The 64,318-nt window shown below is 45.0% G+C and overlaps 2 protein-coding genes across 5 annotated transcripts; both read right to left on the minus strand.

The window, feature by feature from the left end:
- Positions 1-13,384: 13,384 nt before the first annotated feature.
- On the minus strand, positions 13,385-37,416 carry LOC121271098 (nectin-1-like). 4 transcript variants are annotated; one of them, XM_041176844.1, is made up of 7 exons: positions 37,169-37,416; positions 23,445-23,783; positions 17,402-17,512; positions 15,827-15,873; positions 14,559-14,588; positions 14,417-14,460; positions 13,385-13,780 (listed from the first exon to the last, which is right to left on the minus strand). In XM_041176844.1, the coding sequence occupies exons 1-7, from the start codon at positions 37,215-37,217 to the stop codon at positions 13,777-13,779; spliced, it is 624 nt and encodes a 207-aa protein (XP_041032778.1). In that variant the 5' UTR covers positions 37,218-37,416; the 3' UTR covers positions 13,385-13,776. The 4 variants fall into 4 exon arrangements, with proteins under 4 accessions (XP_041032778.1, XP_041032780.1, XP_041032779.1 ...); XM_041176846.1 differs by lacking the exon at positions 37,169-37,416 and adding an exon at positions 34,363-34,565; XM_041176845.1 differs by lacking the exon at positions 37,169-37,416 and adding an exon at positions 30,698-30,866.
- Positions 37,417-43,184: 5,768 nt separating this feature from the next.
- On the minus strand, positions 43,185-60,650 carry LOC121271111 (T-cell surface protein tactile-like). Its single transcript, XM_041176875.1, has 7 exons — positions 60,518-60,650; positions 53,181-53,519; positions 47,139-47,249; positions 45,565-45,611; positions 44,298-44,327; positions 44,156-44,199; positions 43,185-43,519 (listed from the first exon to the last, which is right to left on the minus strand). The coding sequence occupies exons 1-7, from the start codon at positions 60,564-60,566 to the stop codon at positions 43,516-43,518; spliced, it is 624 nt and encodes a 207-aa protein (XP_041032809.1). The 5' UTR covers positions 60,567-60,650; the 3' UTR covers positions 43,185-43,515.
- Between the last annotated feature and the right edge of the window lie 3,668 nt (positions 60,651-64,318).

The following is a 64,318-nucleotide window of genomic DNA, read 5'->3' on the forward strand; positions in this document are numbered from 1 at the left end:
TTCGACAACGAGCTCGTCACCCTAGCGAGTCCAAACCACGCGGGACGAGTGTACAAGTGTGTGTGGGGTTGGGGGTGGGGGTGGGGGGGGGGGGTGTTTGAGCGAGGGAAACCGTTTTTCTGATCGGGTGGATCCGCTTTTACTGAGAGCTCCGTGCTTCGTGGTGAGAAACCTTGTCAAGCTAGAGCGGTGAATCTGCAGGCTGGAAGATATTCTTGGATTTAGGGCAATTGGCACGAGAACCAATGGCGGTAAAGGGAGGAGGAGGAGGAGGAGGAGGGGGGGGGGGGCAAATCCCCCGCACCAACACCCCCACCCACCCCCCCCCCCCCCCCCCCCCCACCCCCTAACCCTCATGCAAGGAGTAGCTCGGGTCCGGAAGGTGAGAGTGTGACGGAGGCAGCGTCAACCGAGAAAGCGTGTGTGCAGGGCTGGCGGGGAGAAAGCGGGGAGCAGGCGTTCGGTGAAGTGCTCCTTTGGAGGTCCGGCGCAGGCACGACGGGCCGAATGGCCCTCCTTCGGCGGCGCAGCCATTCTGCAATGCTGGACTGAGTTGGGTAATCGCCCTGACTGCTCGAAAGTCCGGCCCGTGGGTGGAGCAGACGGATGAGCAGTTGGCTCTCCCGGCCCACAGCCTTAAAGGGACGGCTGACGGATTGTGTGAAACCGCCTGTTCGATCCCTCTTGACCAGTCGCAGTTTGCACACCGGGAATCACTCGGAGCCCATGTCAGCGACCACCGCGCACCCCCCACCCCCTCCCCCAGTGATGTCTCTTTTCATTTTCACCCTCTCTCCGAATGACTCCGGACACATACATGCTGCTGAGACGTCCCTAATGCTCGTGGGTCTCCTCGGGAACCAAGGGGCTCGGGTGAATGAGTTCGTAAATTGACGCGGGAACAATTCTTTCAAAACGGAGCAAAAACAAGGTGAAAGAACTAGTTCGGCAAAAAAAAAAGACAGTTAATGATACGGCTCCTGCGAAGATTCATGGTTTGGAAATTGAAGTAGTTGCCGGCTACAGATATCTCGGTGTTAAAGTAGGCTGGCCAGTTGAACGAGAGGGAAGAGTGCTCAGGCGTGGTAGGCAAGCGATGTACATTAGTCTCCGGAAATCAAAAACTTCTCGACTTCTTAAAATTCATTCGCGGGACGTGGGCTTCGCTGGCTGGGCCCAGCATTTATTGCCCATTCCTAGTTACCCCTTGAGAAGGTGGTGGTGGGTGAGCTGCCTTCTCGAACCGCTGCCAGTCCATGTGGTGTAGGTACACCCACGGTGCTGTTAGGGAGGGAGCTCCAGGATTTTGTCCGTGTGGTGTAGGTACACCCACGGTGCTGTTAGGGAGGGAGCTCCAGGATTTTGTCCGTGTGGTGTAGGTACACCCACAGTGCTGTTAGGGAGGGAGCTCCAGGATTTTGACCCAGCCACAGTGAAGGAACGGCTGATATATTTCCAAGTCAGGATGGTGAGTGGCTTGGAGGGGGACTTCCAGGTGGTGGTGTTCCCCATGTGTCTGCAGCCCTCGTCCTTCTAGATGGTAGAGGCCGTGGGTTTGGAAGGTGATCCTACAGTCAGGAAACTCTTCCATGTGGCTGTGGTTGAGGGTGCTGTCCTTGATGGATGCCGCGACTGGTACCGTTGTCTCAGAGCAGCAGGCCCCTTGAGAGTACTGAGGATTCTTGGAGCAGGCGAGAAAGAGATTTGACCAACAGACCTCTCCTGGCGAAATCTGCTCTCGATGAATTTTAACCGTGGAGCACTTTAACTTTGAATGGATGCATTCAGGGTCAGGGCTACAATCCCTCAGATGCAGGCAAGTCCGTTCCTGAACTCATTAGTGGCCCTTAGAACTGTGAACAGGACTTTGATGTATGGATGAGGAGATGTACTGAGGCTGGGACTCACTGACTGATTATTTGAATGAATTAAACACGTATTGATGCATAGTTAATTAAATTTAGATCTCTGATAGGTTAATTCTTTTTTTTTTAATTGTTATTATTCATTTAGATGTAATTTTATTTTAGCCCATGAGTAAAGTACCCAAAATGAAACGAATCTCCATATGTATAATGAAATTGAATTGAACTGATGTGATTTTTTTTAAGTGAAATTAATTATAATTCTACGGAATATTCAGCACAGGTACAGGGCACATGGGATGAATTTCCACAGGAGTCTCCTGCCCCTTATTTCACCTAATCCTCCCAAAATAACTTGGTACTCCTTGCTCGCCCGTGAACTTATCTAGTTTACCCTTAAACTCTTTTATTTATCTCAAATACTTCTTGTGGCCGGGGGTTCCATATTCCAACCGCTTTCTAGATAAGGGAGCCTCCCGTGAATGTCCTATTGGATTTGTTCATGATGATCTTACCACTTCCAAAGGGCTCCAGTTTGGCATGTCCACTCCATTCAATGGTCACATATTCGTGAAGGTCAGTTCATTTCTCAGCCTTCCATTTTCTGGGTGAAAGAGCAGCATCCCAGTTAATTAATGCGTTTAGCCTCTCCACTCAACCATATGCAGATCAGTGTCGGAAACAGACACTCAGTTGCCATTTAAATTTCTATGGCATCGAGAGGATAAACATCAGGAAGTTAGAGACCGCTATGCAATACATTTGCTTACCTGTTAATTATGGCCAGGCCAGGTTAGTGCTTTTCCTGAACTTAATCACATTTACCCAAAATGTTCCAGTAGGTTTTACTTACATTTGTTCACAGGGTGGCGGCTTCGCTGGCTGGGCCAGCATTTATTGCCCATATACCTAGTTGCCCGTTGAGAAGGTGGCGGTGAGCTGCCTTCTTGAACCACTGCAGTCCATTCAGTGTAGGTATACCCACAGTGCTGTTAGGGAAGGAGTTCATGGGTTTTGACCCAGCGACAGTGAAGGAACGGCTGATACATTTCCAAGTCAGGATGGTGAGTGGCTTGGAGGGGAACTTCCAGGTGATGGTGTTCCCATGTATCTGCTGCCCTTGTCCTTCTAGATGGTAGTGGTCATGGGTTTGGAAGGTGCTGTTGAAGGAGCCTTGGTGAGTTCCTGCAGTGCATCTTGTGTAGATGGTACACACACTGCTGACACTGTGCGTCAGTGGTGGAGGGAGTGAATGTTTGTGGATGGGGTGCCAATCAAGACGGCTGCTTTATCCTATACATTAGGTTTATTTGCTTTCATCTACCTATGCAGTCGAATGTGGGATGTTGGAATAGTTGTTGTGTGAACCAATAACTCGGGGTGTGAACTCCAACACCTCAAAACATCCTTTGAAAGGACATTTCACCCGCTGTCTATTCTCGATCCCTCAAAATGTAGTGTGCTATCTCCGGCCCTTCATTACAGTGCACCTTACCTTCTCGTACAGCACGTGAGCCACAAATATCAGAGCTGATACACCAATGCAGTATTGGTGGCGTGCTGCACTGTCTGAGGTGCTGTGCTTTATGAGTGAGATGTCAAACCGAAGCTCCATCTGCTTGCTTTCCTGGATATGAAAGGTTCTCCATGGCATCATTTATCCCTGGGGTCCTGGCCAATACTTATCCCTTCATCAACATCCCAATACCAGATTGGCTGGTCAGCATTGCATGGCGGTTTGTGGGATCTTGCTGTGCGTAGGATGGGCTGTGGGTTTCATGCATAGCAATAGTGAGTACGCTTCAAAACATATTTCATTGGCTATAAAGTGCTTTGACAATCCGGTGGGTGCAAAGCGCACTTTAGAGATTCAAATCTGTTTTTAAAAAAACCTATTTCCCAGAGCTATTAGTACCAACTAGTGCTGTAGAGTATCTTGTTTGAATCGCTATATGTTTCATGCCTTCTCATGAACAATTCATGAGACTTTCAATGTACTTTTCAAACCATTAGAGAACTGGTGTTTAAATGTGTCTCTCTACGTGACGTCACTGTGATTATTTTACCCGATGATTATTCTTTCATTGGGTCACACTGTGGTAATGATGGCTCATCACCCTTCTCAATATTCAACAGCTTCTCAATTAACCTTCCAGCTAATTTAGGGACGATTGTGATCCTGACTCGGGGAAAGTGCGGCCTCAGCAAAGGTGTTTCTCTCTACCTGGTCTCCATGGCGACAGCCGATCTAATGGTCATTATCTTCAATGTCATACTCACTACACTTAGTTTCAGCTATTTCCCATTCTCATTCCTGTTCTACACGGCGGTGTGCAGCACTAACGCCATGCTGGGTTACGCTGCTATAGACTGTTCCGTTTGGCTGACCATCGCTCTCATCTTCGACCGTTTTGTGGCCATTTGCTGTCACAATCTGAAATCCAGATACTGCACCAAGAAAACAGCGGCGGTGGTGATAACGACCATTTGCCTTGTGAGCTTTTTGAGGAATGTCCCTTTTTACTTTAAGTTCCAACCTTCCAGGAAGTGGGACGGTGTACCCTGGGGCTGTGCCACCAGACTAGAATTCTTTACCTCACCAGTTTGGATGGCATTTTTCTGGCTCCACCACCTGCTGAACCCATTGATCCCCTACCTCCTGATCCTGCTGCTCAATGCTCTGACCGTCAGGCATATTGTGCTGGCCAATCGAGCCCGCAGGGGCCTCCGAGGTGCCAGTAAGGGGGAGCAGCGAGGAGATACCGAGGTGGCCAACAGGCGGAGGTCCATCATTCTGCTGTTTGCTGTATCAGGCAGTTTTATCTTGCTGTGGATGACCAAGATCTGTGTTTTCTTACTGATGGAGATCTCCAACAACCACTCTTACCCTAGTTATAACCACCCGGTTATTGTTGCCGATATATCTGGGACCATACTGTTCTACCTGAGCTCCTGTACAAACACTGCTGTTTATGCACTGACCCAGAGTAAGGTCAGAGAGGAGGTGAAGAGGGTGGTGAAATATCCTTTTACTCTTATTGGTGAACTTTTCTCCTCATCAAAGTAACAAAGGTGGTTGTGACTGTAGCACCCCAGGAGGTGCATGCCACTCCATGGCCTCTCCCCATTCTCTTAGATTGACAGCGCCTGTTCACCCAAAATAACCAGTTAAGGAGGATGAATTCTCACCTTTACCACCAGGCAGGAAGTAACATTCACCGGTTCTGAGACCTAGTTTAACCCCATTGGTCCTTCCGCTGGCCATTTCACTCACCCCTGTTCTCCATCCACTGCATGTTCCCACCTCCCCTCTTGGCAAATTGCCTTGGCGTTAGCAGCCAGGTGGTAAAACTGCCTCAAATATTCAATGCATGGCCAAATCTCTTTCACTCTGAAGCCCGCTCTGTTTCAGTTGGAGGGAAGCGGAGAGCCCGCCCATTCCACGCCACGCCCAAATTTGCTCCTCAAACTCTACCCCCCCCCCCCCCCCCCCCCCCCCCCACCAACTCCCTGAGATTCTACGGGAAATCCACGACTTTAAGGGCTACTTTAAATTTCATCTCCGGAGCAACACACGTGACAGGGGGCAGGAAACTCGGGCGAGGTTTATGCTAATCATCTGTGTGATAAGCACCACATTTATACCAAGTTAAAAATCGCCTTCACTCATCCCTGAGCCAATAACACATTGGGGCCCATTCTGGAGAAAATGTCTCTTACCTGTTTTAAAGGATTGGTAGCTCAGGGCTTGAAACAGAAAATACATTTTGTCAAAGATTTTCATCTAGCACTCATCAGGACAATCACAAGAATGTCAGGGGAGAGCGACAGTTTTACACTGTATGAGAAGCGAGTGCTGATTGGTGGGAAAATGGGCTCTGAATGGTAGAGACATTGCCTTGGAGAATGTACTAGTTACTGGTGACCAACAGTTAACTGCCAAGCATTGTTTGAAATTTTAAACCAGATTCTAATTGCCCAGAGGAATGAACCAGAGAATGGCCGTTGCTTCACCTGACGTTGGTCTTCTTGTCATTGTCCTGATGAGTGCAAGATGAAAAACTTTGACAAAAATGTCTTTTTTTTAAAGGATATTCAAATGGAGGTCAAAATTTGATAAAACTGAATAAAAATCCATTTTGTGGGAGCTGTGTCCTTATTTTACTTGCAAGTTTCAGGTGATCCATAATACCGTGATATCAAAATATGCTCCAGGAGACCATTCATGTGATACTTCAACATGAGCTTCTAAAAGCAAATCTTCCCTTCATCCAAATCTCTGATATCTGTCTACTTCTCTCTTTTTTCTCCATTTCTCCATCACAGTCTGTCTCCCTTTGTTACACTCATCCCTCTCTTTTACTCTCTCTCTCTCAATTCACACCCTCCAGCTCTGCTATTCCCTCCATCTCCACCTTTCTCTTCTTTCTGTGTCTAAATTAATTAAGGACAGGGCAAAATAACAAAGATTTAAGGATTAAAATTTCTCCCCGCCGGAAATCATTAGAGGCTAAGCGATTTGAACATTCCGAAACTGAGATGTTTAAGAGTTTTGTTCGTCAAGAGAATTATGGAACCAATCTGGGCAAACCGAGATAAGGTACAGGTCTGCTATATCGCAACTGACTGGAGGGACAGGCTTGAAACGCTGTCTGCTACTCACCAGTACTAGCGTGGAGTTCAATTAATGTCAATTGAATTTAATGTCTGGCAGAGTATGCAACTGGTGGTCCAAATCAGACCATTTTGCACTGGCACCCCAGAGGAACTGCTATCACTATGACTTCAAATTGAGATTGAATTGGATCTGCACATGGAGCAATTAGGCAGTTTTTCCCAAATCCAAACAACACATGAGGTTTAGTATGCAGAAATATCTGGAGTGTAAAAACTCCACCAAATTGCTCCTATATCCTATTGATACCCACCTCAAACTCATGATGCCTGACAGCTACAGCTAAATCATTCTCATAACTCATTTCTAATCTGAAAATTAGTTGGGAAGAACTTATTCAGGAAATATAGTGCTACTGTTGTTACCTGAGATTTTTCAATTTCACATCTGTCTATTACAATGTGACAGTACAAGAAAAAAAAACAGATTTCACTTTAATGTAAGTTAGATTTGAGGTGAGCTAAAGGTAGGGTGATCGGGGATTTTCCCTTCAGAGTTCTGCATTGACCCTTACACTAACACTCCCTCTGCTTTATTAGTTTAAAGCTCTACCTGCCATTCTAGTTACATGATTCACCAGGACACTGACAATCAGATACCTAAGCTAACATTGGGACACATTAATACTTATCAGAAAATGAGCATAAAAATTCAGGATGGAAGTTATTCCATTTCATTATTATCAAGGGATTCACATTGATCATTGGTAGGTGAAGTACAAGGCCAACTTCTTATTGATATGAAGAGAACCAGCCACCTGTACAGGACTCTATTGAATACTCTTATTAATCTAGGGGTGGATGGACGATGAGTGGATAGATGGGTCGGTGGGTAGGTAGGTGGATGGATGGGCGGAAAGACGGATAGATAGATAGGTAGGTAGACAGACAGACAGACAGATAAGCAGACAGATACGTGGGTGGGTAGATAGATAGATAGACAGACAGACAGACAGGCAGATAGATAGATAGATAGGTAGACAGACAGACAGATAGGTAGATAGACAGATAAATAGATAGATAGGTGGGTGGGTAGTTGGTAGATAGGTAGAGAGATAGATGCATACATACATACGTACATGAAAAAATAAATAAATAGATATATAGCCAGGCAATTAAATAACAGAAAGTGTTCAAAATATCCAACAGGTCTGACAGCAGCTATGGAGCGAGGAGCCGAGTTAACATTCAGTCCAAGATCCCGTCTTCAAAACTCTAACTGGCTGAATAGATGGAGAGGGAGATAGATGATAGCCTAAAAGCTTGCCAGCTAGCTGGGTATATAATAGCTAAATGGTAGATGGATGCAGAGACAGATAGATTAATAGTGATAAGGCCATCATCAGAAAATTATTCAATTATCACACCAAGCGCATTGCTAAACTCTGCTGCAGGATGGTGCATTACACACCGACAGGCTAATAGATCGATTGGATGGAGAGATGAGAGGCTGGACGGATACAACAATAGAAGGCGGGTGAGTGTGTGCACAGATTTAGAAGGAATACGTTGACCTTAATCAATCAGCAACCACTCTCTTGCTGTGTTTTTTCCCCTCGTGCTGAAACAAACCTTCCAGGATGGAAATAGATTCTTCGAAAATCTTTTGATCTCAGAGTAATGTCTGACAGAGCTTATAACCAGTACAAGTGTGCCTGAAATCAACAAAAACTGGCTACTGGATAGTGGTTAGGTAGCATACTGGTACTTTTCACTGACTAGTAATCCAGAAATCAGGGTAATTCTCTGGGGACCTGGGTTTAAATCCCACCATGGCAAATAGAAAGATTTGAATTCAATAAAAATTTGGAATTAAAAGCCAGTCCACTAATGTTAGACCCACAACAATGTGGTTGAACCAGGATAATTAAGGGAAGGCTGCTGGCTATATCCCATGAGTGAGTTTTGAAAAAAGAACTTGATAAGAGGGACTAAATTTGAGGGACTACCAAATTTTGCAATGTTAATGTTAGTAGCATTGCCCTGCTTGAAGCCCACAGTTCATGGGACCAAGGCCCACTCCAGATCCAGAAACATGTACTGTGCAAAGGGTCTCATCTTGGGCATTAAAGCAAGGGTCTCTCAGGCAAGCAATAAAAGCTCAGTTCTCCAATATTTAGCACTCCTTCCAAGCCTCAACAACAAATTATCTGGTCCTGATCACGTTTACAAACATACGAAATAGAAGAAAAAGGCCATTCGGCCCCTCGAGCCTGCTCCACCATTCAACAAGATCGTGGCTGATCTGTCTGCCTGTTGAATTCCACATTTCCATCTACCCACAATAACCTTTGATACTTCTGCCTAACAAGATTCTGTCTACCTCCACCTCAAAAATATTCAATGACCCCGCCTTCGCCACCTCCTGAGGCAGCGAGTTCCAAAGTCGCACAAGCCTCTGAGAGAAAAAAATCCTCCTCATCTCTGTCCTATAAGGGTGAATGTCATGAAGAGATATTAATGTACATAATGTTACTGGAAATTATATTAAATTGGACTTGTAGTAGGGTCTGTATCTGTGAGTACGTGTGTTAATTGGATTAAAGCCAACTAGTCTGGGTGCTTTGATGTACAGTAGTTTTGAGATTTTAAACAGTAAGTTAAGTGGTACATTTGCATTTCATTGAATAGATTGAATTCAAAGATTGGGGGTGAAATCTTGCACCTAGCTAGGAGATGCAAAGCAATATATTTATGTTACTAATAAAATTGGTACTATGAAAAGGGTTTTATTGTTAGAAGAGGTGGAGTTCAATGGGCCTGGTGATACAATGCAAATGTACATTCATTGGGAAGGCTAGGTATATACAGAAAAGAGTTTTGGGTGTGAGTCAGAGGCATGTGAGATCTAACCAGCCTGGAAGCCTACAACTGTCTGCAAAGGAACAAATTGAAAGGAATCTCATTTTGAATTTGTAAGATAAAATGTGCTTTGCCCGGTGTCTGTTTAAGTCTATGGGTTACTGTTGCGTTGGTGAAGATTTACCTGGGAGTGATTAATTTGGGGATTTGTTTAAAAGTTATTCCGATAGTAACTTGTGGACATGTGTATGTGTTTAAATTTGTTGTTAAATTAGTGAATGTTTAACTTAATTTACAAAAAATAACTCTTGAGGCCTGTTGATTTTATTGCTGAATTCTGAGTTGCATCTCAACCATACCAACTGAAAATTGTGACAGTTGATTAAAGTTTCCCTCTGGGATTTTAAATAACTCAGGCTTGACCATCTGCTGTGTCATAACAGCGACCCCTAATTTTAAAACAGTACCCCGTAGTTCTGGACTCACCCACGAGAGGAAACATCCTTTCCACGACCACCCTGTCAAGACCATTCAGAATCTTCAATCAAATCACCCCTCGCTCCTCTGAACAAGTGTAGTCTGTCCACCCTTTCCTCATAAGACAACCCACTCATTCCAGATATCAGCCTAGTAAAACTCCTCTGAACCACCTCCAATGCATTTGCAAAGTCTTTGTTGGGCACAAGCTGGATTCCACGTTTCGTGCATTGCATCAGTTACCTCACATAAAAATACATCATTGACTGAGAGGCACTTTGGGGCATCTCTGTGGTTCTGATCTCAAGTCCCTATTGTATTTTCTCAGTTTGCAGAGTTGTGTTTTACTCCCGTGTGTCAAACGAGATAATCATGCTGTTCTTATGTGCAGACATTCCTGTACCCTTTCATAAGCAGAGAAAACATTGGAAAGGAATGTTTAGTGCCTGATGATAAAGTATTTGCGATGGTAAAACGCTTTTTTGCATTAGCAGTGACATCATGAGATCGTGTATTCCTTCCCGAACATGTACCAGCATAGGACATACCACAAAGAGAAAATGTTCCAGTGAAGATAACGCTGGTTCAGAAGGCATTGTGTATGGCATTCTCAAACAGAAGTAGATTTATTCCACTTTTTGATATATTCGTCAGTGGAGTGCTGCTAAAGCTGAATGCTAACTTTCAAGGCATTCAAATACTTTTAGATGTTACCCTGCATTGCAACACAATTTGTACTTAAATAAAACCATTATTCCTAACTCAAATAATCTGCCCCACTACCGTTTGTAACTTGAAGATGAATGCAATGTTACTGGATTTATAGAGTTTACATTCAGTGTTGCAATTAAACGTTATCCTTCTGGGTGACAATGGTTAACATATTAAAGTCTGAGGACATGTGTTGAATAAAGGACCCATTTGCAACAGGTAGGGGGCTTTCAGCTCAGGTCTCCGGACTTGGCTTTCCACCATGTTCCAGAGGTGCAAGTTCACTCATACAATTCATCAGTGGTGAAGTCTTCTGCTTATAATGGGTCGTACAATGATATTGCACGGAGGGAGGTCATTTGGCCCATTATGTCTGTGCTGGCCGAGGAGCAGCTATCCAACCTAGCCCCACTTTTTTGCACTTTGCCTGTACCCTTGTGAAAATCCAAGTCAGTTTTAAATGTGATTAGGGATTTTGCTTCCACCATGATTTCAACAAGTGAGTTTAAGACCCCCCAGCAAGCTCTGGGTGGAAACATTGTCCCTCAACATCCATCTAATCTTGGTTCAACTATTTTACATCTCCCCCCCCCTTCCATTAGTGACACCGCCACTAAGGGAAATGAGGTATTATTGATGGTATTATTATTGTTCTGCATTGTAATAAAGCATTAATGTTCTAGTTTATATTCCCAAGTTGGCCGATTAAATGTTGTCCACCAGAATTAATTCCAACTAATATATGAAATCAGTTATTTTGACTTATATTGAAATATTCAGAAGGAAATATGTTACAGCATATACATGTGTCATCAGTGTTAGTATTTAATCATTGTTTATTGGGCCATTCCCATTTCCATCACAGAATGTTGTACCTGTGTTCTGCTCTTGTTCCTAAGTGTGTGTCCATATTGGCGTGCAGTTATGGCGTTCATCCTGCTGGATTGTTTGGGACAGTTACAAAGCCAGCTCTCTTAGACACTTTTAAAGCATGGACTTGTGGAAACACAGAATGAATCGGCAGCGGGTGAGGTCCTACAGCCCATTGTACCTCTGACAGCTCATTTGCAAAGCGGTCAAATCTATTCCCCTCGCCCTGGCCTTACTCCATAACCTCTGTAATTTGGCACATCAATTATCTATCCAATTGCTTTATTTCTTTTTTGATGGGACATGGCAAGGCCAGCATTTGCTGTCCATCTTTAATTTGCCTTTGAACTGAACGGCTTGCTCGGACATTTCAGAGGACATTTAGGGGTCAACCACGTTGCTGTGGGTCTGGAGCCACATGTGGGCCAGACCAGGTAAGGAGGCAGATTTCCTTCCCTAAAGGACAATAGTGAACCAGATGGGCTTTTCTTTTACCACAATCAATGATGGTCACCATTACTGAGGATAAGCTTTCAATTTTCCAGTTTGTTTCACTGAATTTTAATTCAATTTGAACCCCCACCCTCACCCATTTCCCCAACCACCCCCCACTTCCAACCCCTACCCACCCCTTCCCACCCCTACACACCCCATGCTCCAACATTTTCTGCCACTCTTTGTGTGTCTTTTGCTTTCTATCTGTGAACAGGACCTTCATTCCTTCCCCTCTTTCTTATTGAAAAACAGTCGTGTCATTTCCACTACACCAAGCTCGCTGGTTCTGTTTTCTCTCTCCTTCTCTCTTTCTCTCTATGACTACAATTTGTTCCAGCCAAGATTACACATTGATCGGACCTGGGTGAACAATGGCTGATCCAATTAGAACCTAAGTATAAGGAATGACTCATAGCTGACTGTCCGCAAATTGATCAAAATATCCCTAGTGCTGGGATGAAAGCGCTCTACACCCTTCCAATTGGAATGGTTCTGACCAATGTTGATAATATATGCTCCGTTTTGGAGGGGGGGGAAAGCGGTTCAACTGGAAATGCAGCTCCAAGTGGGCAAGAGCCTACTTTGGTCATTGGTGACAGGGAAGCAAGCGATTGTGACCCAGAACGTTGGGGTGGGGTTTGGGGGGGTGGTTTGTTTGGGAATTCCAGAACACTGGCTACATTTTTAAAAATTCATTCATGGGAAGTGGGCACCACTGGCAAGGCTAGCATTTATTTGCCCTCGTTCAGAGTTAACCTGCAGGCTAGACAAGGTAAGGATAGCAGATTTCCTTACCTAAAGGGCATCACATCAGCTGGGTTTTTATAACATTCAGCAATGGATTTCGTCAGAGATTGGAACCCTGTTTCTCTGGAACACCAACACAGTGACAATAGCACTATGCTGCTACTGCCAGACATGCTGAGCTTTTCCAGCACTTTCTGTTTCTACATATGAATTAGGAGCAGGCGTAGACCATTCAGCCCCTCGAGCCTACTCTGCTATTCAGTGAGATCATGGCTGATCCCACTGGAACCTCAACTCTGCATTCTGCCTACCCCTGATAACCTTTGACACCCTTGTTAATCAAGAATCTCCCCCTGCCTTAAAAATATTCATTGACCCAGCCTCCAATGCTCTCTGGGGAAGAGAGCACCAAAGATTCAAAGCCCTCAGAAAGAATAAAAAATCTTCCCATCTCCATCTAAAATGGGAGATTCTCCTTTTTTTAAACTGTGTCCACTAGATCTAGTCTCTCCCAAAAGGGGAAACATCCTCTCAGCATCCACCCTGTCAAGTCTCCTCAGGATATAATATGTTTCAATAAGATCACCTCTCATTCTTCTAAACTCCAATGGATACAGGCCTAGCTTGTCCAAACTTTCCTCACAAAATAGCCACACCCTCCCCCACTCCTCAACTCCCCCCCCCCCACTTCCCCCCCACCACCCCCCACCCCACAACACCCCCCCCCCACTTGCCCCCCTAACCATGCCCTCTGCACCTTGTCCAAGCCCAGGTGTGAGAGCTATGCACAATTCAATTGTGGAATTGGTCCCTGTACCACATTTTTGAAAAAAGCTATTATACATTATATGGTAATGGTCTGTTATTGAGAAAGGCGGGTAATAGAAATAGTTCCATTCATTTGCAAGCGGTAGAGAGATCCCATTGGGTGGATGACAATCTTGATTAAAGGCACTGAAATTTACTGCACCACTAAATAAGCAGAGATCTAGGAATGACAATTGCCTATGTCTACGTCATTGAGAACAGAATTTCCGCAAGAGGGTTTGTATAATAATGTTGAAAGATCAGGACAAAGTTCAGAGTTGAACACCGTCTGGGGTCTGGCTGAGCTGTGTTCATTCTTGCAAGCAGCTTATCTGAAAAAAAGAGATTTTAAAATAAATGTGAGTCGAGTCATTGCCTGAGAATCAATCTGTGCAAAGTAAATGGGAACAGCACAGTAGTTACTTCTAAGATCATGGTTGGAAGTGGAAGGGGGTTGAAAGAATCTTTCACAGGCAGAGGGGGAGAGAGAGAAAGAGAGAGGGAGACAGGCAGCCAGAGAGATGGACAGTCATGCTCAATTGACAGACATGATAGATAGACAGACAAACTGACATACATAATAGGTAGACAGGCAGGCAGACAGGCATGGCAGACAGACTTGACAGGCAGACATACAGAGAGACAGGCAGACAGATGGACATGACAGACAGACAGAAAGACAGACAGAGAGACAGACAGACAGACAGACAGAGGGACAGACAGAGGGACAGACAGAGTGACAGGCAGAGAGTTGGACAGATAGACAGATAGGTAGACAGACAGTTAGGCAGATAATCAGATAGAGATACAGACAGACAAACAGATAAATAGACAGATAGACAGAGATAGATAGATGGATAGATAGATAGATAGATAAGTGATAGATGCAGAGATAGATAGATGACAGTCAGATATATTCATGATGTCTTTGGATTGGCTAACAGTTAATGAAGCAGAATAAATTATACCTCTGTAATGCGCTGTAGACTGATTGTTCTGCTAAGTTCAGGCCCTGTGGGAAGTTGCCACAAGTGTAATTCGTTAGTATCTCAATAATGTTCATTTACCTAAATAAAATTTCACTTGAAATAAATATGTCTTCCACCCTACCATGTAAGTGGCGTTCACATCTGATGAATCCTGGAACATAAAGTGAATACGGTTATTCCAGGAACATTCAGGCATTGGCATCAACAGAAGAGCTAAGACGACATGGGGACAGGCGGGTACAACACAGTCAATGAACAGGGGGACAAAAACGTCAACAACTCTCTGGGTAGTAAATGAGAATCATTCACAGAATCATGAATTCACACTGAACCGAAGCTGGTTCCTCAGCCTGTTCTGCCTGTGCCAGCCTTTAGAAAGAGTTCTCCCTAATTAGTCCCACTCCTTTACTCTTTCTGCAAAACCTTGCTGAGTTGCCTTTTGAAACATTTGCCCAATTTTCTTCTGAAATTGACTATTGAATCTGTTTCCACAGCCTATTCAGCATTCCTTTCCAATCATAACAGCCTGGTCCATGGAGGAAAAAGAAACCTTAACATATCACTGGCTTTTTTGCCAATTATCTCAAATCTGTGTGTCCCGGTGACAGTCAATGAACAGCTTAACACTGCGGATGCTGGGAATCTGAAACAGAAACAGAAAAAGCCGGAAAAGCTCAGAAGGTCTGACAGCATCTGTGGAGAGAGGGGCAGAGTCAACGTTTCGAGTCCATATTGAGTTTTTCCAGCATTTTCTGCTTTCATATCGAAAGCGGGACAATGGGGTTGAGAAACTTATCAGCCATGATTGAATGGCGGAGCAGACTTGATGGGCCAAATGGCCTAATTTCTGCTCCTATGTCTTATGGTCTTATGGTCTTATATCAATGAAAAGCTGTGTAATTTTTCTTCTGCTATTTTTTCTTACTATTCATTCATGGGAATATGGGCTTCGCTGGCTGGGCCCAGCATTTATTGCCCATCCCTAGGTGCCCTTGAGAAGGAGGTGGTGAGCTGCATTCTTGAGCCGCTGCAGTCCATGTGGTGTAGGTACACCCACAGTGCTGTTAGGGAGGGAGTTCCAGGATTTGACCCAGCGACAGTGAAGGAACGGCTGACATATTTCCAAGTCAGGATGGCGAGTTTCTTGGAGGAAAGATGCAAAGCCATTGGAACAATAGTTTTGGTGGTACAGAACACTGAAATATTCCAGAGATAACTGTCAGGGATGTCACTAAGACGTGAACCGTTTGTGCTAAATGCTACATTCTCAAACACTAATTGCTATCATGTGGTTCCGGTTGGGTGCAAACAGTTGAGGCTGTCAATAGTGGAAGTGAAATGTTTAGTAAAGAGCTGAAATTACTAACTATTAATGTAGCTTTAAATTACCTGCTCAATTGTCTTTCTTTGAACGGGAACGTTGACATAGGTTTCTGCTGTAAATATAAATTAGGAGACTTGTGTTATTGCACATTCGCATCTGCTGTTTCACCTGATGAAAGGCAGCAATGCGCTGGTGTAAACCAGCTCAACAATTCTGATTGAGGGTGCAAAAGCAAGATACTGCAGTTGCTGGAAATCTGAAATAAAGGCAGAGATTGCTGGAAATTCTCAGCAGGCCAGGCAGCTCCAGTGGAGGCAGAAACAGATCAAACATTTCCACTGTTGTCCCATCTGTCAGGGCTGGAAAAGGTGACAGAAGCAACAAGCTTAAAGCGACTTATGTGATTAAATGACACAAGGAACGTTGACAATAAGTAAAAGTGGTTGGCAGTGGGGCATGCAAAGAGATAAAAGAAGAATGTAGAGGAGGTGTAAATGGTAACAGCAGAATGATTACCAACAGCTGCTGACCAAGAAAGAGGGGCAGAGGTTATGATCTGAAATTACTGAACTCAAAGTTAAGCCCAGGCAGGTGTAAATCGAAAAATATATTGCTTCCCCTCTGCCTTCCATTGGCCTTATTACAACACTGCAGCAGGCCGAGGACAGAGAGGTCAGAGTTGGAGTGGAGCGGAGAATTAAAATGACAGGAATTGGGGAACACAGTTGCAGACTGGATGGACGTGGTGTACAAAGCAATCGTCAATGTGCTTTTGGTCGCCTGATTTAGTGGAGACTGCATTGCGAGCAGCAAAAAGGCAATACGTCAAATTGAAAAAGGTGTAAATAAATCACTGTTTCCCCTGAAAAAGCACTTGCAGCCCTGGAATTTGGGAAGGGGTTGCGGGGTGGGGTCGGATGTGGGGAGGTAACAAGGCAAGTGGTACATCTTCTGGATTTGTAGTGGCGGGAAGTGGGGGAAGTCATTGATTAGTGAGCTGGGGTGTCACAAAGGGATTGGTCCCTTTCAAAATGCTCAAAGAGAAGGGGAGGGGAAGATGCACTTGGTGGTGGTATCCTACTGGGGGGTGGCAGAAATGGCAGACAATGACCTTTTGGATTGTAGTAGACAGTAGAGTGAAAGATAAGGGCAAGTAGAATCCTATAGCGGCTTTGGTGTAGGGGGGCAGGGGGTGCTGATAGGGGAAGGGGGTGAGTTGACAAGAGAGAAAAGGGGTGGTCATGTTTAGGGGCCCTGTCAATTAGTCAGGTGGTAGTGGGGATCCTCAGCTGAGGAAGAAGGAAGACATACCCATCAGAAGCAGCAGCACGGAAGGATGCATCATAAGTAAAGGAGCAATGGAGATGAAGACACTGGGAGAAGAGAGGAGAGTCTATATAGGGAGCAGGCTGGGAGGAAGTGTAACCTACATAGTTTGCAGGCTTGTGGTAGAATATTAGCAAATAGCCGACCCTCGGAAATTGAACTGAATGAGAGAGCAAGCTGGTGGGAAGGTAAGACCAGAGTAACCTAAGAAAGTTGAAAGATATTATGGTGGAACTATGAAACACCAGCGCCGAGTTGAAATATCTGTAGTCGTTTAGGTATTTGGTTTCACCTTTCATTTTCTGATGATTTACCTGCTGGTCTGCATTTTCGCCTGATGAATAGAACGATGAGAAACATGGAAAGAGCAAACACCACTACTCCCAATGTCACACATGGGATGATTAGCTTTCCATTCCCATGATCTGCAAAATCATCAACGAGAAACGAACAGTAAGTAAAACAATGGGTACAAGTTAGTAATAAAAAAAATACATAATCTTTTTGAGCTTCCTGTCAATAACCTTGCTTCTGTTATCAATTTCTTTTATCCAACAGGATGCAGTTGTTGCTTTCTGTACCAGACGCAGTGATGGGGTCAATTGAGTTAGGCCTGACATATTGGGCGGTGGTGGACACGGTAAAACCATCACAACCTTGGGAACCAGCAGACGCTTGTGAAACCAAGGTCCTGAGCCCAATCACTTCCAGCTGCTGCCTCGTAGGCTTTCACTCATTCATCGCTGCAAGAAAGGGGGTGGAAGTAAGGAAGGAAGAATAAGATGGAAGGAAAGAACCTTGGGGATGAAACGAAGGAGAAGCAGGAACAATCTCTTGTTAGTTGGGCTTGGGGAGGGCAATAGGGACACGTTTTTTTTAATGGGGGGGGATACCACTTTCCCTCATGCATTTCATGTGTCAAGTAGCTAAGAGCCTTCGCAAGCTGCATGTGGGGATGAGGAGAGAGGCCAAAACGGAATTGCAAAGGAAGGAGCTTCTGAAGAATGTGTAATGGTGTATTACAAGACAGCTTGGCTGGAGTTGACTGAAGGCTCTGCCACCAATGGTGGACTATGGTTTTGGGGGAGGGGGTGGGGCAGGATATGGAGCAGTAATAAACAAAATGGCAGCGGCATTTCAATGCTGGGACTGAGAAATCCTCCTGATGCAGAAGACGTGAGGTCTGACACTCTGGTTAACATTGAAGCGTGAGGATCTGCACCACTGCTGTTGGCCTGAGGCGACCGGTGCAAACTGTAGAGGGGGAGTCAGTGCAGACTCGATGGGCCGAATGGCCTCCTTCTGCACTGTCAAAATTCTGTGATTCTGTGAACTGCGGCAACTGTTTGGCTGAAGACGGAGATTTTGGGGCTGGTTGAAGATGGGAGGCGATCCTGCAGGCCTGGAAAACGAAGCTGATGATTGTAATGTGCAGGGCAATACTCGGACACAATGGGGGGTGGGGAATCTGTGACAAATTCAGCAGTATCATTTAAGGAAAAAGCTTTGAAAGAAATAAGGACAATTTCATTGAAAATGGGAATTGGAGCTGACGGGATAGGCTCGCTGGTAAGTCATGTACACTGATTGTGGACAGTAATTATTGCAGCTCTCCCTCGCGCCTCTTCGATTACCAGGTTTGGTGGGGGATGTTGTTTGCATCACCTTCTCAAGGGCAATTAGGGCTGGGAAATCAATGCTGGCCCAGCCAGGATGCCCATATCCCGTGGAAGAATAAGAAAGAAGCTTTAATGAGGAAACAGTTGAAGGGAAAACTCAAGGGAAATGCAATTACATCCCGATTCATGTGCTGATTAATTACTTTTTCAATGGCCCTTAGAATTAGGCCAGGATGCTCAACAGGAAATATCTCATGGTATTCCATTGTCTCGTGTGAGGGAATTCATTAAAATCCTTCAGATATGTCCTCAAAATGAACCAAATTCCCTGTACTTGGGGAGCCCAAGCAATCCTGTAATTGCAGGCAAATGAGCAGAAAAATCTGCCTTTCTAGCCCTATGGAAATGAAAGAGGCAATTTGAAAAGTACCTTCATATATAATTAATATACTTCATCTACAAGGCACAATGCAGGAGTGTCATGGAATGCTCCCCGCTTGCCTGGATGAGTGCAGCTCCCACAACACTCAAGGAGCTCGACACCATCCAGGACAAAGCAGACTTCTTGATTGGCACCCCATTCACAAACACTCAGTCCCTCCACCACCGATGCACAGTTACAGCAGTGAGTGTACCAACTACAAGATGCACTGTAGCAACTCGCCAAGGATCCTTAGACAGCACCTTCCAAAGTTGACGTCTTCGAACTAGGCACTGTACAGCCTTCAGGACTGAATATTAAGTTCAACAACTTTAGATCTTGAACTCCCTCCTCCATCCACTCCCCCTTTCTGTTTCTTCCCCCTCCCTTTTGTTTTTCCTATAATTTATATAGATTTTTCTTTTCCCACCTATTTCCATTATTTTTAAATCTATACCTTTTATGCCCTTTTAGTCTTATTTCACCCCACCCCTACTAGAGCTGTACCTTGCATGTCCTGCCATCCATTCTTAATTAGCACATTCTTTTAGATAGTATCGCCACCTTCAACACCTCTTTCTTCTTTTGTCTGTGACATCTTTTGATTATCTGCTCCGATCACTGCTTGCTTGTCCCTACAACCACCCCCACCCCCACTTTTCTTGCCCCCACCACCCCCCCCCACCCCCCCACCTCTTTAACCAGCTTGTATTTCAGGCCTCTCCTATTTTTACTTAGTTCTGTTGAAGGGTCATGAGGACTCGAAACGTCAAATTTGTTCTTCTCTGCCGATGCTGCCAGACCTGCTGAGTTTTTCCAGGTAATTCTGCTTTTGTAGAGAATCCACATTGGTGCTTTTGCTCAACAGGCCAGAGTGGCAGGAAATGGCAGGTTAGTACCTCTGGCCCATCGACATATTTAAAACAGTCTTTGCCTTTCATGTTAAGTGAATCACCTGTCTTGTGTGCAGCAACGATAACCTCAAAGGAAAACCACCACAGTTTAACATGCAAGCTCCCTTAACTCTAACCTCCCAAAGAAAATGATCGCTCTTGAATTTTTTAATATGTGCGGCTGGGGTTTACAAATGGGCGGCTGGCGAATCAACCACAACCGATCACATTGAACCAGCCCAGCAATCGTGTAATCGCGGATATCCAGAAAATGTCAATTCAGCCAGTGAGGGAAGTTTAACACTTCTCTAGTTAGGGGAGGAGCTTGCTGTCTTGTTCCTCAACGGTAGCGCACTTTGAATTGGATTACATTATTTGTGTATTGCTGAAAAAAGAGACACGTGGAAACTCTTTGTCTTCCACTCATCAGGGCACTTTGCAAGAATACCAAAAATGAAGGGAAAACAACGTTTGTGTGTACAGGAAGCCACATGTATTAATACACAGAGCCCAATCAGAGTCCGCTTGCCAACCAACCAGCACTCTCTTCACATGCAGTATAAATTGTTGTTTTCCCCTTATATCGGTAGTATTGTGAGGTGTCCTGATGAGTGCAAGGTGAAAAGCTTCAACGTGTCTCTTTTTTCTGCAATACTCAAGTTCTGCCCTACCAAGCGATCATTGGAATCAATTGTCTTTGTATACGGAACTGACAGAGGATCGATAATTTTATCGTGTAATTATCTGTGTTGTTTGATCCTGGGTGGGAGATAATACACGTCACTGTTTGACCATTATCATAGTCATTGGTGCCATCTTGTACAAGCTAACAATAGAGGCTTGGCCTAAATAGCCAAGTGGTTATGGTACTGGGTTTGTAACCCCAAGATCAAGAGCTCAAATCTCACAATGGCAAACTATGAAACAATGTAACTTCATCTGAATAGGAACAGATGGAAATGTGTTTGTACTCAGAAGATTTACAACCAGTAACCACATTACAGCTGTGATCCATACCACTCTTTTTGGGACTGAGGTACTGCTTCCATGCCTGATAAGACAAAGCAACTCAAATTTGACACAGCTCGGATGGACAAAGGGCATTGAGAATAAAGCCTTCACAGTGTATAATCCTAAATTCGGGATATCGGTCCCAGATGAAAGGTACTCCAGTCGGCTCGTTTTCGGACTCTCAGGACACGTGCCCTTTTTGCGATCTTGTGGAGTCCGTGGACCATGTATACATAGGGTGTTGTAGGCTGCACTCCCTTTTTAGTTATTTGAAAAACCTTTTATTGGTGTTTTGTTTGCACTTCAGCCCCACGCTCCTGATCTATGGACACCCGGTGCGGAAGGGGGTCGGGAAGGAGGAGGATCTCCTCGTGCACCTGCTCCTGGGCCTGGCCAAGTTGGCCATTAACAGGTCCAGGCAGCGGGCGATCGACGGGGGCGTCCCGACCGATTGTTTGTCCCTCTTCCACGGCTACGTTCGCTGCCGGATGTCCCTGGAGAGGGAGCACGTGGTTTCTGCTGACACGCTCGAGGCCTTCCGTGCTCGGCGGGCACCGCGAGGACTGGGGTGTTTTGCTGACCCCTTTAATCACATTTTGATTTAAAGTTTGTAAGGTTCCTTTAAACTTTTGTCCTTGGTTTTACAGCTGACCTGAATTAGGGGCTGTGCCTGACTTATCCCAATTTTGTTGATTTGGTTTTCATTTAAAAGGTTATCAAGAGTTCAAATCTCATAATGGCAAACTATGAAACAATGTAACTTCATCTGAAACAGAAGGAAACGGGTTTGTACTCGAAAGAGTTACAAGCTGATAACAGTTGCTGTCCCATTGTTGTTTTCAATCAGGGTTGTTGTTTAGTTTCCAGGGGAACCGGAAATCCACGTGATCTCGGCTGCTGGGTTCCCGTAGGCTGAAGTACAATTTGCCACTGGCACTTCTGAATCAGCAGTCCGTGCGGGAACCGGGATCGCCCTGTTATTGGGAATTGCTTGGGGAGATAAACAAGAAATTAACTCAACGTCTGTTTCAACCATGTCAGGAGCTTACAATTAATCCGGAGCAAAAAGATACAGAAACCAGATCCTGTCAATATTTACATGTCTCCATCAAATGGCCCAACTGCATCATGGATGATGTTACGGGCTAAGACGGGACCGAGGTAAGAAAGTGAGGAGAGAGGGACAAAGGCAATGGGAGAATGGAAGGAATGAGCAGGAATATAAGAAGTAAAGCGATTGGTCTCAATTCAGCCACATTATTGCTCTCAGTCAGATCCAACTTGTGCTTATGCCCTACATATGGTGCCAAAGGGATGGGTCTTGGATGGGACTGGGACTGGCGATGGGTGTTGTGGGGGCTGCTGGGTGCGGAAGGACCAAAGGAAATGGTCGGAGTACTGGGTTTTGAGAGGGTTGGGTAGTTGGGTGGAAATGCAGCAACGTGTGAGAAACTGGCTTGGCTCTGGGCCCTGCCCCCATCTTTATGGGGGGAAGGGGGTGTCTTTGCGGCGATGGCAAACAAAAGGCTGGAGATGTTCCAGATTCAGGACTGAGAAAAATGGCCATGATCGAAACTGTATCATTGGCACTTGATCACCCAATCAGCAAGTGCCACAAGGACAGGACTGTGCCACTGGGAGGCGCAATTTGGGGGGCCTAGTGTGCGGCTGAAGGAAGAGTGTTGGAACCATGGTGGAGGGTAAGAGGTGGCACTGAAGCCCAGGACAGTGAAACCAATGCCTGTGACCTGCAGGCCAGACCAGGACTCAGAGAAGTGGATCTATGAATCGACCATGAAAGCGACTGATGGGGGATCGATTGTGGACGGCGAGGAAGTGGGACAGAGCGTCAAAAAGATGCAGTAGGGTGAAGAATACAGGGAGGGGTACTGTATCTGACAGAGTGTGTGAAGTGACGCGGGATCAGTGCAACATGCTTGCGGTGTAGATCTGCTTCCCAAAGTTCTCCAGCGCTGGGGAAGGGGATTTCTCTTGTCTCATGTCTGTACCTGTTAGAGATTAATTGGTACAGATTGATTGCTGAGAGTCGTCAATGGCTCTGATATCTTTGCAGAGTGTGGCTATCAATAATGGGAGAAGACGAATATGATAAACTTTACTCGTTTAGGTCTGACAATCCCAACCTTCCCATAAATAAAAGTTTCACTTGCAACTGCTAAACAAATACTAAATATCTCAGTAATAGCTCTATGATAAAATAATGAATTGGAGCTAGAATGTGACTAGGTTAAAGTGTTAGAATTACACAACAGTTTTGAAGATAATTGCAGGGGTATTAAGTTTACACCCGGATACACAACCCAAAATTCAACCCCTCCCCCTCTCTGCATGAACATCACATTTCCCCACAGATGAATCTTCACGTGAACAATACTCCATGTAGAATACACACCTAAAATCGTTAGATTCATTACTATCTCAGCTCTTCCCGGAGGGGATAGCTTGGCCACGCACGTATACATTCCCTGATCCTCCATCTCCAGAGCCTTCAATAGAATTGATCCGTCCAGCGGTGAATGGCTACTGAAAACGACCCGACTGGAGTACCTTTCATCTGGGACTGATATCCCGAATTTAGGATTATACAATGCGAAGGATTTATTCTCAGTGCCCTTTTTCCATTGGATCTGTGTCAAATTTGAGTTGCTTTGTGTTATCTGGCATGGAAGCAGTACCTCAGTCCCAACAAGAGCGGTAAGGGTCACAGCTGTAACGTGGTTACTGGTTGTAGCTGCAGGAACAACAATAATTGGCGGGGTTAGGAAACACATTGGTAACTGATTTCTCCTCAATCCGAATCAGAGGCCCCCAAGGAACATTAAATCCTCAACAGGCATATGTGAGGAGTAAGAAAGCGCAGCCACACCTGTCCGACAGCCTGCCCACAAGGCTCCGCCCGGGGGAAATCTGGTCCCTGGCGCTCGCGATAAACGTGCGATATATCGTGGCTCGCCCATTCTCCGCTCGGCCCGATATTGGCACCAGCAGTACTGAATGTCAAGCAGAGCAACTGAATGGCGGCGCATGATCGAGAGGCTGAATGACCTCCTCCCGTTCCGATGTTCCTTTTCATATGCTAAATAAAGAACTAATTTTTCCTTGGGCGATTTCGCTTTCATTAATATTTTTGGCTTTTACATGAGACTCCTCAGATACTGAAGCCACCCATGTCCAAATGCAGCAAGACCTGGACAATATCCAGGCTTGGGCTGAGAAGTGACAAGTAACATTTATGCCACACAAGTGCCAGACAATGACTATCTCCAACAAGAGAGAATCCAGCGATCTCCCCTTGATGTTCAGTGGCATTACCATCACTGAATCCCCCACTGTCAACATCCTGGTGGTTACCATTGGTCAGGAACTGAACTGGACCAGCCATATAAATACTGTGGCTACAAGAGCAGGTCAGAGGCTAGGAATCCTGCAACAAGTAACTCACCTCCTGACTCCCCAAAGCCTGTCCACCATCTACAAGGCACAAGTCAGGAGTGTGATGGAGTACTCTCCACTTGCCTGGATGAGTGCAGCTCCCACAATACTCAAGAAGCTTGACACCATCCAGGACAAAGCAGCCTGCTTGATTGGCACCCCATCCACAAACTTTCACTCCCTACACCACCGATGCACAGGAGCAGCAGTGTGTGTACCATCTACAAGGTGCACTGCAGGAATTCACCAAGGCTCCTTTGACAGCACCTTTCAAACTCATGACCACTGCCATCTAGAAGGACAAGGGCAGCAGATAGATGGCAACACAACCACCTGGAAGTTCCCCTCCAAGCCACTCACCATCCTGATTTGATGTAGACACGATGGGCTGAATGGCCTCTTTCTGTGCCATTAAAGCTCTGTGAACTGTAACCTGGGGCAAGTGTTTGGCTGAAGGCGGCATTTTGGGGATTGGTTGAAGATGGGAGGCGACACTGGAAAGTGAACCCGGTGATTGTAATGTGCAGGGCAATACTCGGACACAGTGCAGGGAAACTATGGAAAACACAGCATGGAAACAAGTGAATGAGGACAGATAGTGGATGATGTTATGGAAAGGGAGAGAGAGAGGGCTGAGGTAAAAAATTGAGAAAAGAGAGAAGGCAATCGGGGACTGGAAGGAATATACGAAGTAATGCAATAGCTTTCAATTTAAAACATGCTTGCCCTCAATAAGGTGCAGCTTGTACTTAAACCCTACATGTGGTGGAAGAAGTCAACATCCTTCACAAGATGGTCCTGGCGATGGATGTTGGTTGCATTGGGGGAGGGGGCATGGGGGTGTGGGGGTGGGGTAAGGCCTAAAGGAAATGGTCAGATTTCCAGCTTCTGAGGGAGATGCAGGGCTGGATCTCAATGTAGCAATGTGCAGAAAACCGAGCTGCCTATAAAGATCCTGAGACCCTCGATGGACTGTGGGTAGACGGGCAGCAGTGACTAAGGACTGGCGATATGACCTATTCATCACTGAGGCATTCCCAGAATTGGAAACTGTGTCTGACTCATTCAGCCAGTCAGTAAGAGCCATGAGTGTCTGTCACTTTGCAGTTGGCCTGTGCCAGTGGGAGGTGTAACCTGGGGAATAGAGTGCGGTTGAAGAAGGTGTTTTACTGTTGGTGAGAGTTGACACTGCAGCTGGACTCGTAATCCAGAGACCCAGGGTAATTCTCTGGGGACCAGTTTTCGAATCCCACCATGGCAGACAATCGAATTTGATTTCAATAAAAACCTGCAGTTAGAAGTGTGATGATAACCATTGTGGATTGTTGTCAAACCCATCTCGTTCTCTAATATCCTTTTAGGGAAGCAAATCTGCCCTCCTTACCTGGCCTGCTCTACATGTGACTCCAGACACACAAGCAATGTGATTGGCTCTTAAATGCCCTTTGATCAAGGCCAATTCAGGATGGCCAATTAATACTGGCCTAGCCAGCGATGCCCACATCCCATGAATGGGTCAAAAAAAAAAATCCCAAGGCGGTGAACCCAATGTATGTGACCTGCAGGCTATACCCGGACTCAGTGGACTGTTAGGAGGCTCTATGGAAAAATAATGGGATATATAGCGTCGGTCACCTGGTGTATTTCCAATGTGATCTCAAGTTCCATTTACTTCATTGCAACTAAGTGGCTGATGTGATAACACCCAATAGCTTCATAGTCCAAGGCACATTTTTACCTGTCATCAGACCTTCCAGAATTGGCCAACCTCTTAAACTAAAGAAATGAAAGGAGGAACATAAGAACTAGTAGCAGGAGCGGGCAAATCAGCCCCTCGAGCCTACACTGTCATTCAATACGATCATGGCTGATCTCATTTTGGCCTCAACTCCAATTTCTCCCCATAACCTTTCAGCCCATTACTAATTAAAAATCTATCTATCTCCACCTTAAATTTATTCAGCGTCCCAGCATCCACTGGACTCTGAGGTAGTGAACTTCACAGATTCACGACCCTTTGAGAAAAATATTTCCTCCTCATCTCTGATTTAAATCTACCACCCCTTAGCCTAAAACTGTGGTGATATTATCTATTTAATAAGTTGATCTCTCTTCAGTATTGTGAACTCTTGGCTGCATATGCGTCAATGCATCAAAATCCTGATCTGCCATTGTCAAAATAGAAATCAGTATGAATGTATGCTGTATTGCATAATGTAACAATCCTTGAGTTATTATGGAATTTACAATGCAGTGATAGGTCATTAAAGAAATAGTTTGACCTCTAGGGGAATGGAGTATAAAAATAGGAAAGTCTTGCTAAAACTATGCAAGGCACAAGTTAGACCACATCTGGAATACTGTGAACAGTTTTGGTTCCCTTATCTAAGGAAAGATTTCCTGGCTTTGGAGGCAGTCCAGAGAAAGTTCACTAGGTTGGTCCCGGGGATGGAGGGATTTTCTTATGAGGAGAGATTGAGTAGGTTGGGCCTGTACTCATTGGAGTTTAGAAGAATGAGAGGCGCCTTAATTGAAACAAATAAGATTCTTCGTGGGCTTGACAGGGTAGATGCTGAGAGGTTCCCATTATGGGAGAGTCTAGGGCCAGAGCGTATAATCTCAGAGTAAGGGGTCACCCATTTAAAACAGAGATGAGAGGGGATTTCTTCTCTCAGAGGGTAGTTAATCTGTGGAATTCTTTACCGCAGAGGGCTGTAGAGGCTGGATCGTTAAGTATATTCAAGGCTGAGATAGACAGATTTTTCATCAGTAAGGGAATCGAGGGTTAAGGGGATAAGGCAGGAAAGTGGAGTTGAGGATTATCAGATCAGCCATGATCTCATTGAACAGTGGAGCAGATTCAATGGGCCGAATGGCCTATTTCTGCTCCTAGGTCTTATGGTGTCTCGCAAACTCAGGAGGTCCCTAACAGTTAATGAAGGTCTTTTACGGTGTAGTCGGTTTTGTAATATAGGACTTGCATCATTCAATTTCCCATATTCCTGCTGCTTACCTGTAGTCTCCCTGTAGTCTCCCCACTTCAGGTATTTATCCAATTCCCCCTTTTGAAAGTTCCTATTGAATCTGCTTCCACCGACATTTCAGGCAGAGCCTTCCAGATAACAACAATTCACTGTGTGAAAGAAAAAATGCTTCCTCATGCCCCTCTATTTGTTGATATTCATTCACGGGATGTGGGCTTCGCTGGCTGGGCCAGCATTTATTACCCATCCCTCGTTGCCCTTGAGAAGGTGGTGGTGAGCTGCCTTCTTGAACCGCTGCAGCCCAAGTGGTGGAGGTACACCCACAGTGCTGTTAGGGAGGGAGTTCCAGGATTTTGACCCAGCGGCAGTGAAGGAACGGCCGATATATTTCCAAGTCAGGATGGTGAGTGGCTTGGAGGGGAACTTCCAGCTGGTGGTGTTCCCCATGTGTATGCTGCACTTGTCCTTCTAGATGGTAGTGGTCATGGGTCTGGAAGGTGCTGTCTAAGGAGACTTTGGTTCCTGACTGTTCGACCTCAGGAAGCAATTTCTCCTCATTGATTTTCTGTCATGGGTTGTGGGTGTCACGGGCAAGGGCAGCATTGCTTGCCCACCCCTAGCTGCCTGCCTTGCTAGGCCATATCAGGGAGCAGTTTAGAGCCAACCACATTGCTATGAGTCTGGAGTCACATGTAGGCCAGGCAAGGACAGTCAATTTCCTTCCATGAAGGTCACTAGTGAACCAGATGGGTTTTTAAGACATTCAGTGAGAGTTGACATGGTCACCATAACTGAGGCTAACTTTCAATTGTTGATTTTTATTAATTGGTTTTAAATTCCACCAGCTACTGCTGGTGGGGGCTGAAGCCACATTCACAGAACATTAACCTGGGTCTTGACATTACTAGACCAGTGACAATACCATTACACCACTGTCTCATTAAATCCCTGCAAGGTTTTCAACACCTCTATTAAATCTCCCCTTCACTTTCTCTGCTTGAAGGAGTGCAAGCCAAGCTTCTCCAGTCTCTCCACATAACAGCAGTCCCTGTGCTCTGGTACCATTCAGTCAATGCAAAAGCAAAACGCTGCAGGTGCAGAAAAGCTGAAATGAAAACAAAAAAATGCCGGAAATACTCAGCAGGTCAGGCAGCATTTGCGGCTAGAAACACAGTTAATCAATCAGATTGAGGTGACCTTTCATCAGAACCAGACTAGCATTGTGTTTATGGGTTGCTGTTATATGTGGGTTCTTTATAGGTTCTATATCTGAAAAAATCTTAAGAAATAGGAGCAGGAGTAGGCCATTTGGCCCATCAAGTTTGCTCCTTCATTCAATAAGATCATGGCCGATCTGATTATGGCCTGAACTTCACTTTCCTGTCTTCCCCCCTTAACTCTCGAATCCCTTGTCGATCAAAAATCTGTCTAACTCAGATTCCACAGATGAACGACCCTCTGAGAGAAGAGATTCCTCCTCACCTCCATCTTAAATGGGAGACCCTTACTCTGAAACACTGCCTCCCCACGTCCTAGCTTCCAGCAGGAGGGGAAAACATCCCCCCAGTATCGACCCTGTCAAGGCCTCTCGGATCTTATATGCGTCAATAAGATCACCCCTCATTACATTCAGTGCTGTGCACCACACCAAATGTATATTGTCCTTGAGAGGGTAGGTGGGAGGTGAGGGGGTGGTAGGGGACAGTTGGGGAGAGGGAGCACACATTCACCAAGGGAATACAGAGACTTCACAGGTTAAATTAACAGGATGGGTTGCATCAACTTGACTTTTAGTTCATTGAATTCTGAAGCTGGGGAGTTGAATTCACAGAAATGTAGAAAATGGTTGCAAGGATTTGATGAAGTGGGTAAGGTGCAGCTTTTCCCGCTGGTGGCTGTGCGGTCCATGTCAAGAGAACTTAATGACAGCTTGAGAACTAAGCAGCTCAGGAATGAAATCAGGAAGCCCTTTTGCTCAAAACAGGACTAGACACGTGGAATTCTTTCCCGCAGAAAGTGGTGGGCCCCGTGTCTGATTAAATCTCCATGATTAATAAAATTAAAGATTTTAAGGGTTTTGATCAAAGGTGACTAAATTAAATTCAAGTACAGGTCAGTCATGATCTAATTAATTGTTAGTACAGACTCAAGGGACTGAATGGACTGCTATTATTCTTATATTCATTTATACTCATATAACATATATATATAATATGCATGTATAAGTATTATAAGAAGCAATGTCCATTGATGATTGCGCGATGTTCAGCTCCATTTGTAACTCCTCAGATACTGATACACTTTGTACCTGCCTGCAGAGGACTTAGCCAACCTTTTGGCTTGGTGTGATCAGGGGCAAAGTAAGGTTGGCATCACAGAAGATCCAGGCAATGGGCATCTCCAACAACAGGGAATCTAACAATATCCCCTTGATGTTCAACACAATTATATCACTGAATCCCCCATTATCAAAATCTTGGGGGTTATCATTGGCTAGAAACTGAGCTGGGTCAGCCATATAAACACTGTGGCTACAAGAGCAGGGCAGACTCTGGGAATTCTGGCTGCAATTAACTCACCTCCTGAGTCTTCAAACTCTATCCGCCATCTACTAGACACCAGTTAGGAGTATGATGCCCACTGGCCAGAATGGATGTGTCTCCAAACAATACTCAGGAAACTCGACACCATCCAGGACAAAGCAGCCCACTGAGGGGATGTTTCCCCTCCTGCTGGAATCTAGAACGTGGGGAGGCAGTGTTTCAGAGTAAGGGGTCTCCCAGTTAAGATGGAGGTGAGGAGGAATCTCTTCTCTCAGAGGGTTGTTCACAACTTAACAAGACAGCACCTTGCAAACCCAGGACGTCAGCCACATCGAAGGACAGGGACAGGTGCATGGGAACATCGCCACCACCTGGAAGTTCCCCTGCAAACCACACACCATCCTGACTTGGAAATATATCACCGTTCCTTCACTGCCGCTGGGTCAAAATCCTGGAACTCCCTCCCTAACAGCACTGTGGGTGTACCTACACCACATAGACTGCAGCAGTTCAAGCACATTTAGAGGTGGGGGGTAAATGCCAACAATTCCAGCCTACATCACATAAAGCAACTTTTAAAAAAATAGTTCTTTTTCAATATTTTCAGGTAGGACATAAGAAGCAGAAGCAATTTTTTTTTTCAAAAAACTCCAACACCAAATGGCGTGACAAGCTTGTAATCTCACCAGACAGAAGTGCAACATATGCCATCGACATCCAAACCATTAATGCCATTTCAAAGTGGAAACATTCACCGTTGCTTCTCCAGCAGGTGAAAGCAGGTGACACTCTGGGGAGATGGTGCCTCACAAAAGCTATCTCAATACCCCTCGGGTGACAGCTGCTTTTACTTATTTCCGTTGCAATTTTCAAAGAGCAGGAAGACTCGCATAACGGACGGGCCACCCAGCTGAGCAGCTCCACGCTTCCGATATATTTATTTACACGCAAAGAGAAAACAGTTTGTGCAATTACATTTCTGCGTTTAGCAAGGGAGTGAGCACAGTGCCATTGATGTCGCAATTGGTACACAGGCTGAACGTGTTAGGCAAGGGTGCTGGGTTGAAACAGCCCTTCAACCAAATTAACAACATGTTTTTATGTACAGAGAAGTCAGGATTATAAATAGAACCATGGAAATGTAGAAAAGTTACAGCTCAGAAGGAGGCCTTTCAGCCCATCTTGTCCATGCCAGCCCAAGGACACCCAGGCGCCCTTTCTAATCCCACCATCCTGCAACCGGCCCATACCCCTGCAGCTTACAGCACTTAAGGTGCAGATCCAGGTACTTTTTAAAAGAGTTTAGAGTTTCTGCCTCGACCACCAACTTGGGCAGCAAATTCCAGACACCCACTACTCTCTGCGTAAAAAAAGTTCTTCCTCATGTCCCCCCTACACCTTCTGCCACTTATCTTGAATTTACGTCCCCTGGTTCTAGAAACCTCCACCAAGGGAAACAATTTTATCCTGTTCACTCTATGTATTCCCCTCATACATTTAATGTATATATATAAATATATATGTGTGTGCTTGGGACAAATGAATCCAAAACCAGTTAAGTAGCTTAAATCTACCATGGCTCATCACACACTGAGCAATAACCTTCCCCTCGAAAAGGCCTGTCTGGAAACTCACCGCTTATGTAGGAATTGGATTTTGATTTTTATTCATACATGGGGATGCGGGAGTCACTGGCTAGGCCAGCATTTATTGCCCACCCCTAGCTGCCCGGCTTGCTAGGCCATATCAGAGGGCAGTTAAGAGCCAACCACATTGCTATGAGTCTGGGTCACATTTAGGCCAGGCAAGGACAGTCAATTTCCTTCCCTGAAGGTCACTAGTGAACCAGATGGGTTTTTAAGACATTCAGTGAGAGTTGACATGGTCACCATAACTGAGGCTAACTTTCAATTGTCGATTTTTATTAATTGGTTTTAAATTCCACCAGCTACTGCTGGTGGGATCTGAAGCCACATTCACAGAACATTAACATGGGTCTTGACATTACTAGACCAGTGACAATACCATTACACCACTGTCTCCTTATTAAAGCCCGGCAAAGATTTCAATGCCTCTATTAAATCTCCCCTTCACCTTCTCTGCTTGAAGGAGTGCAAGCCAAGCTTCTCCAGTCTCTCCACATAACAGCAGTCCCTGTGCTCTGGTACCATTCAGTCAATGCAAAAGCAAAACGCTGCAGGTGCAGAAAAGCTGAAATGAAAAGAAACAAAAAAAAAATGCTGGAAATACTCAGCAGGTCAGGCAGCATCTGCGGCTAGAAACACAGTTAACCAATCAGATTGAGGTGACCTTTCATCAGAACCAGACCAGCATTGTTTTTGTTGCTGTTATATGTGGGTACTTTATAGGTTCTATATCTGAAAAAATCTTAAGAAATAGGAGCAGGAGTAGGCCATTTGGCCCATCGAGTTTGCTCCATCATTCAAAAAGATCATGGCCGATCTGATTATGGCCTGAAATTCACTTTCCTGTCTGTCCCCCTTAACTCTCGAATCCCTTGTCGATCAAAAAGCTGTCTAACTCAGCCTTCAATATACTCAGTGACCCGGCCTGCACTGATATTTGGGATAGAGAATTCCACAAATGAATGACTCTCTGAGAGAAGAGATTCCTCCTCAGCTCCATCTTAAGTGGGAGACCCCTTACTCTGAAACACTGCCTCCCCACGTTCTAGATTCCAGCAGGAGGGGAAACATCCCCCCAGTATCGACCTTGTCAAGGCCTCTCAGATCTTATATGCTTCAATAAGATCACCCCTCATTACATTCAGTGCTGTGCACCACACCAAATGTATATTGTCCTTGAGAGGGTTGGTGGGAGGTGAGGGGGTGGTAGGGGACAGTTGGGGATAGGGAGCACACATTCACCAAGGGAATACAGAGACTCCACAGGTTAAATTAACAGGACGGGTTGCATCAGCTTGACTTTTAGTTCATTGAATTCTGAAGCTGGGAAGTTGAATTTACAGAAATGTAGAAAATGGTTGCAAGGATTTGATGGAGTGGGTAAGGGAAGCTTTTCCCGCTGGTGGCTGGGCGGTCCATGTCAAGAGAACTTAATGACAGCTTGAGAACTAAGCAGCTCAGGAATGAAATCAGGAAGCCCTTTTTGCTCAAAACAGGACTAGACACGTGGAATTCTTTCCCACAGAAAGCGGTGGGCCCCGTGTCTGATTAAATCTCCATGATTAATAAAATTAAAGATTTTAAGGGTTTTGATCAAAGGTGACTAAATTAAATTCAAGTACAAGTCAGTCATGATCTAATTAATTGTTAGTACAGACTCAAGGGACTGAATGGACTACTACTATTCTTATATTCGCCTATAATCATATAACACATACATATGTATATAAAATATGCATGTATAAGTATTATAAGTAACGATGTCCATTGATGATTGCACGATGTTCAGCGCCATTTGTAACTCCTCAGATACTGATACACTTTGTACCTGCCTGCAGAAGGTATTAGCCAACCTTCAGGCTTGGGCTGATCAGAGGCAAAGGAAGGTTGGCATCCCAGAAGATCCAGGCAATGGGCATCTCCAACAAGAGGGAATCTAACAATATGCCCTTGACGTTCAACACAATTATATCACTGAATCCACCATTTTCAACATCTTGGGGGTTATCATTGGCTAGAAACTGAGCTGGGTCAGCCATATAAACACTATGGCTACAAGAGCAGGGCAGACTCTGGGAATTCTGGCTGCGATTAACTCACCTCCTCAGTCTTCAAAGCCTATCCTCCATCTACTAGACACCAGTTAGGAGTGTAATGCCCACTTGCCTGAATGGAAGTGTCTCCAAACAATACTCAGGAAACTCAACACCATCCAGGACAAAGCGGCCCACTGGGTTGGTGCCCCATCCACCACCTTCAACATCCACTCCCTCTGCCACTGCACATTGGCAGCAGGACACTGCAGCAACTTAACAAGACAGCACCTTGCAAACCCAGGACGTCAGCCACATCGAAGGACAGGGACAGGTGCACGGGAACATCGCGACCAAATGTAAGTTCCCCTCCAAACCACCCACCATCCTGACTTGGAAATATATCGGCCGTTCCTTCACAGCCACTGGGTCAAAATCCTGGAACTCCCTCCCTAACAGCACTGTGGGTGTACCTACACCACATGGATTGCAGCAGTTCAAGCACATTTAGAGGTGGGGTGTAAACACCAACATTGCCAGCCTACATCAGATAATGCAACTTTTAAAAAAATAGTCCTTTTTCAATATTATCAGGTAGGACATAAGAAGCAGAAGCAATTTTTCTAAATAAAACCTCGAACACCAAATGGCGTGACAAGCTTGTAAACTCACCAGACAGAAGTGCAACATATGCCATCGACATCCAAACCATTAATGCCATTTCGAAGTGGAAACATTCACCGTTGCTTCTCCAGCAGGTGAAAGCAGGTGACACTCTGGGGAGATGGGGCCTCACAAAAGCTGTCTCAATACCCCTCGGGTGACAGCTGCTTTTACTTATTTCCGTTGCAATTTTCAAAGAGCAGGAAGACTCGCACAATGGACGGGCCACCCAGCTGAGCAGCTCTACGCTTCCGATATATTTATTTACACACAAAGAGAAAACAGTTTGTGCAATTACATTTCCACGTTTAGCAAGGGAGTGAGCACAGTGCCATTGATGTCGCAATTGGTACACAAGCTGAACGTGTTAGGCAAGGGTGCTGGGTTGAAACAGCCCTTCAACCAAATTAACAACATGTTTTTATGTACAGAGAAGTCGGGATTATAAATAAAACCATGGAAATGTAGAAAAGTTATAGCACAGAAGGAGGCCATTCAGCCCATCTTGTCCATGCCAGCCCAAGGACACCCAGGTGCCCTTTCTAATCCCACCTTCCTGCACCCAGCCCATAGCCCTGCAGCTTACAACACTTATGGTGCAGATCCAGGTACTTTTTAAAAGAGTTTAGAGTTTCTGCCTCGACCACCAACTTGGGCAGCGAGTTCCAGACACCCACTACTCTCTGCTTAAAAAAAGTTCTTCCTCATGTCCCCTCTACACCTTCTGCCACTTATCTTGAATCTATGTCCCCTGGTTCTAGAATCCTCCACCAAGGGAAACAATTTTATCCTGTCCACTCTATGTATTCCCCTCATATATTTCATGTATATATGTAAATATATATGTGTGTGCTTGGGGCAAATGAATCAAAAAGCAGTTAAGTAGCTTAAATCTACCATGGCTCATCACACACTGAGCAATAACCTTCCACTCGATAAGGCCTGTCTGGAAACTCACCGCTTATGTAGAAATTGGATTTTTTTTTTTTCTATTCATACTTGGGGGTGTGGGAGTCACTGGCTAGGCCAGCATTGCTTGCCCACACCTAGCTGCCCAGATTGCTAGGCCATATCAGAGAGCAGTTAAAAGCCAACCACATTGCCATGCATCTGGAGTCACATGTAGGCTAGGCAAGGACAGTCAATTTCCTTCCCTGAAGGTCACTAGTGAACCAAATGTGTTTTTACGACAGTCAGTAATAATTGACATGGTCACCAAAACTGATGCCATCTTTCAATTGTCGATTTTTATTAATTGGTTTTAAATTCCACCAGCTACTGCTGGTGTGGGGTGAACCCACATTCACAGAACATTAACCTGGGTCTTGACATTACTAGACCAGTGACAATACCATTACACGACTGTCTCCTTATTAAAGCCCTGCAAGGTTTTCAACACCTCTATTAAATCTCCCCTTCACCTTCTCTGCTTGAAGGAGTGCAAGCCAAGCTTCTCCAGTCTCTCCACATAACAGCAGTCCCTGTGCTCTGGTACCATTCAGTCAATGCAAAAGCAAAACGCTGCAGGTGCAGAAAAGCTGAAATTAAAACAAAAAAAAAATGCTGGAAATACCCAGCAGGTCAGGCAGCATCTGCTCAAAACAGGACTAGACACGTGGAATTCTTTCCCGCAGAAGGCGGTGGGCCCCGTGTCTGATTAAATCTCCATGATTAATAAAATTAAAGATTTTAAGGGTTTTGATCAAAGGTGACTAAATTAAATTCAAGTACAGGTCAGTCATGATCTAATTAATTGTTGGTACAGACTCAAGGGACTGAATGGACTACTACTATTCTTATATTCATTTATACTCATATAACATATATATATTTATATAAAATATGCATGTATAAGTATTATAAGTAACGATGTCCATTGATGATTGCACGATGTTCAGCGCCATTTGTAACTCCTCAGATACTGATACACTTTGTACCTGCCTGCAGAAGGTATTAGCCAACCTTCAGGCTTGGGCTGATCAGAGGCAAAGTAAGGTTGGCATCCCAGAAGATCCAGGCAAAGGGCACCTCCAATATAGGGGAATCTAACAATATGCCCTTGACGTTCAACACAATTATATCACTGAATCCCCCATTATCGACATCTTGGGGGTTATCATTGGCTAGAAACTGAGCTGGGTCAGCCATATAAACACTGTGGCTACAAGAGCAGGGCAGAGGCTTGGAATTCTGGCTGCAATTAACTCACCTCCTCAGTCTTCAAAGCCTATCCTCCATCTACTAGACACCAGTTAGGAGTGTAATGCCCACTTGCCTGAATGGAAGTGTCTCCAAACAATACTCAGGAAACTCAACACCATCCAGGACAAAGCAGCCCACTGGGTTGGTGCCCCATCCACCACCTTCAACATCCACTCCCTCTGCCACTGCACATTGGCAGCAGGACACTGCAGCAACTTAACAAGACAGCACCTTGCAAACCCAGGACCTCTGCCACATCGAAGGACAGGGACAGGTACACGGGAACATCACCACCACCTGGAAGTTCCCCTGCAAACCACACACCATCCTGACTTGGAAATATATCGGCCGTTCCTTCACAGCCACTGGGTCAAAATCCTGGAACTCCCTCCCTAACAGCACTGTGGGTGTACCTACACCACATGGACTGCAGCAGTTCAAGCATATTTAGAGGTGGGGGGTAAACGCCAACATTGCCAGCCTACATCACATAAAGAAACTTTTTTAAAAAATAGTTCTTTTTCAATATTTTCAGGTAGGACATAAGAAGCAGAAGCAATTTTTTTTAATAAAACCTCAAACACCAAATGGCGTGACAAGCTTGTAAACTCACCAGAGAGAAGTGCAATATGTGCCATCGGCATCCAAACCATTAATGCCATTTCGAAGTGGAAACATTCACCGTTGCTTCCCCAGCAGGTGAAAGCAGGTGACACTCTGGGGAGATGGTGCCTCACAAAAGCTATCTCAATACCCCTCGGGTGACAGCTGCTTTTACTTATTTCCGTTGCAATTTTCAAAGAGCAGGAAGACTCGCATAATGGACGGGCCACCCAGCTGAGCAGCTCCACGCTTCCGACATATTTATTTACACACAAAGAGAAAACAGTTTGTGCAATTACATTTCCGCGTTTAGCAAGGGAGTGAGCACAGTGCCATTGATGTCGCAATTGGTACACAGGCTGAACGTGTTAGGCAAGGGTGCTGGATTGAAACAGCCCTTCAACCAAATTAACAACTTGTTTTTATGTACAGGGAAGTCAGGATTATAAATAGAACCATGGAAATGTAGAAAAGTTACAGCACAGAAGGAGGCCATTCAGCCCATCTTGTACATGCCAGCCCAAGGACACCCAGGCGCCCTTTCCAATCCCACCTTCCTGCACCCGACCCATAGCCCTGCAGCTTACAGCACTTAAGGTGCAGATCAGGTACTTTTTAAAAGAGTTTAGAGTTTCTGCCTCGACCACCAACTTGGGCAGCGAGTTCCAGACACCGACTACTCTCTGCATAAAAAAAATTCTTCCTCATGTCACCCCTACACCTTCTGCCACTTATCTTGAATCTATGTCCCCTGGTTCTAGAATCCTCCACCAAGGGAAACAATTTTATCCTGTCCACTCTATGTATTCCCCTCATATATTTCATGTATATATGTACATATATATGTGTGTGCTTGGGACAAATGAATCAAAAAGCAGTTAAGTAGCTTAAATCTACCGTGGCTCATCACCCACTGAGCAGTATCCTTCCCCTCGATAAGGCCTGTCTGTAAACTCACTGCTTATGTAGAAATTGGATTTTTTTTTTCTATTCATACATGGGGTGTGGGTGTCACTGGCAAGGCCAGCATTTATTGCCCACACCTAGCTGCCCAGATTGCTAGGCCATATCAGAGAGCAGTTAAAAGCCAACCACATTGCCATGCGTCTGGAGTCACATGTAGGCTAGGCAAGGACACTCAATTTCCTTCCCTGAAGGTCACTAGTGAACCAGATGTGTTTTTACGACAGTCAGTGATAATTGACATGGTCACCAAAACTGATGCCATCTTTCAATTGTCAATTTTTATTAATTGGTTTTAAATTCCACCAGCTACTGCTGGTGTGGGGTGAACCCACATTCACAGAACATTAACCTGGGTCTTGACATTACTAGACCAGTGACAATACCATTACACGACTGTCTCCTTATTAAATCCCTGCAAGGTTTTCAACACCTCTATTAAATTTCCCCTTCACCTTCTCTGCTTGAAGGAGTGCAAGCCTAGCTTCTCCAGTCTCTCCACATAACAGCAGTCCCTGTGCTCTGGTACCATTCAGTCAATGCAAAAGCAAAACGCTGCAGGTGCAGAAAAGCTGAAATGAAAACAAAAAAAAAATGCTGGAAATACCCAGCAGGTCAGGCAGCATCTGCTCAAAACAGGACTAGACACGTGGAATTCTTTCCCGCAGAAAGCGGTGGGCCCCGTGTCCGATCAAATCTCCATGATTAATAAAATTAAAGATTTTAAGATTTGATCAAAGGTGACTAAATTAAATTCAAGTACAGGTCAGTCATGATCTAATTAATTGTTAGTGCAGACTCAAGGGACTGAATGGACTACTACTATTCTTATATTCATTTATACTCATATAACATATATATCTATGTATATATATAAAATATATATAAAATATGCATGTGGAGTTCAAAGGGCCTGGTGATACATTGGAAATGGACATTCATTGGGAAGGCTAGGTATATACAGAAAAGAGTTTTGGGTGTGGGTCAGAGGCATTTGAGATCTAACCAGCCTGTAAGCCTACAACTGTCTGCAAAGGAACAAATTGAAAGGAATCTCATTTTGAATTTATAAGATAAAATGTGCTTTGCCCGATGTCTGTTTAAGTCAATGGATTATTGTTGCATTGGTGAAGATTTACCTGGGAGTGTTTTTAATTTGGGGATTTGTTTAAAAGTTATTCTGGTAATAATTTGCAGACATGTGTATGTGTTTAAATTTGTTGTTAAATTAGTGAATGTTTAACTTAATTTACGAAAAAAACTCTTGAGGCCTGTTGATTTTATTGCTGAATTCCGAGCTGCATCTCAACCATACCGACTGAAAGTTGTGACAGTTGATTAAAGTTTCTCTCTGGGATTTTAAATAACTCAGCCTCGACCAACTGCTGTGTCATAACAGCGACCCCTAATTTTAAAACAGTACCCCGTAGTTCTGGACTCACCCACGAGAGGAAACATCCTTTTCACATCCACCCTGTCAAGACCATTCAGAATCTTCAATCAAATCACCCCTCGCTCCTCTGAACAAGCGTAGTCTGTCCACCCTTTCCTCATAAGACAACCCACTCATTCCAGATATCAGCCTAGTAAAACTCCTCTGAACCACCTCCAATGCGTTTGCAAAGTCTTTGGTGTGCACAAGCTGGATTCCACGTTTCGTGCATTGCATCAGTTACCTCACATAAAAATACATCATTGACTGAGAGGCACTTTGGGGCATCTCTGTGGTTCTGATCTCAAGTCCCTATTGTATTTTCTCAGTTTGCAGAGTTGTGTTTTACTCCCATGTGTCAAACGAGATAATCATGCTGTTCTTATGTGCAGACATTCCTGTACCGTTTCGTAAGCAGAGAAAATATTGGAAAGGAATGTTTAGTGCCTGATGATAAAGTATTTGCGATGGTAAAACCCGGTTTTGCGTTAGCAGTGACATCATGAGATCGTGTATTCCTCCCCGAACATGTCCCAGCATAGGACATACCACAAAGAGAAAATGTTCCAGTGAAGATAAGGTTGGTTCAGAAGGCATTGTGTATGGCATTCTCAAACAGAAGTAGATTTATTCCACTTTTTGATATATTCGTCAGTGGAGTGCTGCTAAAGCTGAACGCTAACTTTCAAGGCATTCAAATACTTTTAGATGTTACACTGCATTGCAACACAATTTGGACTTAAATAAAACCATTATTCCAAACCCAAATAATCTACCCCACTGCCGTTTGTAACTTGAAGATTAGTGCAATGTTACTGGATTTATAAAGTCTACATTCAGTGTTGCAATTAAACGTTATCCTTCTGGGTGAAAATGGTTAACATATTAAAGTCTGAGGACATGTGTTGAATAAAGGTCCCTATTGCAACAGATAGGTGGCTTTCAGCTCAGGTCTCCGGACTTGGCTTTCCACCATGTTCCAGAGATGCAAGTTCACTCATACAATTCATCAGGAGTGAAGCCTTCTGCTTATAATGGGTCGTGCAGTGATATAACACGAAGGGAGGTCATTTGGCCCATTATGTCTGTGCTGGCCGAGGAGCTGCTATCCAACCTAGCCCCACTTTTTTGCACTTTGCCTGTACCCTTGTGAAAATCCAAGCCCGTTTTAAATGTGATTAGGGATTTTGCTTCCACCATGATTTCAGCAAGTGAGTCTAAGTACCCCCAGCAAGCTCTGGGTGGAAACATTGTCCCTCAACCTCCATCTAATCTTGGTTCAACTATTTTACATCTCCCCCACCGGGGGTGCCCCCGCTCCATTAGTGACACCTCCACTGAGGGAAATGAGGTATTATTGACGGTATTATTTTTGTTATGCATTGTAATAAAGCATTAATGTTCTAGTTTATATTCCCAAGTTGGCCTATTAAATGTTGTCCACCAGAATTAATTCCAACTAATATATGAAATCAGTTATTTTTGTCTTATGTTGAAATATTCAGAAGGAAATATTTTAAAGCATATACATGTGTCACCAGTGTTAGTATTTAATCATTGTTTATTAGGTCATTCCCATTTCCATCACAGAATGTTGTACCTGTGTTCTGCTCTCGTTCCTAAGCGTGTGTCCATATTGGCGTGCAGATATGACATTCATCCTGCTGGATTTTTTGGGACAGTTACAAAGCCAGCTCTCTTAGACTCTTCTAAAGCATGGACTCGTGGAAACAGAGAATGAATTGGTAGCGGGTGAGGTCCTACATCACATTGTACCTCTGACAGCTCATTTGCAAAGCGGGCTAATCTATTCCTCTCGCCCTGGCCTTATTCCATAACCTCTGTAATTTGGCCCATCAATTATCTATCCAATTGCTTTATTTCTTTTTTCATGGGACATGGCAAGGCCAGCATTTGCTGTCCATCTCTAATTTGCCTTTGAACTGAATGGCTTGCCCAGCCACATTGCTGTAGGTCTGGAGCCACATGTGGGCCAGACCAGGTAAGGAGGCAGATTTCCTTCCCTAAAGGACAATAGTGAGCCAGATGGGTTTTTCTTTTACCACAATCAATGATGGTCACCATTACTGAGGATAAGCTTTCAATTTTCCAGATTGATTCACTGAATTTTAGTTCAATTTGAACCCCCACCGTCACCCAATTCCCCAACCACCCACCACTTCCAACCCTACCCACCCCTTCCAACCCCTACCCACCCCATGCTCTAACATTTTCTGCCACTCTTTGTGTGTCTTTTGCTTTCTATCTGTGAACAGGACCTTCATTCCTCCCCCTCTTTCCTATTGAAAAACAGTCGTGTCATTTCCACTACACCAAGCTCGCTGGTTCTGTGTTCTCACTACCTCTCTCTCTCTATGACTACAATTTGTTCCAGCCAAGATTACACATTGATCGGACCTGGGTGAACAATGGCTGATCCAATTAGAACCTAAGTATAAGGAATGACTCATAGCTGACTGTCTGCAAATTGATGAAACTGTCCCTAGTGCTGGGATGAAAGCGCTCTACACCCTTCCAATTGGAATGGTTCTGACCAATGTCGATAATATATGCTCCGTTTTGGGGCGAAAAAGCGGTTCAACTGGAAATGCAGCTCCAAGTGGGCAAGAGCCTACTTTGGTCATTGGTGACAGGGAAGCAAGCGATTGTGACCTAGAGTGATGGGGTGGGGGTTGGGGGGGAGGGGGTGTGTGGTGTGGTGGGGTGGAGGGGGGTGGAGGTGGGGGATGGGGGTGGTGGGCTGTTTGGGAATTCCAGAATACTGGCTACATTTTTAAAAATTCATCCATGGGAAGTGGGCACCACTGGCAAGGCCAGCATTTATTTGCCCTCATTCAGAGTCAACCTGCAGGCTAGACAATGTAAGGATAGCAGATTTCCTTACCTAAAGGGCATCACATCAGCTGGTTTTTTATAACATTCAGCAATGGTTTTCATCAGAGATTGGAACCCTGTTTCTCTGGAACACCAACACAGTGACAATAGCACTATGCTGATGCTGCCAGACCTGCTGAGCTTTTCCAGCACTTTCTGCTTCTATATATGAATTAGGAGCAGGCGTAGACCATTCAGCCCCTCGAGCCTACTCTGCTATTCAGTGAGATCATGGCTGATCCCACTGGAACCTCAACTCCACATTCTGCCTACCCCTGATAACCTTTGACACCCTTGTTAATCAAGAATCTCCCCCTGCCTTAAAAATATTCATTGACCCAGCCTCCAATGCTCTCTGGGGAAGAGAGCACCAAAGATTCACAGCCCTCAGAAAGAATAAAAAATCTTCCCATCTCCATCTAAAATGGGAGACTCTCTTTTATTAAACTGCGTCCACTAGATCTAGAGGCTCCCAAAAGGGGAAACATCCTCTCAGCATCCACCCTGTCAAGTCTCCTCAGGATATAATATGTTTCAATAAGATCACCTCTCATTCTTCTAAACTCCAATGAATACAGGCCTAGCTTGTCCAAACTTTCCTCACAAAATAGCCACCCCCTCCCCCACTCCTCAACTCTCCCCCCCCACCCCCCCCCCCCCACTTGCCCCCCTAACCATGCCCTCTGCACCCTGTCCAAGCCCAGGTGTGAGAGCTATGCACAATTCAATTGTGGAATTGGTCCCTGTGCCTCATTTTTTAAAAAAGCTGTTATACATTATATGGCAATGGTCTGATATTGAGAAAGGCGGGTAATAGAAATAGTTCCATTCATTTGCAAGTGGTAGAGAGATCCCATTGGGTGGATGACAATCTTGATTAAAGGCACTGAAATTTACTGCACCACTAAATAAGCAGAGATCTAGGAATGACAATTGCCTATGTCTACGTCATTGAGAACAGAATTTCCGCAAGAGGGTTTGTATAATAATGTTGAAAGATCAGGACAAAGTTCAGAGTTGAACACCGTCTGGGGTCTGGCTGAGCTGTGTTCATTCTTGCAAGCAGCTTATCTGAAAAAAAGAGATTTTAAAATAAATGTGAGTCGAGTCATTGCCTGAAAATCAATCTGTGCAAAGTAAATGGGAACAGCACAGTAGTTACTTCTAAGATCGTGGTTGGAAGTGGAAGGGGGTTGAAAGAATCTTTCACAGGCAGAGGGGGAGAGAGAGAAAGAGAGAGGGAGACAGGCAGCCAGAGAGATGGACAGTCATGCTCAATTGACAGACATGATAGATAGACAGACAAACTGACATACATAATAGGTAGACAGGCAGGCAGACAGGCATGGCAGACAGACTTGACAGGCAGACATACAGAGAGACAGGCAGACAGATGGATATGACAGACAGACAGAAAGACAGACAGAGAGACAGACAGACAGACAGACAGAGGGACAGACAGAGGGACAGACAGAGTGACAGGCAGAGAGTTGGACAGATAGACAGATAGGTAGACAGACAGTTAGGCAGATAATCAGATAGAGACACAGACAGACAAACAGATAAATAGACAGATAGACAGAGATAGATAGATGGATAGATAGATAGATAGATAAGTGATAGATGCAGAGATAGATAGATGACAGTCAGATATACTCATGATGTCTTTGGATTGGCTAACAGTTAATGAAGCAGAATAAATTATACCTCTGTAATGCGCTGTAGACTGATTGTTCTGCTAAGTTCAGGCCCTGTGGGAAGTTGCCACAAGTGTGATTCGTTAGTATCTCAATAATGTTCATTTACCTAAATAAAATTTCACTTGAAATAAATATGTCTTCCACCCTACCATGTAAGTGGCGTTCACATCTGATGAATCCTGGAACATAAAGTGAATACGGTTATTCCAGGAACATTCAGGCATTGGCATCAACAGAAGAGCTAAGACGACATGGGGACAGGTGGGTACAACACAGTCAATGAACAGGGGGACAAAAACGTCAACAACTCTCTGGGTAGTAAATGAGAATCATTCACAGAATCATGAATTCACACTGAACCGAAGCTGGTTCCTCAGCCTGTTCTGCCTGTGCCAGCCTTTAGAAAGAGTTCTCCCTAATTAGTCCCACTCCTTTACTCTTTCTGCAAAACCTTGCTGAGTTGCCTTTTGAAACATTTGCCCAATTTTCTTCTGAAATTGACTATTGAATCTGTTTCCACAGCCTATTCAGCATCCCTTTCCAATCATAACAGCCTGGTCCATGGAGGAAAAAGAAACCTTAACATATCACTGGCTTTTTTGCCAATTATCTCAAATCTGTGTGTCCCGGTGACAGTCAATGAACAGCTTAACACTGCGGATGCTGGGAATCTGAAACAGAAACAGAAAATGCCGGAAAAGCTCAGCAGGTCTGACAGCATCTGTGGAGAGAGGGGCAGAGTCAACGTTTCGAGTCCATATTGAGTTTTTCCAGCATCTTCTGCTTTCATATCGAAAGCGGGACAATGGGGTTGAGAAACAATCAGCCATGATTGAATGGCGGAGCAGACTTGATGGGCCAAATGGCCTAATTTCTGCTCCTATGTCTTATGGTCTTATGGTCTTATATCAATGAAAAGCTGTGTCATTTTTCTTCTGCTATTTTTTCTTACTATTCATTCATGGGAATATGGGCTTCGCTGGCTGGGCCCAGCATTTATTGCCCATCCCTAGGTGCCCTTGAGAAGGAGGTGGTGAGCTGCATTCTTGAGCCGCTGCAGTCCATGTGGTGCAGGTACACCCACAGTGCTGTTAGGGAGGGAGTTCCAGGATTTGACCCAGCGACAGTGAAGGAACGGCTGACATATTTCCAAGTCAGGATGGCGAGTTTCTTGGAGGAAAGATGCAAAGCCATTGGAACAATATTTTTGGTGGTACAGAACACTGACATATTCCAGAGATAACTGTCTGGGATGTCACTAAGACATGAACCATTTGTGCTAAATGCTACATTCTCAAACACCAATTGCTATCATGTGGTTCCGGTTGGGTGCAAACAGTTGAGGCTGTCAATAGTGGAAGTGAAATGTTTAGTAAAGAGCTGAAATTACTAACTATTAATGTAGCTTTAAATTACCTGCTCAATTGTCTTTCTTTGAACGGGAACATTGACATAGGTTTCTGCTGTAAATATAAATTAGGAGACTTGTGTTATTGCACATTCGCATCTGCTGTTTCACCTGATGAAAGGCAGCAATGCGCTGGTGTAAACTAGCTCAACAATTCTGATTGAGGGTGCAAAAGCAAGATACTGCAGTTGCTGGAAATCTGAAATAAAGGCAGAGATTGCTGGAAATTCTCAGCAGGCCAGGCAGCTCCAGTGGAGGCAGAAACAGATCAAACATTTCCACTGTTGCCCCGTCTGTCAGGGCTGGAAAAGGTGACAGAAGCAACAAGCTTAAAGCGACTTATGTGATTAAATGACACAAGGAACGTTGACAATAAGTAAAAGTGGTTGGCAGTGGGGCATGCAAAGAGATAAAAGAAGAATGTAGAGGAGGTGTAAATGGTAACAGCAGAATGATTACCAACAGCTGCTGACCAAGAAAGAGGGGCAGAGGTTATGATCTGAAATTACTGAACTCAAAGTTAAGCCCAGGCAGGTGTAAATCAAAAAATATATTGCTTCCCCTCTGCCTTCCATTGGCCTTATTACAACACTGCAGCAGGCCGAGGACAGAGAGGTCAGAGTTGGAGTGGAGCGGAGAATTAAAATGACAGGAATTGGGGAACACAGTTGCAGACTGGATGGACGTGGTGTACAAAGCAATCGTCAATGTGCATTTGGTCACCTGATTTAGAGGAGACTGCATTGCGAGCAGCAAAAAGGCAATACGTCAAATTGAAAAAGGTGTAAATAAATTACTGTTTCCCCTGAAAAAGCACTTGCAGCCCTGGAATTTGGGAAGGGGTTGGGGGGTGGGGTCGGATGTGGGGAGGTAACAAGGCAAGTGGTGCATCTTCTGGATTTGTAGTGGCGGGAAGTGGGGGAAGTCATTGATTAGTGAGCTGGGGTGTCACAAAGGGATTGGTCCCTTTCAAAATGCTCAAAGAGAAGGGGAGGGGAAGATGCACTTGGTGGTGGTATCCTACTGGGGGTGACAGAAATGGCAGACAATGACCTGTTGGATTGTAGCAGACAGTGGAGTGAAAGATAAGGGCAAGTAGAATCCTATAGCGGCTTTGGTGTAGGGGGGCAGGGGGTGCTGATAGGGGAAGTGGGTGAGTTGACAAGAGAGAAAAGGGGTGGTCATGGTTAGGGGCCCTGTCAATTAGTCAGGTGGTAGTGGGGATCCTCAGCTGAGGAAGAAGGAAGACATACCCATCAGAAGCAGCAGCACGGAAGGATGCATCATAAGTAAAGGAGCAATGGAGATGAAGACACTGGGAGAAGAGAGGAGAGTCTATATAGGGAGCAGGCTGGGAGGAAGTGTAAACTACATAGTTTGCAGGCTTGTGGTAGAATATTAGCAAATAGCCGACCCTCGGAAATTGAATTGAATGAGAGAGCAAGCTGGTGGGAAGGTAAGACCAGAGTAACCTAAGAAAGTTGAAAGATATTATGGTGGAACTATTAAACACCAGCACCGAGTTGAAATATCTGTAGTCGTTTAGGTATTTGGTTTCACCTTTCATTTTCTGATGATTTACCTGCTGGTCTGCATTTTCGCCTGATGAATAGAACGATGAGAAACATGGAAAGAGCAAACACCACTACTCCCAATGTCACACATGGGATGATTAGCTTTCCATTCCCATGATCTGCAAAATCATCAACGAGAAACGAACAGTAAGTAAAACAATGGGTACAAGTTAGTAATAAAAATAATACATAATCTTTCTGAGCTTCCTGTCAATAACCTTGCTTCTGTTATCAATTTCTTTTATTCAACGGGATGCAGTTGTTGCTTCCTGTACCAGACGCAGTGATGGGGTCAATTGAGTTAGGCCTGACATATTGGGCGGTGGTGGACACGGTAAAACCATCACAACCTTGGGCAACCAGCAGACGCTTGTGAAACCAAGGTCCTGAGCCCAATCACTTCCAGCTGCTGCCTCGTAGGCTTTCACTCATTCATCGCTGCAAGAAAGGGGGTGGAAGTAAGGAAGGAAGAATAAGATGGAAGGAAAGAACCTTGGGGATGAAACGAAGGAAAAGCAGGAACAATCTCTTGTTAGTTGGGCTTGGGGAGGGCAATAGGGACACGTTTTTTTTTTATTGGGGGGGGATACCACTTTCTCTCATGCATTTCATGTGTCAAGTAGCTAAGAGCCTTCGCAAGCTGCATGTGGGGATGAGGAGAGAGGCCAAAACGGAATTGCAAAGGAAGGAGCTTCTGAAGAATGTGTAATGGTGTATTACAAGACAGCTTGGCTGGAGTTGACTGAAGGCTCTGCCACCAATGGTGGACTATGGTTTTGGGGGAGGGGGTGGGGCAGGATATGGAGCAGTAATAAACAAAATGGCAGCGGCATTTCAATGCTGGGACCGAGAAATCCTCCTGATGCAGAAGACGTGAGGTCTGACACTCCGGTTAACATTGAAGGGTGAGGATCTGCACCGCTGCTGTTGGCCTGAGGCGACCGGTGCGAACTGTAGAGGGGGAGTCAGTGCAAACTCGATGGGCCGAATGGCCTCCTTCTGCACTGTCAAAATTCTGTGATTCTGTGAACTGCGGCAACTGTTTGGCTGAAGATGGAGATTTTGGGGCTGGTTGAAGATGGGAGGCGATCCTGCAGGCCTGGAAAACGAAGCTGATGATTGTAATGTGCAGGGCAATACTCGGACACAATGGGGGGTGGGGAATCTGTGACAAATTCAGCAGTATCATTTAAGGAAAAAGCTTTGAAAGAAATAAGGACAATGTCATTGAAAATGGGAATTGGAGCTGACGGGATAGGCTCGGTGGTAAGTCATGTACACTGTTTGTGGACAGTAATTATTGCAGCTCTCCCTCGCGCCTCTTCGATTACCAGGTTTGGTGGGGGATGTTGTTTGCATCACCTTCTCAAGGGCAATTAGGGCTGGGAAATCAATGCTGGCCCAGCCAGCGATGCCCATATCCCGTGGAAGAATAAGAAAGAAGCTTTAATGAGGAAACAGTTGAAGGGAAAACTCAAGGGAAATACAATTACATCCCGATTCATGTGCTGATTAATTACTTTTTCAATGGCCCTTAGAATTAGGCCAGGATGATCAACAGGAAATATCTCATGGTATTCCATTGTCTCGTGTGAGGGAATTCATTAAAATCCTTCAGATATGTCCTCAAAATGAACCAAATTCCCTGTACTCGGGGAGCCCAAGCAATCCTGTAATTGCAGGCAAATGAGCAGAAAAATCTGCCTTTCTAGCCCTATGGAAATGAAAGAGGCAATTTGAAAAGTACCTTCATATATAATTAATATACTTCATCTACAAGGCACAATGCAGGAGTGTCATGGAATGCTCCCCGCTTGCCTGGATGAGTGCAGCTCCCACAACACTCAAGGAGCTCGACACCATCCAGGACAAAGCAGACTTCTTGATTGGCACCCCATTCACAAACACTCAGTCCCTCCACCACCGATGCACAGTTACAGCAGTGAGTGTACCAACTACAAGATGCACTGTAGCAACTCGCCAAGGATCCTTAGACAGCACCTTCCAAAGGTGACGTCTTCGACCTAGGCACTGTACAGCCTTCAGGACTGAATATTAAGTTCAACAACTTTAGATCTTGAACTCCCTCCTCCATCCACTCCCCCTTTCTGTTTCTTCCCCCTCCCTTTTGTTTTTCCTATAATTTATATAGATTTTTCTTTTCCCACCTATTTCCATTATTTTTAAATCTATACCTTTTATGCCCTTTTAGTCTTATTTCACCCCACCCCCACTAGAGCTGTACCTTGCATGTCCTGCCATCCATTCTTAATTAGCACATTCTTTTAGATAGTATCGCCACCTTCAACACCTCTTTCTTCTTTTGTCTGTGACATCTTTTGATTATCTGCTCCGATCACTGCTTGCTTGTCCCTACAACCACCCCCACCCCCACTTTTCTTGTCCCCAGCCCCCCCCCCCCCTCCACCTCTTTAACCAGCTTGTATTTCAGGCCTCTCCTATTTTTACTTAGTTCTGTTGAAGGGTCATGAGGACTCAAAACGTCAAATTTGTTCTTCTCTGCCGATGTTGCCAGACCTGCTGAGTTTTTCCAGGTAATTCTGCTTTTGTAGAGAATCCACATTGGTGCTTTTGCTCAACAGGCCACAGTGGCAGGAAATGGCAGGTTAGTACCTCTGGCCCATCGACATATTTAAAACAGTCTTTGCCTTTCATGTTAAGTGAATCACCTGTCTTGTGTGCAGCAACGATAACCTCAAAGGAAAACCACCACAGTTTAACATGCAAGCTCCCTTAACTCTAACCACCCAAAGAAAATGATCGCTCTTGAATTATTTAATATGTGCGGCTGGGGTTTACAAATGGGCGGCTGGCGAATCAACCACAACCGATCACATTGAACCAGCCCAGCAATTGTGCAATCGTGGATATCCAGAAAATGTCAATTCAGCCAGTGAGGGAAGTTTAACACTTCTCTAGTTAGGGGAGGAGCTTGCTGTCTTGTTCCTCAACGGTAGCGCACTTTGAATTGGATTACATTATTTGTGTATTGCTGAAAAAAGAGACACGTGGAAACTTTTTGTCTTCCACTCATCAGGACACTTTGCAAGAATACCAAAGATGAAGGGAAAACAACGTTTGTGTGTACAGGAAGCCACATGTATTAATACACAGAGCCCAATCAGAGTCCGCTTGCCAACCAACCAGCACTCTCTTCACATGCAGTATAAATTGTTGTTTTCTCCTTATATCGGTAGTATTGTGAGGTGTCCTGATGAGTGCAAGGTGAAAAGCTTCAACGTGTCTCTTTTTTCTGCAATACTCAAGTTCTGCTCTACCGAGCGATCTTTGGAATCAATTGTCTTTGTATACGGAACTGACAGAGGATCGATAATTTTATCATGTAATTATCTGTGCTGTTTGATGCTGGGTGGGAGATAATATACGTCACTGTTTGACCATTATCATAGTCATTGGTGCCATCTTGTACAAGCTAATAACAGAGGCTTGGCCTAAATAGACAAGTGGTTATGGTACTGGGTTTGTAACCCCAAGATCAAGAGTTCAAATCTCACAATGGCAAACTATGAAACAATGTAACTTCATCTGAATAGGAACAGATGGAAACGTGTTTGTACTCAGAAGAGTTACAACCAGTAACCACGTTACAGCTGTGATCCATACCGCTCTTTTTGGGACTGAGGTACTGCTTCATGCCAGATAAGACAAAGCAACTCAAATTTGACACAGCTCGGATGCAAAAAGTGCATTGAGAATAAAGCCTTCACAGTGTATAATCCTAAATTTGGGATATCAGTCCCGGATGAAAGGTACTCCAGTCGGCTCGTTTGCGGACTCTCAGGACACGTGCCCTTTTTGCGGTCTTGTGGAGTCCATGGACCATGTATACATAGGGTGTTGTAGGCTGCACTTCCTTTTTAGTTATTTGAAAAACCTTTTATTGGTGTTTTGTTTGCACTTCAGCCCCACGCTCCTGATCTATGGACACTCGGTGCGGAAGGGGATCGGGAAGGAGGAGGACCTCCTTGTGAACCTGCTCCTGGGCCTGGCCAAGTTGGCCATTAACAGGTCCAGGCAGCGGGCTATCGACGGGGGAGTCCCGCCCGATTGTTTGTCGCTCTTCCACGGCTACTTTCGCTGCCCGATGTCCCTGGAGAGGGAGCACGTGGTGTCTGCTGACATGCTCGAGGCCTTCCATGCTCGGTGGGCACCGTGAGGACTGGGGTGTTTTGCTGACCCCTTTAATCACATTTTGATTTAAAGTTTGTAAGGTTCCTTTAAACTTTTGTCCTTGGTTTTACAGCTGACCTGAATTAGGGGCTGTGCCTGATTTATCCCAATTTTGTTGATTTGGTTTTCATTTAAAAGATTATCAAGAGTTCAAATCTCATAATGGCAAACTATGAAACAATGTAACTTCATCTGAAACAGATGGAAACGGGTTTGTACTCGAAAGAGTTACAAGCTGATAACAGTTGCTGTCCCATTGTTGTTTTCAATCAGGGTTGTTGTTTAGTTTCCAGGGGAACCAGAAATCCACGTGATCTCGGCTGCTGGGTTCCCGTAGGCTGAAGTACAATTTTCCACTGGCACTTCTGAATCAGCAGTCCATGCGGGAACCGGGATCGCCCTGTTATTGGGAATTGCTTGGGGAGATAAACAAGAAATTAACTCAACGTCTGTTTCAAACATGTCAGGAGCTTAAATTAATCCGGAGCAAAAAGATACAGAAACCAGATCCTGTCAATATTTACATGTCTCCATCAAATGGCCCAACTGCATCATGGATGATGTTACGGGCTAAGACGGGACCGAGGTAAGAAAGTGAGGAGAGAGGGACAAAGGCAATGGGAGAATGGAAGGAATGAGCAGGAATATAAGAAGTAAAGCGATTGGTCTCAATTCAGCCACATTATTGCTCTCAGTCAGATCCAACTTGTGCTTATGCCCTACATATGGTGCCAAAAGGATGGGTCTTGGATGGGACTGGGACTGGCGATGGGTGTTGTGGGGGCTGCTGGGTGCGGAAGGACCAAAGGAAATGGTCGGAGTACTGGGTTTTGAGAGGGTTGGGTAGTTGGGTGGAAATGCAGCAACATGTGAGAAACTGGCTTGGCTCTGGGCCCTGCCCCCATCTTTATGGGGGGAAGGGGGTGTCTTTGCGGCGATGGCAAACAAAAGGCTGGAGATGTTCCAGATTCAGGACTGAGAAAAATGGCCATGATCGAAACTGTATCATTGGCACTTGATCACCCAATCAGCAAGTGCCACAAGGACGGGACTGTGCCACTGGGAGGCGCAATTTGGGGGGCCTAGTGTGCGGCTGAAGGAAGAGTGTTGGAACCATGGTGGAGGGTAAGAGGTGGCACTGAAGCCCAGGACAGTGAAACCAATGCCTGTGACCTGCAGGCCAGACCAGGACTCAGAGAAGTGGATCTATGAATCGACCATGAAAGCGACTGATGGGGGATCGATTGTGGTCGGCGAGGAAGTGGGACAGAGCGTCAAAAAGATGCAGTAGGGTGAAGAATACAGGGAGGGGTACTGTATCTGACAGAGTGTGTGAAGTGACGCGGGATCAGTGCAACATGCTTGCGGTGTAGATCTGCTTCCCAAAGTTCTCCAGCGCTGGGGAAGGGGATTTCTCTTGTCTCATGTCTGTACCTGTTAGAGATTAATTGGTACAGATTGATTGCTGAGAGTCGTCAATGGCTCTGATATCTTTGCAGAGTGTGGCTATCAATAATGGGAGAAGACGAATATGATAAACTTTACTCGTTTAGGTCTGACAATCCCAACCTTCCCATAAATAAAAGTTTCACTTGCAACTGCTAAACAAATACTAAATATCTCAGTAATAGCTCTATGATAAAATAATGAATTGGAGCTAGAATGTGACTAGGTTAAAGTGTTAGAATTACACAACAGTTTTGAAGATAATTGCAGGGGTATTAAGTTTACACCCGGATACACAACCCAAAATTCAACCCCTCCCCCTCTCTGCATGAACATCACATTTCCCCACAGATGAATCTTCACGTGAACAATACTCCATGTAGAATACACACCTAAAATCGTTAGATTCATTACTTTCTTATCTATTCCCTGAGGGAATAGATTGAACACGCAAATATACATTCCCTGATCCTCCATCTCCAGAGCCTTCAATAGAATTGATCCGTCCAGCGGTGAATGGCTACTGAAAACGACCCGACTGGAGTACCTTTCATCTGGGACTGATATCCCGAATTTAGGATTATACACTGCGAAGGATTTATTCTCAGTGACCTTTTTCCATTGGATCTGTGTCAAATTTGAGTTGCTTTGTGTTATCTGGCATGGAAGCAGTACCTCAGTCCCAACAAGAGCGGTAAGGGTCACAGCTGTAACGTGGTTACTGGTTGTAGCTGCAGGAACAACAATAATTGGCGGGGTTAGGAAACACATTGGTAACTGATTTCTCCTCAATCCGAATCAGAGGCCCCCAAGGAACATTAACTCCTCAACAAGCATATGTGAGGAGTAAGAAAGCGCAGCCATACCTGTCCGACAGCCTACCCACAAGGCTCCGCCCGGGGTAAATCTGGTCCCTGGCGCTCGCGATAAATGTGCGATATACCGTGACTCGCCCATTCTCCGCTCGGCCCGATATTCAGCCGCACTGGCACCAGCAGTACTGAATGTCAAGCAGAGCAACTGAATGGCGGCGCACGATCGAGAGGCTGAATGACCTCCTCCCGTTCCGATGTTCCTTTTCATATGCTAAATAAAGAACTCATTTTTCCTTGGGCGATTTCGCTTTCATTAATATTTTTGGCTTTTACATGAGACTCCTCAGATACTGAAGCCGCCCATGTCCAAATGCAGCAAGACCTGGACAATATCCAGGCTCGGGCTGAGAAGTGACAAGTTACATTTATGCCACACAAGTGCCAGACAATGACCATCTCCAGCAAGAGAGAATCCAGCGATCTCCCCTTGATGTTCAGTGGCATTACCATCACTGAATCCCCCACTGTCAACATCCTGGTGGTTACCATTGGTCAGGAACTGAACTGGACTAGCCATATAAATACTGTGGCTACAAGGCCTGGCCAGAGGCTAGGAATCCTGCTACAAGTAACTCACCTCCTGACTCCCCAAAGCCTGTCCACCATCTACAAGGCACAAGTCAGGAGTGTGATGGAATACTCCCCACTTGCCTGGATGAGTGCAGCTCCCACAACACTCAAGAAGCTTGACACCGTCCAGGACAAAGTAGCCCACTTGATTTGCACCCCATCCACAAACTTTCACTCCCTCCACCACCGACACACAGTAGCAGCAGTGTGTGTACCATCTACAAGGTGCACTGCAGGAATTCACCAAGGCTCCTTCGACAACGCCTTTCAAAATCATGATCACTGCCATCTAGAAGGACAAGGGCAGCAGATAGATGGGAACACCACCACCTGGAAATTCCCCTCCAAGCCACTCACCATCCTGATTTGATGTAGGCACGATGGACTGAATGGCCTCTTTCTGTGCCTTTAAAGTTCTGTGAACTGTAACCTGGGGCAAGTGTTTGGCTGAAGGTGGTATTTTGGGGATTGGTTGAAGATGGGAGGTGACCCTGGAAAGTGAACCCGGGGATTGTAATGTGCAGGGCAATACTCGGACACAGTGCAGGGAAACTATGGAAAACACAGCATGGAAACAAGCGAATGAGGACAGATAGTGGATGATGTTATGGAAAGGGAGAGAGAGAGAGGGCTGTGGTAAAAAATTGAGAAAAGAGTGAAGAAGGCAATCGGGGACTGGAAGGAATATAAGAAGTAATGCGATGGCTTTCAATTTAAAACATGCTTGCCCTCATTAAGGTGCAGCTTGTACTTAACCCCTACATGTGGTGGAAGAAGCAACATCTTTCACAAGATGGTCCTGGCGATGGGTGTTGGTTGTGTTGGGGGAGGAGGTGGGGGGGAGGTTGGGGGGAGGACTAAAGGAAATGGCCGGATTTCCAGCATCTGAGGGAGATGCAGGGCTGGATCGCAACGTAGCAATGTGCAGAAAACCGAGCTGCCTAAAGACCCTGAGACCCTCGATGGACTGTGGGTAGACGGGTAGCAGTGACTAAAGACTAGCGATATGACCCATTCATCACTGAGGCATTCCCAGAATTGGAAACTGTGTCTGACTCATTCAGCCAGTCAGTAAGAGCCATGAGTGTCTGTCGCTTTGCAGTTGGCCTGTGCCAGTGGGAGGTGTAACCTGGGGAATAGAGTGTGGCTGAAGAAGGAGTTTTACTGTTGGTGAGAGTTGACACTGCAGCTGGACTCATAATCCAGAGACCCAGGGTAATTCTCTGGGGACCAGTGTTCGAATCCCACCATGGCAGATAATCGAATTTGATTTCATTAAAAACCTGCAGTTAGAAGTCTGATGATGACCATTGTTGATTGTTGTCAAAACCCATCTTGTTCACTAATATCCTTTAAGGAAGGAAATCTGCCCTCCTTACCTGGCCTGGTCCACATGTGACTCCAGACACACAAGCAATGTGATTGGCTCTTAAATGCCCTTTGACCAAGGCCAATTCGGGATGGGCAATTAATACTGGCCTAGCCAGCGATGCCCACATCCCACGAATGGGTCAAAAAAAATCCCAAGGCGGTGAACCCAATGTATGTGACCTGCAGGCTATACCCGGACTCAGTGGAGTGTTAGGAGGCTCCATGGAAAAATAACAGGATATATAGCATCGGTCACCCGGTGTATTTCCAATGTGATCTCAAGTTCCATTTACTTCATTGCAACTAAGTGGCTGATGTGATTACATCCAATAGCTTCATAGTCCAAGGCACATTTTTACCCATCACCAACCTTCCAGAATTGGCCAACCTCTTAAACTAAAGGAATCAAAGAAGGAACATAAGAACTAGTAGCAGGAGCAGGCAATTCAGCCCCTCAAGCCTACACTGCCATTCAATACGATCATGGCTGATCTCATTTTGGCCTCAACACCAATTTCTCCCCAAAACCTTTCAACCCATTACTAATTAAAAATCTATCTATCTCCTCCTCAAATTTATTCAGCGTCCCAGTTCCACTGGACTCTGAGATAGTGAACTCCACAGATTCACGACACTTTGAGAAAAATAATTCTTCCTCATCTCTGATTTAAATCTACCACCCCTTAGCTTAAAACGATGGTGATATTTTCTATTTAATAAGTTAATCCCTCTTCAGTATTATGAACTCTTGGCTCCATATGCACCAATTAATCAAAATCCTGATCTGCCATTGTCAAAATAGAAATCGGCATGAACATTCGAATACGGAAGAATGTATGCTGTATTACATAATGTAACAGTCCTTGAGTTATTAGGGAATTTAGAATGCAGTGATAGGTCAATAAAGAAATAGTTGGAACTCTAAGGGAATGGAGTATAACAATAGGAATGTCTTGCTAAAATTATGCAAGGCACAATTTAGACCACATCTAGAATACTGTGAACAGTTTTGGTTCCCTTATCTAAGGAAAGATATACTGGCATTGGAGGCAGTCCAGAGAAAGTTCACTAGGTTGGTCCCGGGGATGGAGGGATTTTCTTATGAGGAGAGATTGAGTAGGTTGGGCCTGTACTCATTGGAGTTTAGAAGAATGAAAGGTGACTTTATTGAAAGAAATAAGATACTTAGGTGGCTTGACAGGGTAGATGCTGAGAGGTTGTTTCCCATTATGGGAGAGTCTAGGGCCAGAGCGTATAATCTCAGAGTAAGGGGTCACCCATTTAAAACAGAGATGAGAAGGGATTTCTTCTCTCAGATGGTAGTTAATATGTGTAATTCTTTACCGCAGAGGACTGTAGAGGCTGGGTCGTTAAGTATATTCAAGGCTGAGATAGACAGATTTTTCATCAGTAAGGGAATCGAGGGTTAAGGGGATAAGGCAGGAAAGTGGAGTTGAGGATTATCAGATCAGCCATGATCTCATTGAACAGTGGAGCAGATTCAATGGGCCGAATGGCCTATTTCTGCTCCTAGGTCTTATGGTCTCTCGCAACCTCATGAGGTCCCTAACAGTTAATGAAGGTCTTTTATGGTGTAGTCGGTTTTGTAATATAGGACTTGCATCATTCAATTTCCCATATTCCTGCTGCTTACCTGTAGTCTCCCTGTAGTCTCCCCACTTCAGGTATTTATCCAATTCCCCCTTTTGAAAGTTCCTATTGAATCTGCTTCCACCGCCCTTTCAGGCAGCGCCTTCCAGATCACAACAATTCACTGTGTGAAAGAAAAAATGCTTCCTCATGCCCCTCTATTTGTTGATATTCATTCATGGGATGTGGGCTTCGCTGGCTGGGCCAGCATTTATTACCCATCCCTCGTTCCCTTGAGAAGGTGGTGGTGGAAAGTCTTCTTGAATTGCTGCAGTCCATGTGGTGTACGAACACCCACAGTGCTGTTAGGGAGGGAGTTCCAGGATTTTGATCCAGCGGTAGTGAAGGAATGGTTGATATAATTCCAAGTCAGGATGGTGAGTGTCTTGGAGGGGAACTTCCAGCTGGTGGTGTTCCCCATGTGTATGCTGCCCTTGTCCTTCTAGTTGGTAGTGGTCATGGGTTTGGAAGGTGCTATCTATGGAGCCTTTGGTTCCTGTCTGTTCTACCTCAGGAAGCAATTTCTCCGCATTGATTTTCTGTCTTGGGGTGTGGGTGTCACTGGCAAGGGCAGCATTGCTTGCCCACCCCTAGCTGCCTGGCTTGCTAGGCCATATCAGAGGGCAGTTAAGAGCCAACCACATTGCTATGCATCTGGAGTCACATGTAGGCCAGGCAAGGACAGTCAATTTCCTTCCATGAAGGTCACTAGTGAACCAGATGGGTTTTTATCACTGTCAGTGATAGTTGACATGGTCACCATAACTGAGGCTAACTTTCAATTGTCGATTTTTATTAATTGGTTTTAAATTCCACCAGCTACTGCTGGTGGGGGCTGAAGCCACATTCACAGAACATTAACCTGGGTCTTGACATTACTAGACCAGTGACAATACCCTTACAACACTGTCTCCTTATTAAAGCCCTGCAAGGTTTTCAACGCCTCTATTAAATCTCCCTTTCACCTTCTCTGCTTGAAAGAGTGCAAGCCAAGCTTCTCCAGTCTCTCCACATAACAGCAGTCCCTCAGCTCTGGTACCATTCAGTCAATGCAAAAGCAAAACGCGGCAGGTGCAGAAAAGCTGAAATGAAAACAAAAAAAAATTGCTGGAAATACTCAGCAGGTCAGGCAGCATCTGCGGCTAGAAACACAGTTAATCAATCAGATTGAGGTGACCTTTCATCAGAACCAGACCAGCATTGTTTTTGTTGCTGTTATATGTGGGTTCTTTGTAGGTTCTATATCCGATAAAATCATAAGAAATAGGAGCAGGAGTAGGCCATTTGGCCCATCGAGTTTGCTCCATCATTCAATAAGATCATGGCTGATCTCATTATGGCCTGAACTTCACTTTCCTGTCTTCCCCCCTCAACTATCAACTCCCTTGTCGATCAAAAATCTGTCTAACTCAGCCTTGAATAAACTCAGTGACCTGGCCTCCACTGATCTTTGGGATAGAGAATTCAACAGATGAACGACTCTCTGAGAGAAGAGATTCCTCCTCACCTCCATCTTAAATGGGAGACCCTTACTCTAAAACACTGTCTCCCCATGTTCCAGATTCCAGCAGGAGGGGAAACATCCCCCCGTATCGACACTGTCAAGGCCTCTCGGATCTTATATGCTTCAATAAGATCACCCCTCATTACATTCAGTGCTGTACACCACACCAAATGTATATTGTCCTTGAGAGGGTTGGTGGGAGGTGAGGGGGTGGTAGGGGACAGTTGGGGAGAGGGAGCACAAATTCACCAAGGGAATACAGAGACTTCACAGGTTAAATTAACAGGACGGGTTGCCTCAACTTGACTTTTAATTCATTGAATTCTGAAGCTGGGGAGTTGAATTTACAGAAATGTAGAAAATGGTTGCAAGGATTTGATGGAGTGGGTAAGGGAAGCTTTTCCCGCTGGTGGCTGGGCGGTCCATGTCAAGAGAACTTAATGGCAGCTTGAGAACTAAGCAGCTCAGGAATGAAATCAGGAAGCCCTTTTGCTCAAAACAGGACTAGACACGTGGAATTCTTTCCCGCAGAAGGCGGTGGGCCCCGTGTCTGATTAAATCTCCATGATTAATAAAATTAAAGATTTTAAGGGTTTTGATCAAAGGTGACTAAATTAAATTCAAGTACAGGTCAGTCATGATCTAATTAATTGTTAGTACAGACTCAAGGGACTGAATGGACTACTACTATTCTTATATTCATTTATACTCATATAACATATATATATATATATATAAAATATGCATGTATAAGTATTATAAGTAACGATGTCCATTGATGATTGCACGATGTTCAGCGCCATTTGTAACTCCTCAGATACTGATACACTTTGTACCTGCCTGCAGAAGGAATTAGCCAACCTTCAGGCTTGGGCTGATCAGGGGCAAAGTAAGGTTGGCATCACAGAAGATCCAGGCAATGGGCATCTCCAACAACAGGGAATCTAACAATATCCCCTTGTTGTTCAACACAATTATATCACTGAATCCCCCATTATCAACATCTTGGGGGTTATTATTGGCTAGAAACTGAGCTGGGTCAGCCATATAAACACTGTGGCTACAAGAGCAGGGCAGACTCTGGGAATTCTGGCTGCAATTAACTCACCTCCTGAATCTTCAAACTCTATCCGCCATCTACTAGACACCAGTTAGGAGTGTGATGCCCACTGACCTGAATGGATGTGTCTCCAAACAATACTCAGGAAACTCGACACCATCCAGGACAAAGCAGCCCACTGAGGGGATGTTTCCCCTCCTGCTGGAATCTAGAACGTGGGGAGACAGTGTTTCAGAGTAAGGGGTCTCCCAGTTAAGATGGAGGTGAGGAGGAATCTCTTCTCTCAGAGGGTTGTTCACAACTTAACAAGACAGCACCTTGCAAACCCAGGACGTCAGCCACATCGAAGGACAATGACAGGTGCATGGGAACATCGCCACCACCTGGAAGTTCCCCTCCAAACCACACACCATCCTGACTTGGAAATATATCGGCCGTTCCTTCACTGCCGCTGGGTCAAAATCCTGGAACTCCCTCCCTAACAGCACTGTGGGTGTACCTACACCACATGGACTGCAGCAGTTCAAGCACATTTAGAGGTGGGGGGTAAACGCCAACATTGCCAGCCTACATCACATAAAGAAACTTTTTTAAAAAATAGTTCTTTTTCAATATTTTCAAATAGGACATAAGAAGCAGAAGCACTTTTTTTTAATAAAACCTCGAACACCAAATCGATTGACAAGCTTGTAAACTCACCAGACAGAAGTGCAACATATGCCGTCGACATCCAAACCATTAATGCCATTTCGAAGTGGAAACATTCACCGTTGCTTCCCCAGCAGGTGAAAGCAGGTGACACTCTGGGGAGATGGTGCCTCACAAAAGCTGTCTCAATACCTTTCGGGTGACAGCTGCTTTTACTTATTTCCGTTGCAATTTTCAAAGAGCAGGATGACTCACATAATGGACGGTCCACCCAGCTGAGCAGCTCCACGCTTCCGATATATATATTTACACACAAAGAGAAAACAGGCTCTGCAATTAGATTTCTGCGTTTAGCAAGGGAGTGAGCACAGTGACATTGATGCCACAATTGGTACACAGGCTGAACGTGTTAGGCAAGGGTGCTGGGTTGAAACAGCCCTTCAACCAAATTAACAATATGTTTTTATGTACAGAGAAGTCAGGATTATAAATAGAACCATGGAAGTGTAGAAAATTACAGCACAGAGGGAGGCCATTCAGCCCATCATGTCCATGCCAGCCCAAGGACACCCAGGCATCCTTTCTAATCCCACCTCCCTGCACCCGGCCCATAGCCCTGCAGCTTACAGCACTTAAGGTGCAGATGCTGGTACTTTTTAAAAGAGTTTAGAGTTTCTGCCTCGACCACCAACTTGGGCAGCGAATTCCAGACACCCACTACTCTCTGCGTAAAAGTTCTTCCTCATGTCCTCCCTACACCTTCTGCCACTTATCTTGAATCTATGTCCCCTGGTTCTAGAATCCTCCACCAAGGGAAACAATTTTATCCTGTCCACTCTATGTATTCCCCTCATATATTTCATGTATATATATAAGTATATATGTGTGTGCTTGGGGCAAATGAATCAAAAACCAGGTAAGTAGCTGAAATGTACCGTGGCTCATCACACACTGAGCAATAACCTTCCCCTTGATAAGGCCTGTCTGGAAACTCACCGCTTATGTAGGAATTGGATTTTGTTTTTTTATTCATACATGGGGATGCGGGTGTCACTGGCTAGGCCAGCATTTATTGCCCTTCCCAAATTGACCTTGCTGAAAGGGCGTTTAAGAGCCAACCACATTGCTCGTGGGTCTGAAGTTACATGTAGGCATCTGGATTACTAGTTTAGTGACAATACCACCGTTGAACATAGGAATAACGCTTTAGTGAACGAGGCCCCAACTGCCTGCAAAAGCTTGCCTCATGTAAATTTAGGGTGTGGAGGTTGGGAGGTGGGGGAGCTGAAAACACAAAATAAAATGCTGTAAGTCTGTACATTAAGATCTGAAAAATGCTGACCACTGCATTGAGTTCAATATTTCCCTAACACGCACACCATTCGGCGTGGAAGAGGAACTGGAGGCTGGGAGGTGCAGACTTGCAGAGATGCAAATAGCTTTTCTCAATTTAATGCATTTCCAGAGCCTCTCCTCAGGAGATCGGGCAACTGTGACTAACCGGTTCCTCAATCTATTTATAAGACTGCCTCTGAGGGACAAGCGACCCTCGACCCCGTGAAGGCATGGAAATGCTGGCAGCCAGGATCACTATCGTATCCAGAAAGGGCGTAGGACTGGCTGTCACCCGAGACGAGCGGAAATGAGGCAATTGTGGAAATGAGGCAACCTGAGGAAGTTCAAAGTGAGGGGGTCGATGAGCCAGGCTCATTAAACACGTGGAGGGCTCAGTCACATCATTTACATAAACATGGCATATCAAATGATCAGGGAGCCTGGGTAGAGCTGGTTACAAAGGAGGCAGGGAGCCTCAAACTGTAAGAGCAAAGTTGTTCCCACAGCCTAGAATATGAGATCACTTGGCACGTCATAACATTCAAGGCTATGGGCCAAGTGCTGGTAAATGGGATTAGGTAGGTAGGTCAGGTGTTTCTCTCGTGTCAGTGCTGACTTGATGGGCCCCTTCTGCACCCTGTGATTCTGTGAACATCAAGAGGAACGTCAGTTAATGGGCCAGAGATAGGTTTATTCAGTGTTGAATCATCACGAGTTTACAAGTTGCTAACGGCAGTGGGGCACCTCACAGTGCTGCATTTTGAAAAGAAAAATCAGTTTTGCACTTTATCTAATGTCAACTTTAAATCATTTTTTTTTTTGCATTCATGGGAATCACTGGGCTAAGCCAGCATTTATTACCCATCCCCAACTACCCTTGTTCAGAGGGCATTTATGAGTCAACTGCTTTGCTGTGGGTCCAGAGTCACACATAGGCCAGGGACAGCAGATGTCCTTTCTTAAAGGACATTAGTGAACCAGATGGGTTTCTAACAACAATCGACAATGGTTTCAGGGTCATCATTAGACTTTTGATTCCAGATTTTTTATGCAATTCAAATCCCACCGTCACCCATGATAGGCTTTGAAGCCAGGTCTCCAGACCATCACCCTGGGTCTCTGGATTACTACTCCAGCAATAATACCACTACACCATCACCTCCCTTGGATTCATAAAGTCATAGAAAGTTTACAGCACAGAGAGAGGCCACTTGGCCCATCACATCTGGGCTGGCAGAAAAACGAGCCACCCTAATCCCGCTTTCCAGCATTTGATCCACAGCTCTACAGGCTACAGCACTTCAGGTGCATATCCAGACACCTTTTCAATGAGTTGAGGGGTTTCTGCCGCTACTACCCTTCCAAGCTTTGAGTTCCAGACCCCCAAACCCTGTGGGTGTAAAGGAAATTCCTCACCTCCCCTCTAATCTTTTACCAATCACTTTAAATCTATGCTCCCTAGTCACTGACCTCTCTGCTGAAGTAAATACACCCTTCCCATCCCCTCTATCCAGGCCACTATCAGTTTTGTACATCTCAATCAAATCTCCCCTCGGCCTCCTCTGTTCCAAGGAGAACAACCCCAGCCTATCCGATCTTTCCCCATCGCCGTGATTTTCCAGTCCTGGCAACATCCTTGTCAATCTCCTCTGTACCCTCTCTAATGCAACTACATCCTTCCTGTAATGAGGTGACCAGAACTGTACACAGTTCTCCAGTTGCAGACTAACTAATGTGTTATATAGGTTCCAACATAAGCTCCCTGCTTTTGTAATCTATATACTGGCTAATAAAGGAGAGGATTCCATGTGCCTTCTTAACCATCTTATCAACCTGCCCTGCCACCTTCAGGGGTCTGTGGACATTCACTCCAAGGTCCCTCAATTTCTCTACACCTCTCGGTGTCCTCCCATTTATTGTGTATTTCTTTGCCCTGTTTGCCCTCCCCAAATGCATTACCTCCCACTGCTCCAGGTTGAATTCCATCTGCCACTTTTCTGCCCACATGACCAGTCCGTTGGTATCGTCCACTGAGCTGTTGTGTAATGTACTTTTATAGGTTTCATTAATAAAATGTGCTTTATTAGAAGGGAAGATTTTAGAAGTTGCTATTCAGAAAATTGCAAATGGCCAATAACATTTCTAATAAAACAATACATATATGCGATTCCTTTTAACATTCATTCTCAACAACAAAATGTGTTAGCTTCTGCATGAGGGAGTCTGTTTATCACAAGTGTTTGTTGTGGATTTGTCTCAATATAATGCCCCTCTCTCATATAATGACCCACTGCCTGCTAAACAATGGAGAACGAGCCCAGGTAAAAGAAAATGAAAATAAAAAGGCAATATTGGACCAGATGCCCTCTTTCCTGCCAAGCACTAGCTCCTGAAGTAACTGATCCATTTCCCTTTGAGGGGGCTGGGGTGATTGATTTTCTGTTTGGCTGAGTGGAACCCCGGGTTACAGCTACTGCTGCCCAGTTAGTGGTCAAAGCAGAAACAGATGTTTTGTCA

Source organism: Carcharodon carcharias, chromosome 29 (genome assembly GCF_017639515.1).
Source record: "Carcharodon carcharias isolate sCarCar2 chromosome 29, sCarCar2.pri, whole genome shotgun sequence".
NCBI lineage: Eukaryota > Metazoa > Chordata > Chondrichthyes > Lamniformes > Lamnidae > Carcharodon > Carcharodon carcharias.

Excerpts from the sequence above, each read along its gene's own strand:
- LOC121271111 (XM_041176875.1), bottom strand. The coding sequence starts at position 60,566 with ATGGCATTAATGGTTTGGATGTCGACGGCATATGTTGCACTTCTGTCT. Across the intron at positions 53,520-60,517 it reads ATATGTTGCACTTCTGTCTG|CTACAACCAGTAACCACGTT; the intron begins GTGAGTTTACAA and ends TTGTTCCTGCAG. Across the intron at positions 47,250-53,180 it reads AATGAATCTAACGATTTTAG|ATCATGGGAATGGAAAGCTA; the intron begins GTGTGTATTCTA and ends ATGATTTTGCAG.
- LOC121271098 (XM_041176844.1), bottom strand. The coding sequence starts at position 37,217 with ATGGCATTAATGGTTTGGATGCCGATGGCACATATTGCACTTCTCTCT. Across the intron at positions 23,784-37,168 it reads ACATATTGCACTTCTCTCTG|CTACAACCAGTAACCACGTT; the intron begins GTGAGTTTACAA and ends TTGTTCCTGCAG. Across the intron at positions 15,874-17,401 it reads GCGAAAATGCAGACCAGCAG|CAGAAACCTATGTCAACGTT; the intron begins GTAAATCATCAG and ends TTATATTTACAG.